This window comes from Humulus lupulus, chromosome 1 (genome assembly GCF_963169125.1).
Source record: "Humulus lupulus chromosome 1, drHumLupu1.1, whole genome shotgun sequence".
In the NCBI taxonomy this organism is placed as follows: Eukaryota; Viridiplantae; Streptophyta; class Magnoliopsida; order Rosales; family Cannabaceae; genus Humulus; species Humulus lupulus.
The window spans coordinates 160,986,860-161,058,948 of NC_084793.1; the positions used below are offsets into that span (position 1 = coordinate 160,986,860).

At 37.4% G+C, this 72,089-nt stretch overlaps 1 protein-coding gene across 2 annotated transcripts; it reads right to left on the reverse strand.

Moving 5' to 3' along the window:
* Positions 1–31,007: 31,007 nt before the first annotated feature.
* Positions 31,008–35,527, reverse strand: LOC133799796 (glycolipid transfer protein 1-like). 2 transcript variants are annotated; one of them, XM_062237798.1, is made up of 8 exons: positions 35,292–35,522; positions 35,137–35,166; positions 34,914–35,041; positions 34,481–34,536; positions 34,044–34,174; positions 32,598–32,733; positions 31,897–32,028; positions 31,008–31,283 (listed from the first exon to the last, which is right to left on the reverse strand). In XM_062237798.1, exons 3-8 carry the CDS (start codon positions 35,029–35,031, stop codon positions 31,248–31,250), a joined length of 609 nt encoding a protein of 202 aa, XP_062093782.1. In that variant the 5' UTR covers positions 35,032–35,041; positions 35,137–35,166; positions 35,292–35,522; the 3' UTR covers positions 31,008–31,247. The 2 variants fall into 2 exon arrangements, with proteins under 2 accessions (XP_062093782.1, XP_062093777.1); XM_062237793.1 differs by lacking the exon at positions 35,137–35,166 and having other exon boundaries at positions 35,292–35,527.
* Positions 35,528–72,089: the final 36,562 nt, after the last annotated feature.

Here is a 72,089-nt window from a genome sequence, read left to right on the forward strand (position 1 = left end):
ACCCGACCTACTTCCTCCATTATTTGTCCGTGCCCTTTTATCGTTTTCGAACTGTTTGTTGTCAGGATGCCTTCTTTTCTGACCGTTGTTGTTGTTGTTGCTGGACTGATTGATATTGTTGTTGTGGTGGTTATTGTTCCGACTAGTCTGAGGTTGATTCTGCTATCTAGGCTACGGCTTACTGGCTTCTTCTTTACTATCGTTAGCCTGCAGCCTTTCTACTTCTATTGCCGTCTCTAGAACGCCGACATAAGTAGTATTTCCTGGGTTTGCTAACTTAACCCCTAGCTCGATCTTCGGTCGAAGTCCTCTAACGAACTTAGACACCCTCAGATAGTCAGTTGGAATCTTTTCCGATGCGAACTTAGCCAAACGGTCGAATTGTCGAGCATACTATGCCACTGATAAACTTCCTTGCTCCTGGCCAGCGAACTCCTCAACTCTTGAAGCGAGTACAGCCGAATTATAGTACTTTTTGTGGAACAACTCCACAAATCGAGTCCAAGTCATGGTGGCAACATCATGCGTCTGCTGGACTAAGTCCCACCATATCCTGAAATCTTTCTTGAGCAAGGACGAAACGCATGATATGCGGTCTGCGCTGAGGTTCATGTGCGTCAGGATTGGCTCCACATTTCTTAACCACTCTTCTGCCTCGAAGGGGTCTGTAGTCCCTTCAAAGTTTGAAGTGTGTTGCTTACGGAACCGCTCATAAATTGGCTCTATGTGTTGTACTGGATATGGCGCATAATTCCCTACTGGCCATCCCCCATATGGACCAACTAGTTGGGGTGCCGAGGCCATTTGCTGTGGCTGTGGCTGTGACTGCGGTGAAGGCGCAAGCTGAGTCTGGGGCTGAGCCTGTTGTCTTTGTTGCTGCAATAGTTCCTCGACTTGTTGTCACAATCTGGCAATTTCTGCAGTGTTGTCAGCTTGTAGCGGCGGTGCGTGGCGGCTAGCAGTAGCACGCACTCCCCTTCTGCGAACTGGAGGGGCTTCATTGTTCACTGGAGCAGCGTTGGAGGCATTTCCGTTGGTGCGAGTAGATCTTCGGAGCGACATTGCAGTAGAGTTCTAACAGTTGGGAGAAACATGCCAGAACTTTACCCTAATAGGCTCTAATTAACTTAATCTAAACAAACATAACTCAGACCTATTGATTATGACTTCTTATGAAAATTATATAAGTCGTATTTATTATTAGAGTGGGTTTCTATACTTAGAAAAATAAGCCATCTTTATTATATTTTAAGTCTGTTTCTAATCATCCTATATGACTTAATTCTCAGGCTCGAACCTTACCTTTGTTCCAAGGTTAACCATATTGAGGGAGGGTTGGGATTAGTAAAATCGTTCCCACTACTATGGCCCCCTAACTCTCAATATAGAAACTTGGTTCATTGATTTGTATCCACCCTCACCGAACTTAGTCATTATTTATTATGATTGCGAAAAAAAATCAAACTCATACATGATAACAAAATAATCATGATATTAATTTGGAAAAGAAAGTTTTTCACTATTTACAACCATAAAAGAAAACAAATAATAAATTAAAAAAAACAATGAAACTAATTATTCTAAAAATCCGGATCTTCTATATACGATCCTTCATCTAGCATATCATCATTTAACTCCTCATAGTCCTCATTATTATGTGCCTCAAAATTCCCTCGAGGAAGGTTCGTAAAATTCTATGCTTTTGCTCATTTGTAAACTGAAATTCTGTTTTTGAAGTGAACCTAATTAAGAGAAAATAATATCTCATTACTACTGGAAATTCATCTTCATCATCCATTGTTTCCCATATTTCCTCTAAGGCTGCAATTACTGTATGGTAGTCTCTAAATAGTCTAATTACTAAGACGTATTGCTCTGTTGCTCTCATCATGATCTGCTTAGATTCTTGGAGGTGACCTATTTCTCTGTGGAACAAAAGCAGTCTCCGAGTGATTCTTTCTAGCACTCCTACGGTGTTTCTCGGTTCTCTAATTCTTTTTAAAGCCTTATTGGCTCAGATATCATCATAAGTTAATGCTCTGTTCATTCTTAACTGAAAACATAAAGACTAAAATCGTTAGCTATACATATAAACATAATAACTATAACTTAAACACTTACTTGGCGATCAGATTCGGAGCTTTGAGTGTGTGTATCGATGAGAACTTCATGCAGATGAACCGCTTGCTCTGATACCAACTGTAATGACCCAACTATTCTAAACTTGGACCATTAGAAACTACTATACTAATCTTAAGAAAACATACATATGAAATAACCATGACTTTATTATAAACTGTAAAGCAAAAGTTAAATACATAAAAATACGGTTGGGGTATGGGATCCCATTGTTTTGAAAATAAAACTTAACATAACTTAAATAAATTGTTTACAAAATTAAGTGCGGAAAAGTAATACATAGAAATCATAACTAAAAGACTTAAAAACTTCATCCTCGAATCGTTCACGCAGTCCACCGATTCCATTCTCCCTCAATACACATCCCCAAGCTGCCAAGAACCTTTCCCGCCGCCATAACTATTTTCCTACACATATAAGACATAAAGGAATGAACCTAATGCCCAGCAAGGAAAATCTACTACTAGCATGAAACATATACATACACATAAACCATAAACTATAATCATATGACTATATAAATACAACATCTATTATAATGGCCTTCATACTTCTTGGGACTTGCTAGCTAAGCAATCATATGCCCATAAATTTATGAGGCTAGTTATCTAAACAAGTCATATAAATTTATGGGGCTCGTTATCTAAACAATCATATGCCCAAAGAATCTACTATTGGGACTTATTATCTAAACAAGTTATATATTTGTTATCTAAACAAATTTTGTGATTGTTATCTAAACAACTCATATACTAAAACAACTAAAAACATATCATACTTATAACATAAACATATATCAACAACATAAAAGCATACAAATCTACCCTATTTTCCTTACCAAAAACCGGAATGTGAGAACAAGATTGGGACTTTGGAACACTCCTAAAAGCCATAATAGAGAGGTGAGTATACTAAAGAAAGGAGGTGAAACGAATGAACTACACCATCGAAAAGCTACTTACCAACAAGAAATCTCAAGTTCAAAGAACTTAGATGCCTAACCAAGAATAGAGAAGATGAGTTAGGAATTGAGTAGAAAAACTATAAGAACAATACAGAAAGGAACTAGAATTAGGAATACCTTGAATGCTTCTATGACCGAACTACACCTCAAAACCGAAATACACTATAAACCTTACTTCCCAAGTGTTTATTAAGCTTATAATGATTAAGATTATAATGATTAAGCTTATAACCCCAACCCAAGTGTTTAACACTCTAAAGTAATCCTAGCAGCTTGTAGGCTCTGAACTCAGCTTGATGAATGAAGAAATGGCTAGGTACTAGGTCCTATTTATAGAGTTCAAGAATGAAAAGATCTTCATTTAGCTTGAATAAAATAATGGCTTTTTAATTGAAAAACATTTGAATAATCATTCAGCAGAGGCTGAAGACTCGGTCAGAAAGATTCTGGACTTATCAAGAGGTTAAGGATTAAAATGAGCTCAGGTTCAAAATCGTTTGAAAACCATGCACCACAGCCGATATATCGCCCATGCTAGGCGATATATCGCCTGGACTGATGCTCCCGAGGCTTGTCGAGGTTGTCGTGCGAAGCTATGTGTTTTTCGTATTCTCGTATGGCGATATATTGCCCCCTAGAGCTGCGATATATCGGCATACGATGAAATATTATACACGTAATTACACTTTTTTAGCCTAATTTGAATTGAGTAAACAGCCTTGACTAAGTCCTTTAACGATTTCAAAGCTGCTGGAAGACTCTAGGATTTTCAAATATTGCTCTTAATAAACTATTCCTCAAAAATACTTAATTATTCATTAAACATACACATGACAAGTGTCATTTTCTTATTGGGTCTATCTAAACCTTATAGTATAATAATTATCATCTTCATAATCAGTCATATTAATCAAACCTTAGGTTACAATTAATATTCTTAAACTATAGGTTAAACTTATAAAATCTACAAGGGTTACTACGAGTGTCCAACTAAGTCCCGGCTTGAACCAAAATCCAAAGTAATAAGCCTACTATAACTACTACTAGCTATTACTATTACTTATCTAACTAGCTAAGTAAAGTTCTTGGACTCTACAAAAATTTAAGCATTTAACACAAAATGCTCTAAAATTTCCATTTCCTCTTAGGTTTATTACTTTTTACCAAAATTTATTTTTTATGATTTTATGCCCAAAATATATTTGCCATAGTATCATTTTATTTTATGAGATTTTTACCCGATTAGGGCTCTTGTGTCGGTCCAAGTCCGAAAGTCTTATCTTGACTTTTAATCACACAATTCATAATTTGGCTAGCAATAACTCATGGAAATAAATTCCAAAAAGATATAATATTATTTAAAATAATATTCATAACTTGGGGAAAAAAATCCTGACTCGACTCGTTTAAAGGTGCCCGAAATGCAAGGCGTTACACTTACCATTTAGCTGCAAAATGCAAAATCATTGCAAGAGTAAGTATTAAGCATACTCTGGTCTTAACGACCCAAAAAAAAAACTATTGTAATCTACTACTACAAGCACACACTAGTATATTCATGTCATAGCCAAGAAGGGAAATACTAACTTACTTGGAGTCCTTAGTTCCCAGCTAGATCTTTAATGTCGCTATTCGTTTTCCCTTTGGCAGTTACTGTAATTAGTACATTATACTCAGATTAAACTATGGAATATTCTTATAGCTAATGTTCTACAATAGCTGCATGCAATAAATTCTCATAGACTCTATATTGTAGCCTTCTAAACACTTCACCGTGTATAAGGCCAAATTTTTCGTTTCAGTCTTTAAGTTATCTTAATAAAATTGGCTTCACCATGACATGCTCTCTGTACCGTGTGTTTTAATGTTCTTTCAAGAAAGACCTTTCTTATCTGATATCTTGTACTTTGGTATTAGAAAAGGGAGTTTTAACAACTCTTATCTTTAAAAAAATACCATAATTTTTCGCTCTTTTACAAAGTTCACCGCTGTCTATCATATACAAAAATACTGCTTTCTTGACCCCTTTAACTATTATTATCTGACAAGGTTACCCTTTTTTCATAAAGGTTATTTATAACCTAAACTCTCATTTTCACCATTTTTATCTGTAACCTTGAATCCAATTTTGTGTTACTTTTGAAAAGAAGGGCAATTGGACCCTTAACTTATAAAAATTGTGAAAATAAAACTTTAATTAACTCAAGCTAATTAAGGATTGGTTAAACCTTCAAATACTTAATTACCTTTGCAAAAGAACTATTTCTTTCCATTTCCAAAATTTCACTTTCATTAATTGATTTAAAGTGATAAAGCCCCATTTATTTTAAACTTTTTCCCTAAGTTGAGTTTCTTTTTATTTTTGGCCAAAGCCCTTAAACTATCGTTCATGTATTCTGTGTCATAAGGACAGGAACTAGGTGAAAGTCTCGCGTCAAAACTCATTTTAGGTTAGGAGAACTAACCTCCCAAAAATCACTTTTCGTTATGGTTCGAAAATACTACTTTTCAGATTTTAGGGAAAACTTAGAAAAATTATTTCTCTTAAACTGTGACACAATTTTCTCTAAACGTTTACAGGGATCATAATACATATCTAAACCAGCTATCTTAAAATTTTAATATATTTTGGGATAGTAAAACCCATTCAAATAATTAAAGCAATCTGGGCATTGCTTGCTGCCCAGAAGTTTTTTTTTTTCCAGATTTTAGGGCTATTTGAAAAAATAAATATCTCTTAAACCATTGCACAGTTCTTTCTAAAATTTTACAGGAGTCCTGACACATATCTAAACTAGCTTTCTTAAAATTATCATAATTTTTGGAATAAAAAAATTTATTCAAATAATTGAAGCAATCTGGGTAGTGCTTGCTGTCCATAAGTTTTGTTTCCATATTTGCATCACAATGCCAAAACGTGCATAACTTGGGCTTAAAAATACTTTTTTGTGATTTTCCAAAGCCTAACATTAAGTACTCACCAAGCACAACACAACTACACAACTTATTTTCACAAACAGAGGCAGTAGAGTGTTATTTGACTCGTTGGAAGCGACCACGAATTTTGGCTGCATGCATTTTTACTCACACTTAAACACAACAAGCATTTTTAGCATAAATCCTAGCCACATGCATGCATGAAAATTCATCATATCACACAACCTCAATCATAAGCATAAAAATAAGCTCAAAAACCGTTGAAATACCCTATACAACCAGATCTACAAATATCATCACAAAACTCAAAGAACAAACATATTTTTCTATCTTTTGAAAGCTCTAGCTTGAAGATGTATTCCTTAGCTCTCAAAACTTCCCTTTGTGCTCTACACTCTCAAAACAGAGCCCTAAAGTCCCACATGCAAATTTTTAAGAAAGTATTAGGGTAGAAAGACTTAGATGAGGGGCAAGAACATGCAAACTTCCAAGATTTCTTACCTTCCTTTACTTGATCACAAAAGTGCTCAATCTTTAAAATCCAACTAGTACAAGCTTCTCTTGAACCCTAGAACACAAGATCAATGTCATGCATTGCTATTAGATTACATGCATGTTAAACCCCTAGGATTTTGGGTTTAAAGAGAAAGAGAGGAAAAGATGTACAAGGTTTGATACTTACTCCAAACAAAGATTCCTCCTTGAGATTCTTCTTTCTCCAATGGAGGGGCTGAGTATAGTTAGCTATGGAGGGACTTGGTTGCAGCAATGGAGCATAGTGTTTAGTGGGGTTTTGGGTAGAGAGAGCAAATGTAAGAGAGGAAAGATTTTTGAGAGAAAAAAACTATTTGTGAGGAAAATGATTATGTTTCCTTAACTTGTAACTGGGGTAAGACCTTTCCTATTCTCATGTATGTGTCCTAGCTCTCGAGAGGCCTAGGGCTTGCCACCCACCCCCATCTCTCTCTCTCCTTCTTTGGAAAGGACTCTTATGCCTTGCTCATTTCACCTCATTTTATAAGGAACTCAAGGGCCATTTGGTAATTGTTTCTCTAAAATTCCCTAAAAAAAATTTACCCTATTGTTTTTAAATCTCCAAGAATAATTAATTAAATTAACTTGTGACCAAAAATAAAATTTTTCACAATGTCACATAATTTTGGCAATTTATCACATATTGACCAAAATGCCCTTAAAGGATCGAGCAAGAAATTCTCATTCTTAAGCTCGGTTGATTTGAATTCAAACCTCAATCAATTCTCTTAAATTTATTGGCTCAACTATAAAGTCTCAGTTGCCAAAATATTTTATGCCATATTATTCCCTATTTTATTTAATCTGAGATATTTCTCCCATTAGGGTTCACCCCTTGGTCTGAGACCAATCATTCTTTGCATAAGCCTCTACCCTTTACCAGATCATCACAACAACTATAAAAAATCACAAAATAACACAATTTCATATAATATTATTTATCAAATAATATTCCATATAATTCTTCACTGGCTTGAACCGGCTACTAATGGGTGTTCAAACACGGGATGTCACAGAAACAAAACAGACCAGCTTCCCTTCCCCCACATTAATTTAACCATTGTCCTCAAGGCATAATTAAAAAAAAATCAATGCAAAATAAAAATGAAAGGGTAAGAAAATTTCCCTAAATTCACTTTGCTTAACGTCGTTAGCTCAACCGAATGCTCATATGGTCATTATTGTTGGTCATATTTATTTATTTGTGGTGAAACATTGAATGAATTGATAAATTGTTGATAATACATCGCCTTGTCTCCAACTAAATTCTATGATGTCTTGAAAACATAAACCACAACTGTTAGACCAAGTTAGTAAAAATAAAAATAAAAAATTGAATAAAATAGTCCCCGACAACGGCGCCAAAAATTTGATGTGTGTCATTAGCCATACCAAATTTAATTATTGATTTTATTAATTCCTTATACTTGCTACTTCAGTATAGCAGTAAATAAGGGTTGAACCCATGAGGACTACTATTCAATTTATCACTCTACTTATAATCATAAACTATTAGGTAAATAGAAATTCTAAAATGATAGTAGAATAATGCAAAAGCCTAATTAGCGTCCATCTAAAAAATATTTTACATGATCCACAACATTTAAATAGAAAAATATAAGCAATTTAATACACAGGAATATAAGGAATAAAATTTATCTATGCGTTCAAGATCTCATTTCTAGAGTTTTGAAATAACCCTTAACTACAAAGAAAACTACTGTAACGCCCTGGATAACCAAGACCGTTACACTGTGTGTTTATAATCGTGCAAGACTCGCTAATCAAGTCATTCAGTTGAAAACGTGACCCTAAAGTCATAATCGAGTTAGGGTTAAAAGATTTTGGTCATAAATAGGTGTAATTTTCATTTAAATAAACGTTCAGTACATGGGATCCCAAAAACAGGGTTTAAAGGAAAAAATTATAGCTTTCAAAAGTTATATACAAGCAAAGGCCACTCTAATGGAAAAATACACATTTTTATATTTTCTTGTCCCTGTACTATCCCTCAGCTGTGGTGGACGAGCAGCTGACTATGTACATCCCGCCCCCGGAACTCTCCAACTCAGGATTGGTCCACAAAGCCCTTGCCTTTACCTGCACCACGTAGCACCTGTGAGCCAAGGCCCAGCAAGAAAACCATAAAGCATAACAATACAACAATCAAATAATCCATAAGGCAGTTAAGCAGGTATTCCGCATGTTATAAACATCAGATTAACAACAATAAACAAATCATAATCATACAATACTCAAGGTACCCTCTATTTAATCCAATGCCTCCGGCTCGCTTAGGTCAAGCCCAGTGTTTAACCCACTGACTTCGGCTCACTTAGGCCGAGCTCAGTGATAATTTAGCTAACCTCAGCTCTCAGTGGGTGAGTCGCGTCCTGTATGCAAATATTAGTTTCGACACTCTAGGCTGTTTATTTCATGCTCATATAGCTTATCATATTCATACAACATTTGCATTCAAATATAGGGAACCTTAGTCCCAACATAGCCACACAAACGGGTGTAGTTTTCTTACCTCTTACACTTGTACTAGATTTCAAGAGTCGACCCCTCGAGTACGTTCCTGTCCCAAAGTCCAAGCGGTCACCTAATCGCAAACCATAAGTAGTACCTTCATTATAATTCGATTCCATAAATCAATTTCAGGACCAATCCCAAGTTCTCGGGAACTCCAATTCCACCAAACATGGTGGTGGAATCGACCCCCGAGCCCCTGGACAACAACCCTAAAAAGTACCCAAAAAATCAGGTTCTGAAAGCTGAGTAGCGCTACAGCGCTAAAGTCAGAGACTTTAGCCCCCAGAAATACAGCCTAGCATTGTAGCGCTCCCAACCTAGCACTACAACGCTAGTACCAGAAATGCAACTTTCTGGGTTTCTCTCTTCGAACTTCCCCGAGCCAAAGCTCCAAAAATCCTCCCCAATCATCAACCAAACACAAAATTGAGCCCATACATTACTATAGCTCACCCAAACAACATAGCAACATCAAAACCTAACTAAGAACCCCCACCAAACACAAACATAAAAATTGTGCTTTGAAGCTCAAGAACACTAACTGAAACCCAGAAAACTCAGAACAATCAAGGGCCAAAAGTCATTACCTTATAGAGGAATTCGACCCTAGGCTGCCTCCAATGCCACTCTAAGCTTCAACACTCAAACTCCCAAGCTCAAGTTCCTCATAACTTCATCCAACACCCAAATTCAGAAATCAAAATCAAAAACTCCCAAGAACAAGTGAAAACCTAAAACTAGAAAATGAAATCCTTACCATCTTCCCAAATTCGAAATTCCTAAGGCTTGCTATCTGTAAATCCTCCTCCACAGATTTACCTTGACGTACCTTGATTAAGCTCGATAGAACTCAATTTTTTCTGTTTCTTTTATAATATTAATTTTTGTCAAAAAAAAAATTCAATATAGATTCGACTGTTTCCATATTTGTTGTGTACAATGGTGTTTGGGAACTAGAAGATAGGGATTGGATTTTCAGGGATGCTGAAAATCAAGTGCTACCTTTGGAGAATGGTGTGACGTACGAGCAATTGCTTGACATTTTGTACGAAGAGCTTGAAGTGGATAAATGTTTGTACAACTTGAAACTTGAGATCCCGTACACATGCCTATCACAACCCTTCAAATCTACCGTTACGAAAAATGATAGGCATGTTCATGCATTCATCGGGATAGCATCAAAATCTGTTGAGAAGATGATTCCTTTGTGTGTAGCATTGGTTAAGAATAATTGTTTAGTAAATGCATCATCCTCTCCCATCGTTAATAAAGAAGTTCGATTTGAAGAGAACATTTTCCCCCATGTTCTGGTATCAGGGTAACTCAAAGTGAGGTTGGGACATTTGTTCCAGAAACAAATTCTTATGTTATTGTCCATGATGATATCCTTGTTAGAGATCTACCCTATTTTCCTGACACAACAGAGTACGATCCATATATGACTACGATCCTTATGTGAATGACGATCTTATTGCTGATGCAGCAGATGCTGATGTGCCAGATAATAGGGCATATTTTCCAACCCATAGTTCAGACATTATGCATGTACAAGTAGTAGAGCAAGAGCATGTCAGAAGACAAGATCGGTAAAGACCTGGCAACAGCAGTAGTCATCCTCCAGGTAGAACTAAAGATAGCAATAGATAGATTTCTCCATTGGAATTAGGTGAAGATCATAGAACTTGGAGTGCTCCCATGTTTACCAAAGATGATATAGAGGCCACTTATCAAAATCATCTTTCCTTAACTGGCAAATCTTCAGGAGAATTACACTTTGGGAAGTTCTTTCATATCAATCTTGAACTAGGAGAAGGCATGGAGATGCAGAGAAAAGGCACTTATGTATGTTAGAGGCACACCTGAGGATTCATACTCCAAGTTACCTGGATACCTATGTCAGTTGGAGCAAAAGAATCCAGGTACAATTACTGATTTTGTCAGTGAAGATGGTTGTTTCCTGTATTGCTTCTTTTCCCTTGGTGTTTCTAGAAGGGCATTCTAGTGTTGTTATCCTGTGATTTGTGTGGACGGCACATTCTTGAAGACCACGTATGGTGGTCACATGCTATGTGCTATTGTGTTTGATGCAAACAACCATTTGTTTCCAATTGCATTTGGACTGGTGGACTATGAGAACCATAACTCTCAGACTTATTTCCTGAGAAAATTTAAGGAAGCCATTGGGAATGTGGAGAATCTAGCTTTTATATCATACCAAATCTACATAGAATGTTCCCCACGTAAAACTGACTCTCTTCAAGCTCCTTGCTTTCAACCTTACGCAACATTAATTAGTGCAATAAGACCTTGGAGAAATAGAAGTCCTTCGCCTTGAAGAACTATCCCAATGGGTGTGCCTTTGCTCGTCCAATCATGCCATGCCTCTGAAACTGCTCTATAAAGGTCACCATGTGAGCACTCTCCCTATAAGTAAGACGGGTTGGAAAGTGCTTCTCCAATGAAATATTAAGGTTGGGCATCTGCAAAACCAAAACCAAACAAACTGTTAATAAAAAATAATTTACTAATATGGTTTTCATCAAGGCATGTCGAGGTACTCAATTTCAAAGCTATTGATTTTCATCAAGTCTTGTCGCGCCATGTCGAGGTGACATTAACAGATAGGTGCCATTGAGGTCTATTGTGACATGTCGAGGCCAAGGCACACTTTAATTCTTCAATGTCTAACCTATCGAATTCCATCGAGGCATGTCGATGTGACATCCATCGAACCTTGTCAAGGTTAAATGTGTTGGAAAAACATTCAGAGTGTGCAGAAAAATTGCATGGTGGGCCCATTGATGAACAACAACAAAATTTCCCACCTCTCATATATATTGTTTATATGTTCAAGAATACATGCAAGAACCGTTAATATCATTAATCATGCAACATATATATACATGTCTATACATGTATATATACACATAAATATGCACGCATACATATATATACAACTATATATTACATGCACACGTATACAACTATTTAAGGACATAAATATTTACCTCTTGAAGCCTATCAAGTGTTCTTGAGTCTTTTTGTATGGATAAAGATCTTCCTATCCAACGCTCTGAGTACTCAGACTACGATCTTCCAAAGTGCTCTCTATACCTCAAGATGTGGGTGGGCACATAGATGACAAAGATTGTAATTTAGAAATCACAAGTGTATCTCAACACGTGAGAATTTGGATTATGGCTTTATAAAGGTTGGAATAATAAGAGAAGAAGATGAAGAATTTCGTGTCTGACAATTTTCTAAATCTCTTCTGAATCACATACTTTTCTCTTATTATCATATAATATATATGGGTTATATATTACACCATTATTCATAATAATAATAATAATAATGATGATGATGATAGTAATAGATTTAGGATATATCAAACTTACCAAATTTGAAAAAAAATCTATTTTCAAATTATTAACTGTTGACCCTCGAAATGGTCAACAACACGGAGACAGATAAACGACGTAAGTAAGATGAAAATGAGGAGAACTCCAGATGCAAAGATAAATGACACAAACAATTTATAGTGGTTTGGCCCCAAGAGAATGGTAATAACCTACATCCACTTAGTGTTCTTATTGATGTAATATGCCAAGAACAGTGATCAATGAACTAGGGTTCATGAGTTTCACTAAATCTCAGAAAAATACAATTGTGATGGATAACAACACTCTTTTTCTCTCGTAGAATCTCTTAGCTCAAGCATTCTCAAGCCAAATGTTTGAAAGTAAAAAAAGTCCCCTCCCTTGAGCCCTTTGATTCTTATTTATAGGCTCAAGAAGGTTACATGGGCCAATGGGCCTTAATTACACCTAATACATGCGTATCTAAATAATAAGGGAAATTACAATTAATACATAATTAAAAGATTGCATATCTGAGGGAAATAAATGAATATATGCGACTAGTCTGGTCGCCCATAAGTATGATGCTTGATAAGCCAATGATCTTCTGGTCGATAGCCGAGCAGGATACACTCACCTAAAACTACCATGTGCCTCCTACATGTAGTTCAATCCTACCACGTCATCAGGTAGCCCGTGGCCCCGAATATGCCTGCTCTGGTATGAGTCTTCTCTTCTCTTTAGGCAAGTCTGTTGTAAAAGAGCCTTGGAGTTTGACTCTACTCTGAGGGTCTTCTCTAGCTCGTTCAGCATCCGGTAGTTCCAGAATTCATTCTTTTCCCCGTCCATTTCCCACATGTTGCAAGTGGGAAGCTTGTGCCCCTCTAAGACTACAGGGCTCACTTAGACATCATCTTTCAGGTGCAAAGTAACGCCACAACCCATGATCAAAGACCTAGAAGCGACAAGAAAAGCGAGAACCAATCAATTAGCACCAAAACCGAAGAAAACTAGTTAAGGTACGGGGATTCTCCTAGAACTTCTTGGAGAGGTCCCCTCCGGACCTAGATCCGGGACCAATAGAGATCCCATGAACATAAGTCGGGAACTAATGGCCAAGGGTATTTTCTATTAAACTAATTCACCCGAACAGTTTTGAGGCATCCGAGTTCAACGATCCAAGATAATCAAGCCTGCTTCACCAATCAAAGTATCTATGGTATGAGGTGTCATCTAGAAACCCTACTGTTCATCTCTGCCAGTTCCACTATCTAGAACTGCCCTACACGGTGGTGATGGTCCTAACGACTATACGGTCGCGGAAACAACATGGAAATTAAATTGACCAAATGAAATAAAGAAATGACCAAAAAACTTACTGTGGGGTAATTGATCTGGAATTGGTTTAAACTCGGGCGACAACGCTGGCGAGAATTCGGTCTTGAATCAGAGGAGGCGGTGCGGCAGTTCGTTGATGTTTCCAAACCATTCGCCCAGGACAGAGTTTTCTTCTTGCTGAGTGAAAAAAGGCTTCGCCGGAAATAAATGGGCATGAAGATATACTACCGTTGGAGAAGTTCGTCGGCGGCTTCAGGCATACAAAGTTTTGGCTCTCTGCTTTCTAGATTGAGAATTTGGGATTAGTAAAAATGTGTAAATGAATCTGTTGAGGTATTTATAGGAAAGAAAAGTACTATTCAATCCAATGGTCCACAATGAGGATCCCAAGACCATACTCATCCGACGGTCCCGGACGATGCAGGGGCATTAACTGGCCCAATCAAGTACTAAATCGTGGATTCATCAATCCATGATCTGCGCCTACCTCATCTAATGGTCTGCATTGAAAATCCCGAAACAATCCCCATCTGATGACTCTGGATAGTGCAGAAGCATTAAACAGCCCACTCGAGTGCTCAAGGCACCTTTTCGTATAGACGAGATGCTTCAGGAGATGCGCTGACACCCATCAATCACCTAGGTCATCAGAAGATTTTCCCTAGATCTTTTGGGGTGTGAGTGGCACAGACGTACCATCAGCTTAGAGACACGTGTCTAGGACATTGGGAATGTGAAAGGACAGGATCAAACAAATGGCCCCCAAGTAAATGAATCGGGACATAAGTAAACGAATTGGGATACATGTGATTGATCCAGGAGGAAGAAGGCAAGTCTCCACCGCGAGAATATGGATGAAGACTTGGGGGGTAAATGTTATCCATATTTTCTACCTATGACATGTGCCATGCCCAACAGGTCCATGGGCCCATTGAAGAGGCCCAAGTCCAACCTAGGCCCAGTGAACAATGAACAAGTGAACCCTATCGGCCTGGACCATACCAAACGCAATTACTGGCAAGTAGCGTGAGCATAGCAAAGGGGCCACAACTAAGGTGCAGGCCTGAATCACCCTCTTGATCTTATTTAGTCTATATCCTTCGAGATGTAAATAATGATGGCGGACGATCCATTCTAAGAGACAGATCCCATCAAGTTGGATCCAGGAGAAGGGACCGTCATCAAGATGTCTTCCTCGGTAAATGAACCCAGGCCTTGGTAAAAGAACCTGGACTTAGGTAATGAACCCGGATCACCTAGTTGGATAGAATAAGTCCAGTCCTTCCTATAGCTGACGTGTCCCCGAGAAATCCGGCAGTTGGTCTCCCTAACTAACCTGCAGAATGGGGTATGAACTGAACGTACACTATTCCTAGGAAACGGTATTGCCACTACTCTGACAGATCCTGTCCCTAGGATCTCCTTGGTAGCCCACGCAGATCAGTCTGTGCGAACATACAAAGGACAGTTGTAAGGCTTCACCACGCCTAAGCTGGCCCAATGGGCCCAGATTACCAAACCTTAATTATGGTACATTTCTTGTATTATGCCTCCATTAGCGAGCAATTGTAATTATATCCTTATTGGGCCCGGATTAGTCCAACCCAAGTGACATGACTACCTATAAATAGGATTAGTAGTGCACTTTAGCGAGGATCCCAAATTTTCTCTTGTAAGCTAAACACTGCTGAACTTATAGAGAACCTCCATTGTTAAAACTCTCTAAAGCCTATTACTAGTGACTCATGGACTAAGGCTCATTAACGCCACAACCACGTAAAATATGTGATCTTATTTATTTCTTAGCCTTTCTTTCTAGCTCTTATCTTTTAATATATATAGTTTCTGAAAAACTCAGTAAACATCTGTCTTGACTTTAATAAGTAGGTGTTTAGCCTAATTAAGTAATCCATGACCATTGAAGTAAATATCCATCTTCCAACTTGTGCTACCATAGAACTTGTGTTATTCCTAAACAAATGTTCAATATAGATATTATGTACTTGAACCTAAAGGCTTTGTTGGGATGGTGGGATTGGATTAGATAGGATTGGATAATTTTTATAATGTAGTTTTATTATCAAATTAGAGAGGATGTTGAAAAAATTAATCCAACAACCTAAATAATTCCCTTAGTTTGAGGTAAATAACTTAATCCCATTGAAAACTTTTAGATAATTTTATCCCACCCAGTTCCCATCACCATGTATGTTTTTCAAATTTAGTGTTGGAAAATAATTAACTCATGTTATAAAACTATTAAGAATACTGAAATTTAAAATATAAAGAAAATAAATTGACAAAGAAATAGAGAGATGAAAAGAGAGAGTTAAACTGTTGTGTGTTATTTCAATAGGGGAATACAGAGACATAAGCCCTAAGGAAATCAGGTAACTACTCTGAATACAATCAAGAATTAATGTTGATATAATACTTTGGGTAACCTAGTGATTCTTCATTATTATGAACATCCATATATATAATATTTATAACACTCCCCCTTGGATGTCCATGAAAACTGCCTCATTAAAAACCTTGCCAGAAAAATCCAGAAGGACAAAAACTCGGCTAAGGGAAAAAGAGTACATTGTATATTTACTCCCCCTCATTTCGACGCTCTTGAAGATCCTTTAATCAACGCATTCCATTCTTATATACCATCTTCTTGAACGTTGACATTTGTAATGGCTTTGTAAATAAGTTTGCAAGAATATCACTTGATCGAATTTGATGAACATCAAATCACCACTCTTTTGAAGATCATGTGTGAAGAAGAACTGCGGTGAAATGTATTTAGATTTATCTCCTTTAAGGTATTATCCTTTTAGTTGAGCAGTGCATGCATTATCTTTATAGAGAATTGTTGGTATTTCTTTATCGGGTGATAATCCACATGTTCCTCAAATATGTTGTTTCGTTGATCTCAATCACACATTTTTCCCTTGCCTCATGAATTGCAAGTATCTCAACATGATTTAAAGTTGTCTTGTTAAAAACCTTGTCAGGAAAACCCAGTGGGACAAAACCTGAACTAAGGGAAAAAGAGTGCAATACGTATATATCTCCACCTCATGCATATATCCATGGTAACTTTCGTGATCAAATATCTCATATGATTTTCATCGTAATATAAATCACCATAAATTTTCTATGATCACAAATTTACTATAACTCTTCTAGAGCATATGTGTAGAATGGAATATGAATATTTATCCAACATATTAAATCAATCATATATATAACCTTGTTCATTATCATATCATATCAACAATGTTATAATATGCATCATATTTGTGGATATTCATTATCTATGACTATGTTCAATCTAAAATTTGAGATTAAATATGATCACATGAATGAATATCTTCGATAATATCAATTTTCATTTGCAATAAAGATGGTACTTCGGGACCATATATTCGTTGCATTCTTGTTACATGTTCTTTAATTTCTACATCATATGATCATATGCACTATGATTCTTTATGCATACAAAGTTCTTCGGGACTTCTGTACTCATAATTTAATCTATAAACAAAGAATATATTTAATAATTCTCAATTTACAAGATGAAATAAGAAATCCTTCTTCAATAGTTTATAAAATAATCAGAAGCTCTTCAAGAGCCTTTTACAGTGTATTATTTAGGAATTCACATTGCATAGACAACCATACTTGTAATTTCAAATAATTATTGACCTACATGTCTTTAATCCAGACAAACATCTTTATTGTATAATGCGGGAGACTTTGAATTTATATCTCTTAAGACATGTTAAATTCTTCTGGAATTTTTCCGGTAAGGCATATTTTAAATTCTCATATTACTAGGAGCTCCAAATAAATAATTTGTGTTGCAACGTTTATATGACACATATCAATTCTCATAAAACATATATACTCCAGGCTATAATCAAATATTGATTATATTTTTTCATAACAATATGTATATGCCTTTATTTAATCATTCTCTTGTCTATGCAAATTTTGTACAATAATTTATTTGTGTACAAATATACAAAATTCTCATTCTAATTACCTTTTCTTGTACAAATATTTATTTGTACCCCTATAGGTTTTACTTCACTTTATGTGAGTAAATTTATACTGCCTGGATTGCGTCATATAGTTTTGGCCAAAACTATATATACATCGATAATTCTTAACCCATTTAATATCATGATCATTGTTATCTCATATTAGTTAGCATATGCAAACATTTTGTATTGTCTGCAATAATTCATAATATGATAATTTCCTCCCATATTGACATAACTTAAAGAGATCTCATTATTTTCAATATACTTGTCAAACATGTATATTATTTATAAGTACCTATATAACCACTTTAAGGACTTTAATTATTATCAACTTCGTTATGTCTATAACTTCTTTAGGGAGTCTCTTCTGGAGCACCATTTTTATTTAATGCTCAAATTATCAATACTTTATAAGGTATCTTTATGAGTGTCTTTTACTTACAACATCTTCAGGACGAACCAAATGAACATTTGTTTTCATAATTTTTACATTATTCACTTACACTTCAAGCGTTATTAGACTCATTCTAACTCATTTTAAATAATATTGATTTGAAGTTGACATACATATATGTATGATTTTATCATTTTGAACTTTTAGTTCTTAATTTGTGCAATGATCATTTTTCAAAATATTTATCGATCCAACTGCATTTCTCTCCCCCTGATCGAGAGAATATTTTTCAAAAATAATTTAACCTGTAGGGATTTCAAACTCATATATATTATTGGGTCATTGAACTTATGGTTCAATAAATCACGATTATGAACTTATTTCATTTTCAAGAATGAGTCATATACATATGTATTGTTGAAAATATACAAGCTTATAATTCTTGTAAGTTCATGATCACACTATCTTATCACATCGATAAAAAATTATGCAATAAAAATCCAACAATGATTCAAGAATGCAAAGATAATATAATTAAATACTCATTATGAAAATAATATAATTTTTTCTCGTACATCTTGGACAAAATAAATAACTATATATCAAAATAATTTACACAAGCATAATAATTTTTCAGAAGATATAAAAATTTCAACTTATAAATAATTATGAAAACTTTGAGAAATAAATGCACTAACATTCTAATGAGTGACACATTTATAAATGATATATATGTAGTAAAAAATTTAACAATAAAATTGCACGAGTTAAAATATTTATAAACAAAATATCTGAAAACTAGTTGATATATATTTTTCTTTTACAAATGCAAGATATTCAAATTTATTTTCACTTCCCATGTACAAAATATATATACATATTTTCTTGAGCACCATATAAGAATTAAAAAGAATTCTAGCTCTTCATCTAAATTTAGGGAAATTTATACATTTTATTACATATGATTGATCATTCAATTAATGAACTTCAGGTTCACTATACTTTGTATTTCACTAAAATTTTCAACATATGCATAACCGCTATAAAAGTTTCATTTTTGTTAATATACTAGATAATTAAATAATTTTAATATCCTTCAAAACATATAATAGATTTTTGTAATATATTGTAACGCCCTGGATAACCAAGACCGCTACACTGTGTGTGTTTAAAAAAATAGTGCAAGACTTTCTAATCAAGTCATTTAGACAAAATGTGAATCCAACGTCATCAACAGATTAGGAACAAAAGATTGGTCACAAACAGGCTATTTTCATTTAAAATGACAGTTTAATACAGGGAAACTCGAAACAGGGTTTAGATGACTTAGTTACAACAAGTACCAAAAAGTTATAAATAATTCAAGCCACTCTAATGGCAAAATACACATTTTAGGTTTCTGTCCCTGTACAATTCCCCGACCGTGGCGGCCAAGCAGCTGACAATGTACACCTCGCCCCCAGAGCTCTCTAACTCATGGTTGAATCAGCATACCCTTGCCTTTACTTGCACCACATAGCACCCGTGAGCCGAGGCCCAGCAAGAAAGCATGATATCAAAGCAAGACCAACATCAATAATCAAATATTCCACAATGCATAACCAGGAATTCGACAATTCATAATATTTATCCAATCAGTGATAACACTCAACAAATTAACAATTTGTCATCCAGACAATCAACAAGCCATATCCATAACACAATATTCACATTCATAATCAATAGTTTATCACATCCATCAAGTAATACTCAGGGTCGGCGCCCTTAGGTCGCACCCTCTATTTAACCCACTGTCTTTGGCTCACTTGGGCCGCCCCCAGTGTAATACTCACTGACTCCGGCTAGCTTAACCGAGCTCAGTGATAAATAAGCTTCCTCAACTACCAGTGGCTGAGCTGCGCCCTGTGTGCAAATATTGATTCCGACACCCTTAGGCCGGTTATCGCATGTCCCATGGCATAATACCATCTCATGACATGATATACAAATATAGGGAGCTCTTAGTCCCATCATGTTCACATGGTTAATCACATTCACATAACAATACATACAAACATAGGGAACACTTAGTCCCAACCTAACCACATAATCAGGTGCAGCTTTCTTACCTTTAGATCTCGCTAGCTCGTTCAATTGATCCTCAAGCACGATCCCGTCTAAAACTTAGCGCGTACCTAGTCACAGCCATAGATCAGAATCACCACCAAAACTTCAAATCCAAAACCTAGCCTCAGGACCAATCCCGAGCCCCCGTGAAGCCCTAATTCCACCAAACGGGGTGGTGGAATCAAACCCCGAGCCTCCGGGCAAAAACCCTAAGGAAAAACTCAAAAGCCCCTTTCTGGAGACAGGGTAGCACTACAGCGCTCTAAGGAGGGCGCTATAGTGCTACAAACAGAACCAAAATGCCCAGGAAGCCCTAGCCTAGCGCTGTAGCGCCCAAAGGCTAGCGCTACAGCGCTAGTCACAGACCAGAAACACTCTGTTTTCCCCTCTTCGACTTTCCTCGAACCAAAACCCCTTGGAACCCTTCCAACCCTCAATTACACACCAAATTGAGTCTACCATCACCTATATCTCACCCCATACAACTCAATAACACAAGACTTAACCGCATGCACCATCAAACTAGAAAAACAAACATTGAACCCAAGAACTGAAAGATTCAACCAAAAACTCAGATACTCAGAACATCAAAGCCAGAACTTGTTACCTTCTATGGAGGATTTCGACCTTAGGTTATCCCCCTAGCATCCAACCAACCTCAAGCCCTTCAACTTCTCAGGTTCATATCCCTTTATTCCATCCAAAACTCAAACTTAGAAACCATTTCATTAAAACCCAGAAAAACACATCAGGAAACCTTAAAACTTACCTCAATTGACTGGCTATCCTTAGCCCTAAGCTCCATCCTGAGCTTACTCTGGAATTCCAGCCCCAAAACTCACAAAGAATGGTGAAGAGATGACCCAGCCGAGTGAGAGAGAGAGATAACTTTAAGTGTCCTGTTTTTCTTTCTTTCCTTCTTCTTTTCTTTTCCTTAAGCTTCTGAGTTTATCTACAACTTCCACTAAAATCATAAAGCATAATATAGCATATCCTTTAGTAAGCCAAATGACCACCTTGCCCTCCCAATAATAACTAAACCTTTAAATCACCCTAGGGGCATTTTGGTCATTACTCCCAATTCCTGCTAATTCCCTTAATGTCTTTAATATTTACCGCTTACTTTCCAATACCCAACTAATCACCAATTATATTTCTCAATATCAAATCGTCTCCAATATATTCTCCAAATTCCCAGATACATCCCCAGGCTCACCCCGAGCCAGGCATAAATCTCCGCTGTGACTTTCCCGCTAAACCGCTTGTTAGGATCGCCTCAAGCCACAAGCTGTAACATACCCACATAATAATGTGGTCTCAACATTAGCCTACCAATATACACACAAGTATGCAATTATGCTCTCAATTAGCCAAATTACCAAAATACCCTCACAACAGAGTATATAACCCCATGCATGCCTTTATCATCATATAATAATATGACCCACATAATCTTGCATATAATCATATAATAGCACAATAAATCAATTATGGCCCTCCCGACCCCCTAATCAAGGCCCTAAACCATATTAGGAAATTTGGGTCGTTACATATATTATGGACAACAACATTATACTTAACAATTTTCTCTATCAAATGGTGTGCTTGCTTAAAAGCACAATTATTTTTCAAATATAAAAACTTTATCATTCATTCAAGTTAATACATAATGATAATAATCATGTTTGTTGAAGCCAAATAGGTATAATCATAATATGAATATATCACTTATTTTTCTTTCTCATTTCTTTCCAACAAGTGGTCAAATTTATTAATGAAATAAATCATTCATTATTATTATGACTTGATATATTATGTAATTAAATGTAAGACCGGTACATATTATAAGTAATTTTTGGCCACATTCACAATTATATAGAAATTGTACAAATGGTACATAAAATATGTTTAACTTTAGCTAGCAATTGTGTTCAGGTTTCATCAAGAACCTTTTCAAATAATCTTTGTGACTTTATAACACTTTGAGGAATGTAATTATAAATTACATTTTGATCAATGACAAAGTTCTCTATAATACTAATAATTTAGACATTCACTTCTAGGAATGTGCAATGAATAATTGACATAAGTAATGAATCATTTACTTTAAGGAATAACATTGAAAATACCATACTTACTTCTGGCAAGAAATGTTGCATATATAATAACATGACTAATATAATACCAATACTCTTTGAAATGAAATTTACGTTCTATCATTCTCTCCGGGGAATAAAATTTAAATGTACAACAAAATTGATATACATGTTAACTTCTTTATTGTACAATAAACACACATCCAAGTCAATATCAAAGGTATTTACACCTGAATTAGTTTATAATCTTCATATTTGTTTTTCAATCTTGTTCATCATTTTTTCATATTTTATTGTTTTGATGCAATTTTCTTAAAACTTTTGGGACTTAAAAAAAATCAATCACCAACCGCATCAATCATAATAATTTTCAATGTTCTTTAATTGTGTTCATATAATTTTGTATAATTAACAAATATGTGAATTATCCACTTCAAGGAATTTAGCTAAAATATCACAATTCTTTAGCAATTATATTTCTTTTTCAATATTGTTAAAGAACACATATACGTTAATAAAAAATTATAATGATGAATATCATTTTCAATTTGCATAATCTTCAGGATATATGCAAGATCTTATTAAGGATCTATAATAAATAAATTTTTTTCTTCTCAATATGCCATGGGAGTTTACAATTTTTAATGGAAACACAATTATAAATAAATACTATAGTGAAATCAATATCAAAGATGTGATATAATATTAACACATATATAAATTTAACTATATTTATGATAATAAGTTATTAAACCATCTCATACAATCACAATGGTAAAATAGCAACTCAAATATATACAAGTCTTATCAAAATATATAATATGATAATGATATAAGCATACAACGCATAGTTTGATGATGATTTTTGATATCAACATATGATGGCGGCTGAAGATTGAATCATCAAGTTCAGATTCAAGGAATGATTATGGCCAGAGAGTCGAAATAATATTTTGAACCTACAAACAATGGTAGTTAGAGAATCATGCTGATAACGTGTTATAAAACAAACTATTAAGAATACTGAAATGTAAAATATAAAGAAATGAAATTGACAGAGAAATAGAGAGATGAAAAGAGAGAGTTAAACTCTTGTGTATTATTTCAATACGGGAAGGACCCCTATTTATACAAATACATAAGCCCTAAGGAAATCGGGTAACTCACTACACCAAATACCTCTTTCTATAATACATAATTATAAGCTAATTGGAAAAGTATTATAATAGGTAACCTAAAAAGTTAGAAAGCTGTAAAGTTAAAATGGAGGGAAACAAAAAAAAACAAAAACAAACACAAAATATTCTCACCAGCTCTCATCAAAAACAAAAAGAAAGGCCCATTTAACATTTTAGGGTTAGCCACAATTTCCACTTCTCTTCCCTCCCAACTTCACAGTAACTCCACTTCTCTTCCCTCCAATGTGCGACAGGAAGACAGTGCCACCACCATCTTCACTGGAAGTCACAACCCTCCAATAGCTCGAGGTAGCTCTATTTCTCTTTCTCTATCGCTCTCTTTTTCTTTCACCGATACACTCTCTCATTCGCACTTTCTCAGTTTGTTGCAGGTGTGCGGCGGGATGGTGGGGGCTTGCGGCTTTGGGCGTGTGGCGGGGAGGTCAATGAGGATTTGCTGCAACAAAAGGTATTTTGTGGGTTTGATTATTGTGCTGATTTATTTTTAGATTGACTTCAATTAAAATTAATGCATACCTAATTTTTTTACTTTTAATTGGATTTGTTGCTTTGTTGTAAAATGGCTGCATAGAGGGAACCTGGGTTTGTGATACGCGGCTCCTAATTGTCCTATTAACTTTGTTCTTGTTGTTTTTGTATATTAAATTATTTTCCATTTAGATCGACAACCAAGGCATATGTTTAGATGTTAAAGTCCAAAGTTTGGACTATTAGTTCTATGCATTTATTTTTAGGAACTTTATCTTAAATTAAATGTAAAGAGTCTAAATAATTGATTGTTTAAGATTTATGTTTCTGCAACTCTATGATAAGGTCCTTGCTGTGTATATGGGTGCTAATGCAATTTCCTTGATTGATCCATGTGTGTATATATATTTCATAGTGATGGATGATAATAAGCTATTAATTTAAGCTATGCTTTGTGTTTTTCTGTTCATTTAAAATAATGATGGCCTTTCTGTTTTTCAGTTCTTTGCTTAGTCAAATTTGAGGTTTGTGCCCTTTGCCAATAGTACAGAGAACATTGGGGATTGGGCTTCGTTGTGATGCCACTTCTCTAACAATATACCTCGTTGGAGAGGGAGCTCCTGGCTGAATTCCTAGAGAGAACTTGCTGATGAATTCAGAGCTCGAGTGATTTGTTATCACATTTCTTTTATTTGATTTTTTTCTTATGTTTCTATTTATTTAGATTTGAGACTGTTACTAAAATATTATGTATTTTGATGGATTGCAGCTTACTGTTATAGGTTGTGAATGAGTTCTTAAGGAGGTGAGATGAGTCAGAATGGTTAGCCTTTGTGATTTGGAAATTGGGTTCGAAGTTCAATTTGGTTTTGGTTTTATATGGAAAATTGTGGGTCAATTTTATTATGTTACTTTTAGGTTCATCGAATGGTATTTTTATGTTAATGAGAAAAATATTTTCAACAACCTGAATTACTAGTAAAATGATATGAATCAAAGTGTACTGGTCTTATTACATTCTACTAATTTATAGGAATTTTGTATCTTGTTCATGGATGTATTGCATTTCTCTAGTTAATATATCTCTTGTTGGTATTGTTCTACAGGTGATATCACCACTCTTACAAAAAAAATATTAACTTGTTTTGGCCAAATCAGGTACAGTTTAGTCAATATTGATTTAAACTTTTATGGTTCACATTTGAATTCATTTTCTAATACATTTGAAGCTCTTTTGATGGTTGTTGAGTTATATGACTTCAGTTCTAAGTGCAGACATATCAAATGCAACAAATACTTAATATATATATATGCAACTCGTAGTTCCAAATATTTTTGGGGTGCATGATTATTGTTAAAATGCAATTCTTTAGGAATTTCTTGCCAGTTTGCTTGATTTTTTTTTAAGTTGTACAATTTATTCTCTTCTAAAAAGTTGCCTCATGTGTATACATTGAGTGTCTAATATGGATGATCAATGCTTAATATGTGTGTGTGTTTTTTTGTTTTATTCATTTTATTTTAGTTTTAACTTTATTTTTTCGCTCTCTCTCTCTCTCTGGTCTGCTACTACGAAGAAAATCACCCAAAACCAGTTTTGATTTTGTGGTATATATATGTATTTATTTATATATATGATCTGCAGTTGATAAATATATGAGATTAGTAGTTGGTTTTTGTTTTTGTTGATAAATAAATATGATCTATAGATTTGTTTTTGTTTATATCTGTAGTTTTTTATTTTGTTTTTGAGATCTGTTTAATGGAGTGAAAATTTGAGATTTTGGTGGAAAAATATGTCTAGTTTGTGTATGATTGCCATTAGTTGCACTAATTTAAGGAGGTTTTGTTATATTCTTGGTTTTCCAACTTTAAAGCTTGTGGTGCTTGATTACATGATTTGTTATGTTTTGTCGGTTAAATTTTTCGTTGTATTGATTTTATTTTCTCTTTTTTTGTGTCTGAAAGGGGAAAGTTTTTGGGTTTTCTATGTAAATTATTACCTGTATCTTAGTTGGACACTTTGATCATGATTTTGAGCATGAAATCTATTCATTTCCCTCATAACCACACTTTATATATTGTGATACTTTTCAGCTTAGTAGTAATTATGAATAGGATGATTTCTTTCAATTTCCATATAAATGCCATATTCTTTGTCTCTCACTATGAATGATATGATATTTCATGACCTCATTCTTTTTTCTTTTATGTTTTATTTACCAGATTCAACAAGTGAAGTGCAAAAGAAAATCTGATTTGGAAGGCTTTGGTGTGCTGGCATTTGGAAGATCATGAATTCTTACTTTTACTTTTGAATATGCAAGTGTTTAAGACTATTTTGTTGACTATTGTGAGAATGTTTTGTTTATGTTAATTAGGCAGTGTTGAATATCTTAAGACTTTTAGATTGTTTTTTTAGATAATCTTGAATGTATTTTGACACAATTATTTGGTTATATGTATTATGAACCATATAATTGGTACTCAAAAATATATTTGTACAATGTTAAGGGTGTCTTAAGTATATTAAATGAAGTGGGTTTGAATTAAAGCAAAAAAATATAATTATAATGTACAGGTTTATATAATAATAATTCAAGGCTTATCCAAATATTAGAATAATACAAAAACTGTGTTATTGTATCTTTTACAATAACACTGGTTTATAAGCATAAAATTATGTTATGCAAACTATTTTCTATAATGCAGAAAGTGTGTTATTATAAAGTGTATCATAACATTACTTTATAGGTACAAAAAAGTGATATAATCTATTTATAAATAGCATAATGAAATACTTATCTAACTATTAAAATAACACAACAAAAGTGTTATCGTAGGCTATACCATAACACATGTCTATAACTATGGAAAAGTGTTATGCAAAGTGCTCCAACCTACTATAACACCGCTTTCCTTAACACATCAAAAAGTGTTATGGTATATATTTGATAATACTTTTTCGGTCTTATTGAAAGTATTTTTTCTTGTAGTGACTACTCTGAATACAATCAAGAATTAATGCTGATATACTACTTTTGGTAACCTAGTGATTTTTCATTATTATAGACATCCATATATATAATATTTATAACAGCTCATTAATTCTTATATATTTTTTTCCCTTATATTTCTCAATCCAATCCAATCCTATCAAATTTCACTGTACAAACATAACCAAAAGATAATTGATTTGAAGCATATAGAAGGTCTGGCTACCAGTCCTTTAAATTGACACGAGTTCCATCACTGCACTATTGGTGTCTGTCCATAACTTTTTTTTTTATCAGCCTCATGTACAAAGAAGAACAAGATGCAAGTCCTAGTTGAGCATATGTTGCATCAGGCAAATTCCATTTACGTGTGAGTATTTTGTGGATCACTATGCTCAACCAGGACTTAGGTCATTAACAAACTTAGCATCTCGTCACTACTACAAAAAAGGCTTTTTAGGACTCGTATTGCGAGTTCTAAAAAAGTTTTTAGGACGCGCGAGGCACGAGTCCTCTATTTGAGAGCCTTAAAAACTGTTTTCACTACTACAAAAAAGGCTTTTTAGAACTCGCAATGTGTGTCCTAAAAAATTTTGTTGAGTGTCTTTTAATTAAATATAATTTTATTTTATAAATCAATATTTGGGTAAATACATTATAGAAAATATTAGAAATATTACTATGATTAGTTGAATGAATATATACAATACACGAAAACAAAATCAAAGCAAACATTGTTGAGATAACTACAAGCATATGCAAAGATATGCAAAGATTAATGTACACCAATAATATTATATGATTATATACAATCAACCTGAATAACATATGATTACTTAACTGATTCTCAAACAAAACTTTTCCATGTCAAGTAATAAAGATCCAAACAAATACAAATCAAAAATAGAAAGTAATGAATATAAAATCTGATACAAACACAACACAAAAGAAAAATAGATCAACAGCAAGAAAATGAGAGATTGTATATATTTCTGAAAATGAAGATCCAAGACCGCCTCTGTGAGCCACCACTGCCACAAGTTATAGTCGCTGCCAGCACTCGCCTGTGAGCCACCACTTGCGAACCACTGATATGCGAGTCCCACCTCCGCGAGCCACCGTTGCAGCGAGCCCCCTACCCGTCGTGAGCCACAGTTGCAGCAAGCCCCCACCCACCGCGAGCCAACGCCAACGAGACCCGACAAACCCTCCACCAAGAGCTCACCCCGCTTTCCACAAGACCACCACCGCAAGCCTTCGTCTGCCATTGTCGAAAAAGGAAAGATTCAAGATGGAGTAGTGAGTGATGGGAAGCTAGTGAGAGAGAGAATGAGGAAGAAAGAAGATGGGAGGAGGCAAGAGGATGAGATGGTGATGGCTGGCAACTATGGCTTCATTTAAGAAGATAAAGATAGAGAGTGAGAGACAGCACGTGGAGAAAGAGGGAATATGTAATAATAATAATAATAATAATAATAATAATAATAATAATAATAATAATAATAATGGTAAATGGGCTGTCACTTTTTTTTTCTCTTTAAGAGTCACCATTGGAATTCAACCTGATTTTTCTCTCCATATTTTCTAAGGTCTCATTTTTTTTTAGGACTCACAATGAGTGTCCTAAAAAGATTCTTTAAGGACTCGTAATGAGTGTCCTAAAAAGCCCAGGAGATGTTTGTTAAAAAAAATTCAAACTTTTAGGATGCGAGTCCTAAAAAGTCCAGTAATTGTTTTTAGGACTCGCATCTAAGTGAGTGCACTAAAAAAATGTCATAAACAGATGTTTTTGTAGTAGTGCGTCCAAAGCTAACGGAGGCATAAAAAACATTGAGAATATAAGGATTGTTCACAGTGAGGTCCATGGCATAATAGGGAGTGCTAGACAACCACAAAAGGAAAGCTACGATTACAACAAAAGGAAGGAAAGCTGCATACACGACAAAAGGAAAAGAGCCACTGACTTAGACTTGGAGAAAAGGAGGGTAAAAGGGAAGGAAATAGAAGCAAAGGAAGAGGTAAAAAAAGATAACAAGGCATGGGGTAGGAAGAAGGGGTGTAGCTATGCGCCACAAAAATGGTCGAACATGTACTTTGGAAAAAAAATTATAATGGGGAAGAGTAAAGAAAAATTAGATAAAAATATTTTCTAAAATTTTGTAAGTTTTTTTTTAAATAGATTTATAATTGTTGAAAATCTCTTCTGCATAATAAGTGTATAGATAAAGGAAATTATTGATTTTAACGGTTTTTTATTTTTTTCCGCTAACTTTGACGGAATATTTTTATATTTAACAATAGATTGAAACATGACTTAAACTTAAATAAATAAATAATTAAAAATTTAAGATAAGATATTTTTGAGATATTTTACAATGATAATTATTTAAAAATAATAAAACCATACATTTTTTAACTTAAATAAAACTTAAACTTAATATTATATTATATTAAATATATAATATATAATATTTTGTTGTCACTACAAAATTTAAAAACTAGAACAAACATAAACTTAAGCAAAAATTAATTAATTAAAATATGTAGGATATTTTTAAGATATTTTATGATAATTTAAATAATTAAATCATATTTATTTAAAAATAATAAAATACATATCATTTTTTTATTTTATAAATTTGTGTGATAGTTTGTTTTTTATCATTTGATTTGAACTCTTTTTCTTCATCAAATTCACCAAAGGACATTGCAAAATACATTAGAAACTAAAAATAGTTGATGAACATATGCTACTGTCTACACTATGACTTTTTCTATTCTTAGTTTATTTTTATTATTATTTTTTTAAATATTATTATATTATATATATGTCATGTAGCCATGTAAATATATATATATCAACGTTGTGTTTAAATGTCATATATATAGAGATTATTTATATAAATATTTATATATACCGTAGAACTATAATTCATTCTATTATATATATATATTAAAAAAAATAATGAACCAGTTTTTATTAAAATTATTGATAATATTTACAATTTTGAAACTAAGCAAACGTGCATTACATATTGTTTTTACCTAGTATATATATATATATATAAATATATATAGGACAATTTTTCTATAGGAGCTTCACTTTAAGACCTACCAGTGGGGCTCTCAGTATTTTTCGACCCGTGAACAGTTTTCGGCACAATTTTTTTTATGACCGTGTATATTGTAGCTATTTAGAGCATCCTGCAAATTTTCAGAAAATTCCGAATAGTTTACAGTACTGAAAACTAGGTTCGAACATGTTTTCCATCCGCATAAAAAAAATTAGTCACGCGTGCAACACCATGTTTGAACTTAGTTTTCGGTACTATAAACTATTCGGAATTTTCTAAATATTTGCATGATGCTTTAAATAGCTACAATACACGATCATAAAAAAAAATCGCGCCGAAAACTGTTCACAGGTCGAGAACACTGAGATCCCCACCTATAGGAGAATTCCCCTATATATATATAAATTTATAAGTAAGGGCTGAGTGTTTTTGTTTGTTATTTTTTTTAATTTAGTTATTAATAATTATTTAATTTATTATTATTTTACAAAGTTTATTTTGAGCACCCTCAATACTTTTTTTAAGACAAAAAAAAAAAAACTTAAGACTCGTGTCCTAAAATATCCGTAAATATTTTTAAGAATTTGCATTTAGGTATGTGTTCCAAAAAAGTTACCCATAAAATGTATTTTGTAATAGTGTATACGAGAAAGGGCGGAGCTCCATACCTAGGGAATATGTAATGCTCGTTAGGTGTTGTTGTCGAGGTTTTGTTGTGCCTAGGAGGAGGGAAGAAACTAGTATTATAAAAATACACGTTTTATTTTTTAACATGTGAAAATGAAATCTTTTGAAAAAAAAATTTCACTCCAAAAATTCAGATCCAAATAAAGGGCAAGTTTTCAATAAAAATACATATATTCTTGTAAAAATTTATTGAGTTTAGGTATAATAAGACATTAATTTTATTTTTAAAAAAAAGCCTCAACACGACATAAGTCACTGATCGTTGCGAAAAAAAAAACACAAGTCTGATGAATTATTAGATACGTAAAAAGGTTAGGGCGAGGATAAGATCCCAGGCACCATTGGCAACAAAGTTAAATAGATACGATGCTTCTCTTTTCTTCATGATGCCTTCAGTTCATCCATGCCCACACTAGCCTGTGTTTTATCACCAAAAACAATAGAACAGTAGTTTATATCAGTCATTATTATTGTTTTTAAAAAAAAATTAAAAAAAATTAAACTTCAACATTACACTCCCAATAGATGAGGTATAATAGCCAAATATGTAAAATATAGCTCAAAATCCATAAAATGACACTTCAATCAGATGATGTATAAGTTATAACAACTAAGGTATGATAACTAAGGTGTTTGACTAAGCTATAGTAAACATATATCCTTCTCCACATTTAGCTACATACTATTCATTGTTTAAACTTATTTAGTTATTTTTTTATTTCTCTCTCTTTCTCTCTCATCTTCTTTTATTTAAATAAAAAAATGATATCTAAAATTATAATATTTAAATATTGTAAAGAGAAAATATAGAAAAGCTAACATATGGTGTTGTGAGTGCTCACTTTCGAGTATGTATCTAATAGAAGTCTAAATTAGAATTTTAATACCACACCTCCATCAAAGGCAATCGAGAGCAAACATATTTTCACACTGACCACTTGATCTACCTTTCCGTTCATAAAAAAATCTTGAAGACAATAAGACATTCTTCATTGATCGTAAAACAGAGCAATTATAAAAGAAATCCTACCAAGAACTTGTGATTCTCTTCGAGAAGAGGGGAAAATGTTGTGCAGAATTTCTCTATGTCTGCCATGGCATCACCAGAACCTCCAATCACATCCATAAACTTCTTTCTATCAGGAGCAAGTTTCATAGCCACCTGCAATCCCCAATGTCCAATTACTCGAAGGAAAGACGGAATATAGAAAATTGAATAAAACAGCACAAAAGTGCACATGTCAGTATCCTTTCGTAGAGGACTATAGAGGAAAGGCAATGCTAGCCATTAGGAGTGGAACACACTTTGTCTTGGCACTAAATTATTTTATATTAGAACATACAATATCATCACATATGACAGAAAAAGTTTAACATTTTACATGCCTACAGATTCAGGCTTTGTTCCAAAAGAAATAGAGGAAATAGATAGAGAAAAATATTTCCCTAAAATTTTAGAATTTTTTTTATAAAATTTTCTCTTTTTGAAAATATTTACAAAAAATTTGACACTAAACAAATGGTAGGGAAAAGGAGAAACTAAGAGCAGAAATTGACTTGGTTTGGCCCGGTAGCATTAAACAAAAGGCTACACAAAGGGAGATAAATAGATACTGAGGGAATCATAATCATACTAGTAATAGACTTTGACATAGAGATTCATAAACATGATTGAATCAAATGAATTCTACTAAAATTTCAGATAAAAAAAATCAGCAGTGGGGACATTACAGTGAAACTTGAACTAGCAAGCCATCCATGAAATTTCTTCAGAGTCTTGCCATAGGAATCTGTACAAGCCTGTGACATGGACCAATCTGGATGGTCAAGTAAGTTGCGAAACAATTCCACCAAGAAATCCATTGCCCTGAAAATATATCGATTTAATATTAAAATAGAAATCCTGAGGCTCTATCTTCTAAGTCAAATCAGAGTATTTGAGGCTCATATTTTTATTTCCTTTTTTCTGGGAATACAACATTCCAAATAAGCTGAAATAGATCCCATGTTAAGAAGATAAATAATCAATCAGAGAAGAAATATTGACAGAACGAAGTTCTTGAGATTCCAAAACATACAACCAACAAATGAGGAGTTAAAAACAATGCACTTCAGTTTAGGCAACAAAGAAGATTTATTTAAACTTGAATCAAATGAAAGGTCCAACTGAAGGATTTAGATTCTGCACAAGTACACGATAATAGATACTGCATCTATATGAGATAAGAATGAATCATAAAAGCCAGGGGGAATGGATTTGACAGTGAAATATGCCCCTACTTTTCTTCCCAAAAAACTAACTAAGCCCTCATCTCTAAAACCATTTTGAACTTTCAACCAAGTCAACCAAAGAAGCTGAACGTTCTTCTATAACCTAATTTTCTGATAGAACTTTCTTAGGTTAGAAATTATCTATCCCAGTCTAGAACACAAATAATTGAAATCCCTCACAGAATTGCTTTATTGAAGATGAAGACAGAAGTTACACCTAGCTTTCGAGAGGCTAGTCTCTCCAAATACAACCTTTCGAGAGAGCTGTTCTCTCCTAGAGTTCAATCTCCTCTATTTCCAAGCTACCCTTACAAATGATCCCCTCCCCTATTTATAGGTACTGGACAGATTAAAATAAGTTGCCAGCTAGGATCTAATTAGAATTAATACAACTCAGCCCCCCTAAACATTGCAGCCAGCTAGATAAAACAATTGCCAACTAGATAAAAGAATAAAACAATTACAGTTAGAATACAATATAAGGCAGCCCTATCCTTAAGTGTTTGGTGGCCTCCTAGTATATACTAACTTGACTGGAGGCTTATCATTTTCCAGTGAAATTATCGACTGAAAGGTGGTCGTGAGAGATAGCAAAAAGATACATATATTTCTAGGATATTTCAGTGTCTTGTGCATTTTTATATGAGGTAGTTAGGCAAGCCCCATCAGGGGATCTGTCACATCTCATTGATAAGACAAAAAAAAAATTAACATATTATTAGGCCACAGTAAGCAAAGAAAAAAATTAACATAGTATTAGGCCACAGTAAGCAAAGAAACTCTGTATAACTTCTTTTAGGTAAAAAGAGAGAACTATTTAGGTCAATTATCAAACTAAACACATGAAAAATCGCAACAAACAACAATCTTACAGAAGAAATGGAAGCACCAAATAGTTGATAATACCTTGTCAACCAAAGAAGACCATTGGTACAACTGGATGATCCTTTCGCTGTTTTAGCTTCAACCTCAATCTGTACCATGCTGTACAAGAGGTTGAATTTTTCTGGACTGGAAAGATATTTAGATTCCAATCTCTACAACCAGAACCAATGAGGAAAAAAATATTTCAAGAATCTTTAAACCCAATGACAGAAAAAGATGATTTTAACCGAGATTTTGGTGATATATATACATATTCTTTTAAAGAAAATGTTTAACAGATACCCGGGAGTTTAAAATTTGGTAAAGCTACTGAAGAAGGAAATAGAAAACTGAAAGTAAGACACGTGAATGCAGAAGCTATAACAATTTGCACAGAGGATTTAAAAAGAAAAATAAAAAGAAAGATTAAATCTCATATATGTTAATATGATAGCGGAATACACTGGACAAGGGCATACCGCTATGTTACCACCAATGTCAGACTTAACAAGGGTCATGGCTGCTCCAAACTTATCTGTATTGAAAAAAAAAAAAGCAATCTTTAAGTGAAGGGGAAAGTAGAGAACAAGTCAACAAGCTGTTAGCTCATATTTTACATTTTCACGGTCACTGCTAAAAACTATCCTGAATAAAACAAGCTATGTACCAATTACTAGAACAACCACCAATGGTAGAAAGTATGCCACCAGCTAAAATAAAAAGGTTATTTTTGGTGGGTTGTATGTAGAAATTAAGGTCAAAAAGTTGTTTTGAAAGGAATTAAATTATGCAAAATGGGTGCTAAGATCAAGATCAGATCCCCTGAGTTGGAAAAATTGAGAAAAATATTGCTAAACAAGAAGAACTAAGAGAGATATGATCTGGGATTGACATAGAGTTGATCAAATTTACCGATAACTGGCAAAATATGCTTGCAGACTTGCAAAAAATGCTTGGTGAGCATTTCACCATTTTCAGACTTGACATGCTTGATTCCTTCCAAAGCGGGAGTGAAAACAGGGTCCTCCATTCTTCCTTTACTGCAATAATAATAATAATAATTAATTCACAGAAAAATATAACCCTCAATACTCAATACAATGCAAAAGCATAAGCAGAGAGAGAGAGAGATGACCGCAAATGGAAATGAATTGGGTAGGTGGATCTGAAAGGAGTTGAAGAGATGAATTTCAATTCAGAAAATAGCAGAGAATATGGAGAATGAATGAGTGGATAGAGAATCAGATTCAATTGAAATAAAATTAAAGAGAAAGAAAGAGAGATCTAAACCTGTAAAACTATAATCAAAGGTGGAGAGTTGAGACACAGTCGACAACCAGAATAGGAGAACCTTAACTAAAATCCATTGTATGGAATTTAACATAGATTCATATTCATGTGTATGTTGTATGTTTTTCTTTTTTTTAAAAAAAAAAAAAAGTATTTGTACTGGTTATGGAGACATGCTCACCGTCACCTGTTTTTTTCTTTAACCTACAAATATAGTTTAACCAGCAAATATGCTCCTCGCACATTGTTTATCATAATAAAAATTATATATATTTTTACAAAACTTATTTTTTAGTTTATTTTGTAATTTTTTAAGATTTGTATATTTTCAGGAGAGAGAATTTATACGTAACAAATTATCAACCTTTTCACTGAATTAGTGATATAAAATGCATCATGACTTTTTATTCTTTGATAATCATTCATTTATAGTATAGATAAATTTGTTTATTTATTTTAGAACAACAATAAATATTATATTTAGTGAATAAATGAATGATTTATTGTAATTCATGATTTGGAAATAAAAAAAAAATTTGAATGATATAGTATTATTTTAATTCAATGAGTTGAGAAACAAATAAGGTAAGATTGAACTTATTTAATATTCTTCAATTTTTATACTACTATATTTGTGTAAGAAAGTTAACATAGTAATTTACAATACTATAAACAAATGTTGCTCGAAAAAAATTATATAATTATATAAAAAAAAAGCGAGAATGGATAATTTATTTTAAGGAGAATTTCTCATTGCATTTTTTTTTGTTGGATTACTATATTAATACAGAAAAACGTTATTACGATATAGCATACAAATTATAACTGTTTATAAACTTTATTTTAGTAGTTTTCTTTTTCTTTTTATTTTATTTTTTTATTAAAATGATAGTAATAACTAAAAACGTAGGTTTCTATATGGTAACTTACATATTTTTTTTATTGTGTATCACTATTTGTATTCAATGTACTTTATACACAATATTTACTATCTTTTCTCGTTTTTTATACCTAAAAAAAGCTCACTGCATTTTCTCTCAAATAGTAGTGGGAAGATATTTGATCTTCATATACCTTGATTCACACTATTAACCCATTTCAAAAGGCAATCTAGTTCCAAAATGGAGAATACTTGTAGTGGATGAGATACACATTTTAGTTGCCGACAATGGAGAGAGAGTGAAGAGCAGGCGTCACTTAGATTTGTGTTTTGATTGGGAAATTTCGGTTTGTATGCTTGATAAATATTATAATTTAAAAAAAAATGCTAGACATATTAAAGATTTCAAAATAATGTTATTTTTTGACACTTTACCCAAAATACTTTTATCATTTCCTCTCTCACTTTTCACTTCTCATTTCACTCTTCTCTCTCTCTTCCCTAATAAAATATGGGCATATGAACAATCCTATATATGCAGGCAGAATTGTCATATAGATTGAACATATACGAATAGATGATCGAATATTGTATACATCCAGTCATTGCAATTGATAACATCGATCTAGCTTTAGATCTACAAAAGAAAAGAAACAGAGATTAGAACGAGTACACAGCCTTCCAAGCTCTCACTAACTCTTTTAGATGGAGTTACTGATAGTCGGAATCAGCATTGAGCTTGGGGACCGGTACTTTATATTTATAGAGTGAGACCTACCATCAGAGTCTCTGCCAATCAATTGGGATATGCAAAATCGTGTAACAAACAAAATCGGGTAACAAATAATGTTGACCATTAATTAGAATATTTTGTTAATAAATAAAATATTGACTTTGTTATATTAAATCAATTAGTTGTAACAAATTGATTTTATATACCATATAAATAAGGGTTTATACATTTTTAGACCCTGTGTTTTGTCTCATTACCTATTTGGACCCTGTGTTTTGACAAATTACTTTTTGGACCCTGTGTTTTCTAAAATAGTTCAAATAGACTCCTAAACCTAATTTTGATCAAAGTTTTTTGAACTAAAATGTAACGCTCTGGCTACCCCAGAACAATTACGGTGAACGGTGAACCAGAAATTTGACCCGCTACCCGAGTCCTTTGGTTAAAAACGTGTTTTAAGTGTTATTAACAGGCTAAGGTGGAAAATCAGTAAAAAGGAAAGGATATGCTTTATTAAGTATATAAAAATGTTCATGAGCTCATAAAAACATTTACAAGTTGTTTATAATACAAAATGGTCACTACTGATTCAAATTTACAAACCCGCCGACCTAAGCGGCAAAAATAGGGTAAACCCCCTAGTTCCTCTGAGAACTCCTTGGCCGTGGTGGTCAAGCGGCCGCATATGTACACATCACCACCTAAGCTCTCCAGTCAAGGCTGGGTGAGCTTTTCTTTCCCTTTACCTGCACCACATAGCACCCATGAGCCAAAGCCCAGCAAGAAAACACTGTATTGTATATAATCATTACCAAATGTTTATCATTATAATCACACAAAGCTTATAGCTCTTAAACAGATGAGTGAATATCACTTGAGGTTCTAGAAAACCATACTGAGTGACTGACAAGCAAGTCACTAATTTAAACAGAAGAGTGGCTGCTAGGTAAGTCACTGGCCTTAAACAGATGACAGATTGATAGGTAAGTCTCTAACTTAACAGATGAGTGACTGATAGGTAAGTTGAGGTCGGTTCGGCCTTAATGCTCTTTGAGTCATCCAATGCAGTTATTGATTAGATCTAATCTTTATTGGCTTGCGTTGAACACGCTAAAGTCGTCCTGACTAATGAGTCAGCTCTATGTGACTAGTGCCCAGTACCACTGTCGAACCTGACTAATGAGCCACAGCTTCACAGTTGATACTGACACCTATGCCAAATCTAACTAATGAGTCAGTACCATGCACAAGTGAGCAAGATTTGCTAAGCATTCAATAATCAATCCACGTCCACATTTACTCAATCAACATGCTTCATGAACAGCCATGCATGTCACGTATGGGGTGCAGTTTTCTTACCTCTGGTTCGAGTGAGAAATAATACAAGAACGACCCTTGAGAACGATCAACCTTTAGATTCCTTAGCGGTTACCTAATCATAACCAATTAGAAACCATTAATAAAGTAAATCAATGAATGGTTCACAATCTAAACCACACTCCCAGGATCAATCCCTCACTCTCGGGAACCCCCGAGCCTTAAAAACCATCACGAGCCCTAAAAGCAACACACCCTGAAACTAACCTGGCGCCTAGGCGCTGCCAACCAGCGCTGGGGCGCTGCCCTAGAAACAGAGAGGGCTACTATCTGCCCTGCATAGCGCTGGGGCACCAGCTTCAGACCAGCAGCTCCACTGGTTTTCCCTCCTTGTGATTCCCCTTGAAACTAACCTTCCAAACCAATCCCAAACCTTACCAAAACATCCAATTCAACCCCTAAACCTCATCTACATCACCCCCTCACCAAAACCCAATCAATCTTACACAAAAACTCCCATTGATTCCAACTATCCACATCAAAATCATGAGCTGAAACTAACAACCAAAACAGAGCATACATGGAAACTAGTGGCTAAAAACTTACCTCAAATTTAGGTTGTAGTGCTCTTCAATGATGGAACACTCTCCCAAACTCCCAAGGCCTACTTTCCAAGCTTAAATCCTCAACAAGATCACAAAAATCACAAAGGAGATGAGGAAGGAGAAGGTACGGGTAAGCTTCACTAACTTGCTCTATTTTCTCTTCAATTCAACAACCCAAATCAGTTTATATCTATCCTAGGGGTAAAAATACCATTATACCCCTAGGTCAATTAAGGGTTCCTAAAGGCTCCCAAGGGCAAATTTGTCATTTCTAACCTATCTCGTTAATCATAATTAACGCTCTCCAATTCCCGTCATTCTCGATAATCCCAAACACCAATAATTCATATCTCGTTACCCTTTAACTCCCGGTAACGCTCTAATTATTAAAAACACCCCGAGACTCATCCCAAGCCTCGAACTTAAACCTGTTATGACTAGACCGCTAATCAATAATCCAAGATCGTCTCATATCGAATGGCTTGAACAAACCCACATTATAATGTGGTCTCAACAACATATCACCAACATGCATACAAATATACAATTATACCCTCAACGGGCCAAATTATCATCACACCACTGTAATTAAAATGTGGACCCACATGCATGCATTTAACATCATATTATAATATAATTCACATATACATGCATTTTATCAATTAATGGCATAATTAAACAAGTATGGCCCTCTCGGCCTACTATTCCCGCCATTAAACCATAACGGAGATTTCGGGGCATTACATAAAATCACAAATAATTCATCAAACTAACAACTCAGAACAAAAATATAGTCATTCTGCCTAAGAACTGTGTTATTATACTCAATTTTTTGTTCATCAAAATTAGGTTTATGCCTATTTGAACAATTTTACAAAACACAGGGTCCAAAAAATAATTTGTCAAAACACAGGGTCCAACACAGGTAATGAGGCAAAACACAGGGTTTAAAAAGGTATAAACCCTATAAATAAATATTCTAACATTCTCTCACTTGGTCAGCATTTAAATTAATGTATTACTTAAGCCCGACGATCATCCCTGTTACATAATAAACACATGAATTATGGCGATAGGTCCTCTTTTAATGGCGAGTGTTATATTCCATGTATTACAATATATTTATTACATAACAATGTAATTTATGTGGCTATGTACTTAAACGAATAAACCCTATGTTTATTCAGGTCTTATAAAATTTTCTCAAATAAAATTAAAATTCCCATAAATATGAGAAAACATCAAAATAAGAGTTTCATTGATAATAACTTCAGTTTGTGCAATAAATTTACATAAGGGAACCAAGTCCCATGTTCACTACATGATCCTTGAATTTATGAGGTGGCAAGCCTTTCATCATAGGATTAGCAATCATCAATTCAGTGCTAATGTTTTGAATGACCACTTTATTTTTTTTAACACGTTCTCTCACGGGTAAGTACTTTATGTCGATGTGATTGCTTCGACTACAACTTTTGTTGTTCTTAGCCATGAATACAGCAGCTGAATTGTCACAGAACATTCTCAATGGCCTAGATATGAAATCTACAACTCTAAGGCCTGAAATGAAACTCTTTAGCCACACACCATGCGATGTAGCCTCAAAACACGAAACAAACTCGGCATCCATAGTAGAAGTAGCAGTCAAGGTTTGTTTGTTACTCCTCCATGATATAGCTCCACTGACAAACATAAACACGTAACCAGAGGTTGATTTACGTGAATCAGTGCAACCAGCAAAGTCTGGATCTGAGTAGCCAACTACTTCCAGGTTGTCGGTTCGTCTAAACATGAGTTTGTAATCCTTAGTACCCTGAAGATACCTCATAACTTTCTTTGCAGCTTTCCAGTGGTCTAACCCTAGATTACTCTGAAATCTTCCTAGCATTCCGACAGCAAAGGCAATGTCGGGTCTTGTGCACACCTGAGCATACATTAAGCTTCCAACAATTGAAGCATATGGGATGTTCTTCATTTCTTCCTTTTCAAAATCATTCTTTGGACACTGGCTCAAATTTAATTTATCACCCTTAACGATAGGAGCAACACTTGTTGAACAATATTTCATCTGAAATCTCTCTAAAACTTTGTTAATGTAGGTTTCTTGAGATAGGCCTAAGATACCCTTGTATCTATCTCGATGGATCTTAATGCCAATGGCATAAGACGCATCACCCATATCCTTCATCTCAATTCCTTCTTGTTGAGAATCCTTCTAGTTGTTGCATGTATACCTCCTCATCTAGGTCACCATTTAGGAAGGCAGTTTTCACATTCATCTGATGCAGTTCTAAATCGAAATGAGCAACTAATGCCAGGATAACTCTGAGGGAATCTTTCTTAGATACCGGAGAAAAGGTCTCTGTGTAGTCAATTCCTTCTTTTTTGAGTGAATCCCTTAGCAACGAGTCTCGCTTTGTGTCTCTCAATGTTGCCTAATGAGTCTTTCTTTATTTTGAAGACCCATTTACACCCAATAGCCTTCCGTTGCTTTTCATAAAATTCATTTCTTCATTAATGGCATTGTACCACAGTTTTGATTCTTTACTTTTCATAGCTTGTCAAAACGTTTCTGGATCATTTTCGGCTCCAGTATTGTAGTCAGATTCTTGTAAATACACAATGTAGTCACTAGGTATCGCCGATTTTGTTGTCTTAGTGGATCTTCTTAAGGATACACCAGCAGACTCTTGGGGAGCAGGTGGTTCAACTTGTTGTTCAACAATTATAGGCAACTCTTGAATAGCTTGATCCATTTGAACTTCATCATTGACTTATGGATCTTCAACAATTGGTTGTGGTGGTTCAACATCCATTTGGACTTCAGGGGTTTTATCAACCACAATCAATCCTGCTCTTGATTCCACAATCCTAGTGTTATGAGATGAACAATAAAACTTGTAACCTTTAGACCTTTCAGCGTATCCAATAAAGTGTCCACTTATGGTCCTTGGGTCCAATTTCTTTTCTTGTGGATTGTATACCCTAACTTTTGATGGGCATCCCTAAATGCGTACATGTTGCAAACTTGGTTTCCAACCTTTCCATAATTCAAAAGGAGTTTTTGAGACTGCCTTGGTTGGAATTTGATTTAATATGTACACGGATGTCTTTAGAGCTTCAGACCACAAGGATTTAGGAAGTTTAGGGTTGCTGCTAAGTATACTCTGCACCATGTCCATCAATGTTCGGCTTCTCCTTTCTGCAACACCATTTTTCTCGGGTGTATCGGGCATGGTATATTGGGCAACAATCCCATTTTCTTGAAGAAACTTTGCAAAAGGGGCAAGTGTGTAGCGTCCCAAATTTGCTAATAAGGCTTAGGGTCTTGATTAGCGTTCCTGGAGGGCAATAATTGATTTATTACGCTAATATGTGAAATTGATAAGTGTGTGGTTAGACATGCATGTTTAGGTGAATTAAATATGCATGTGGGCCCCGTTTGGTTATTAGGGGCATGGTTGTAATTTTAGCCCGTTGAGGGCATAAATGTAATAATTGTGAATATTGTGATATATTTGTGATATATCTGTGATGCACAATCCGAGACAGTCCTAGGGAGTAGTTTAGCTAGAAAGTCACAACGGGGTCGAATACCCGACTCGGGGCGAGTCGAGGGGTATTTCGGGCATTAGATATTTTATTGGGTTATGAAAATAAATATTTGGAGATATATTTGAAGTTAGAATGTTTTGGAGGGAATATCAGGGAAATTTACCATTTTGCCCTCGGGGACGTTTTTGGTACCCCGAGCCTATGAGGTAACCTTAGAAACTCAAGTTAAATAAAACAAAATTGAGGAAACACTCGGAAACTAAGGGAAACCGACCTAAGCAGCTCTCTCTCTTTCTCTCCTTCGGTTCTTTCCCTTCTCTCTCTTGAGTTTGAAGATGTTGATGAATTAGAGAATTGGCAAGCTTAGCTCTCAAGGGGTTGAAGCTGGCTGTGATTGAGGGTTAGTTCAAGGGCAAAGCTAACAGCTAAGGTAAGGATTCTAGTGTTTAATTAACTGAATTATGTTTGAATTTCTGCTGGTATTTCAGAGTTATGCATGTGAGTTAGATGAAGAATCATTCTTGAGTTTTAGATGAGGTTTGGGGTTAATTCTTGTTAGGTTTTGTTGTTGAGAATGTAGTAAAACTTTTTGTGATGATTGATTTGAAATGTTGGGTTGATTTTGGGGTAAATTGGCATGGATTTGGTGGAGAAAATGGAGGAGTTTCTGGGTTCGAAGGGTCAGGCTGCGACATTATTCTTGCTGAGCTGCGACCTTCTGAAGCAATTTGGAGGTCAGGATGAAGGGCGGGCTGCGGCATGGCTTGGCTAGAGCCGCGACGCACCTGCCCTATTTTGGGGGATGGGGCTTCTGGTTGAGGCGGGCCACGGCATAGGTTCATGGGGCCGCGACACTTAGTGCATTTTTGGGCCTCAAGGAGGTTTTAGGCTCGGGAATCCAAAAGTTAAGGCTCAGGATGGATTATATCACCCGGATTGATAGAATTCAAGGTCCCAGAGACTAGAATTATGACCCAAAGCTATTTAATGGATTACAACTTGATGGATGGATGTTATTGATACATTGTGACTAGGTTTTCAGCGAGGCTCGGACTAGGGGACTGTGCTCGGGACATCGGTGCTTGGGAAAGCTCGGGACACAGGTAAGAAAACTGATGTACGTGTAGAGCAGGGCGAGGCCCTATAGTTTGTGTTGCAGGGCACAACCCTATATGATTATGTTGCAGGGCATAGCCCCATTGATTTTGTTTATACGTGTTTAAGTATTTGTTTAGTTATGCTATGTGTGCATATATGTGAATAAACGGCAATAGCCGGGAACAACGAAGGCCGAGAACGGCGAGGGCTTGGAACGGCGAAGGCCGAGTACGGCAAGGGGCTGGGAGCAGCGTTTAGCACGCGGAGTGCGAGTTGCCAGGGCGAGACCCTATACCTGGGATATCCGCACGGTGTAGACCGCGAACCCAGGGCCTGGTAAAGCACCTGGGACGGCATGGCCATATGTGTTTAGCCTGTTGGCGGCTTGATTATATGTTGAATGATTGATATGCTTATGTTATTTGCTTGTGTGAGTTTTCTTGCTGGGCTTCGTCTCACGGGTGCTCTATGGTGCAGGTAAGGGCAAGGGGAAAGTCGACCAACCATGAGTACGGAGACCGTGAGGCGACGCGTACATGTTTTGTAACGCCTTACCTCCTTAGAGCCGTTACTAAGTGAGTTTAAAATTGTGCTTTCAACTCGCTAATCAAGGTTTTAAGTCAAACAGTGTAATTAAGCCATAAGCAAAGGAAAGACTTGAGAAATAGTAATTTCCATAGAAAATTATAAAAGTTTTACACTTGGGATCCCAAAATACAGTTTAGAAATATTTACAACATGTAAACTGAACCAAGTCAACTAGACGACAAAATCTAGGTTTGTTTACAAGCATCTCCCGAAATCCTCTGGCTATGGCAGCCAGGCTGGCCAAACATGTACACATCGCCTCACGCCTGCTGTACTCATGGTTGGTTGATCTTCTCTTTACCCTTACCTGCACCACAGAGCATCTGTGAGCCGAAGCCCAGCAAGAAAACCCACAAACAGATAACATATGCAACACATATATCAAGCATATAAACAGGCCACCAATGGCTAAACACATACGGCCTAGCCGTCCCAGGCGTTTACCAAGCCCTGGGTTCGCGGAAAACGTCGTGGGGATATCCTAGGTATCCTTCTAGGGACTCGCCCTGGCAACTCGCACTCCACGTGCTCAACGCTGCTCCAAGCCCCTTGCCGTCCTCGGCCTTGCACTCAACGTGCCCAATGCCGTTCTCGGCCCTTCGCCGTTCTCGGTCTACACCGTTCCCGGCTCAAGCCGACCATTCACATCATAATATACATAGCATAACAAGCAAGTATAGAATTCTAACATATATGGGCTCAGCCCTGCATACCAATTCTATTCAAACACATTGGGCTCAGCCCTGCACATAAGCTCTATGGGAACAAGGGTTTTCTTACCTGAGTTCCGAGCTTTCTGAGCACCGATGCCCCGAGCACAATCCTCTAACGTGAGCCTCACCGAAACCCTAGTCACAACACATTAACAATGTCCATCCATAAAATTATAATCCAATAAATAACTTCGAGCCATAACCCTAACCTCTGGGACCTTGAATTCTATCAATCCGGGTGATAAAATCCATCCTGAGCCTTACCCATTGAGTTCCCAAGCCTAAATACCCTTAAAAACTCAAATTGGCACTAAGGGTCGCGGCCCCACCCACAAGAGCTGTGGCTAGCCTCGAAACAGAGGCTAGCACCACACTGACCCCCACACGGGCCACGGCGTGCCCACCAACCGCCGCGGCGCGCATGAGCTTCTCGGCCTCCCATGGCCGCGCGCGCACACGGGCCGCGGCTCTCACCTCCAAACCCAGAATTTTCCATCTTCTTCCCTACCTTTTCCTCAAGCTAACTCATTCAAAGCCTACTTAACAAACCCATATAAATAACACATGTATACCAGCTCAATATCAGCACTAAAACCCATCAGAAATCTGCTCCAAAATCTTACTAGAATACCCAAAAACAGATTAAGCTTGACTAACATGCATGCTCTAGCAAACCAGCAACAATTCTCAACATAATCCCAATAATTAGAGCTTACCTTGCTGAACTCAATCCCTGGGTTGATCCTCAATCCTTAAGCTTCAAGCTCCTAAGGTATCACAGCTGAATTCCCTTTAGTTCCTAACCAATTCCTTTGAGTTTCCCTTTGAGTTTTGTCTTAGAGAGTGAAAGAGAAAGAGAAGTAAGAGCTATCTTCAGTTGGGAGGAAGTATGAGTCGGTTTCTAAAGCTTCAAAACAATTCCCCCTTTTTGTTTTATTCACTTAAGTCTATGTGGTTACCTCAAGGCTCGGGGTACCAAAACGTCCCCGAGGGCAAAATAGTAAATTTCCCAAATATTCCCGCCTAGACATTCTATCCTCAAATATATCTCCAAATATTTATTTTCATGTCCCGATAATTCCCATAACACACCTAGTACCCAAATTACCCCTCGACTCACCCCGAGTCCAAATCTCAACCCCGTTGTGACTCTCTGGCTAAGCGCTCCCCAGGACTGTCTCGGATCGTGCTGCACAGACATATCACATATATATAACATTTATCACATTTATACCCCTAATATCCAGATGGGGTCCACATGCTTATCTAACTTAGCTAAACATGCATCATAATCATATATACACATAAATCCACATATTAGCATATTAAATCATTTATTGCCCTCCAGGCACACTAATCAGGGCCCTAAACCCGATTAGCAAATTCGGGTCATTACATGTTTGGCCTGCCTGGCTGCCACGGCCAGGGGTATTTTTGAGAAATGTTTGTACTAAACCTAAATTTTTTCATTTAACTGACTTTAGATATATTTTTGAGTTGTAAATATCTCTAAACAGTATTTTGGGATCCCAAATGTTAAACACTTTATAATTTTCAATGAATGGATATATTTTTAAATTATGTGACTTTGTTTATGGTTTAGCTACACTTTTGTCTTAAAACCTCGATTAACGAGTTAATTGCACATTTTAAACTCACTTAGTAACGACTCTAAGGAAGTAGGGCGTTACAACTTGGTATCAGAGCAAGCCATGGTTTATGGTTCCTGGAGGTTGATCGAACATGTACGCTCGCTGTCAGTGACATTTTTTAGGACTCAGGGTTGGCTGGTAATGGTTGACTTACATGTTTGAATATGTGCTTAGCTGCTCGGTTTGCCTGTTTATTTTATATAGAGCATGATGAATGAGTTAGCATATGCATGATGCCAGGGCATGGCCCGTCGAGTGTTATATGCTATTTGTATGTGATGTGGATTGTTCACTACTACAAAAATGAGATTTCCCGACAGTTTTTAACTGTCGCTATTGAGCAATGACGACAGTCGATTAACTGTCGTATTTTTCTATGTCAGCGTAAGGGTAGCTACGCCAAAAGTTATTAGGTGTCGCTGTTGCTAGCTACGCCCATAGTTATTAGGTGTTGCCGTTGCTAGCTACGCCGACATTTATTAGGTGTTGCCGTTGCTGGCAACGCTGACAGTTATTAGGTGTCGATGTTGCTGGCTACGTCGACAATTATTAGGTGTCGCTGTTGCTAGCAACGCCGATAGTTATTAGGTGTCTCTATTGCTGGCAATGCCGACAGTTAATAGGTGTCGCCGTTGCCGGCAACGCCGATGAATTTTTTTTAGGACGTGCAATGAGTGCCCTTAAAAATTATACTTTTAATTTTTTAAAAATTAATTTATATTTATTTTAAATTAAAAATTATGGTTTAAATGAAACATTTGTATACAAATCTAAAAGCTTATAGATTATAATAACAAAACTTTTACAAGGAGCTAATTATATTAACAATTTATTGTCTTCTTTAAAAAAAAAAACTAACTTTTACAATTGAAATTAATCTATCTATTACGTACAATGTTAGAACACAACAAAACTATATACATAAATAAAAACCTCACTTTACATAATTTTTACAAGCAAGAAAGGAAATAATATCCAACAACTTAAAGAAGAATTTCTTGTTGCATTGGTTCTCTTATATAATTGTCTTGGTTCTCTTAAATATCCAAGTAGAGTTTTAGCCTACAATACAGAATAAACACCATTAAAGTCAAACCAAAACTAAAATAAATAGAGAACTTGAGGTTGCAGAAGAAATAAAAAGGATGACTGTGGTTTTCAGTCACAAAAATGATTTATATAAAAGTTGTATTTTCTTATCAAACTGGATAGCCTCAAACATAAAAGACCAAAATTTCAACATTTCTATTGAAAAATAAAATAAATTAGCAACACTAAACAAAAACAAAAAGGATCGGACAGAGTTAAGCTATTCAAAATTGAGTCTTAAATTCTAAGCATTTAGTGCTAAGAATATCGACACTTTCTTATGGCTTAAGTAGTTAGTCTTAGCTAGTTAGTTTATCAAATCACATAGACATTAATAAACCAAATTGCCAATCATTCATAGCACATTAGAAAATATACAATAAACAATGAGAAATTAATATACATATATACACACATATAAAGACATGCACTGTGTAGGTAATATGCATCAGATTCTAAGTCCATAGTACTTAGCAAGAAAAGAAAAGATAATATAGTTATAAATAAGAGCACCGAGAACATAATAAGGAGTTCTTAGTTTCATAATAAGAAATGTTTAAGTAGAAAGTTTTCATCCAAAATAAGGATAACAAACAAGCAGTTAATTTAAAAGGAATAAAATGGTCCCCTAGACATACCGCATTGAGAATATGAGAGAAATAGAAGGACCAAACCTAAACTGAAATTTTCAATTAAATTTACAACTTTTCTACAAAGAAAAAACACAAGTTATTTTAGAAGATCTAAAGGCAAAGTTGTTAAAGTAACACAACGAGTTGTGAATAAGCCTAATCCAAATTTATAAATCTAATTCACATTTGAAAGTCTACGCAAAATAGAAAATCACAATTCAAAGTTATTTGCACAAATTCTTAAGGTAGTTCCAACTAGCAATAGAAATATATATACAGCCCATCATCTTATATGAGCTTAGTCGAACGCATCACTTGCATAGACAATGCGCAGAACATCTACATAATTCAGCTTGCAAAACAATTTTTTTTTGCATATGATATATAATTTAGTATACAATTATATATGCTAAGTTGATTAGGAAGAGCATGCAACAGAGTTGCAAAGTAAATCAACCTATCAGTTCATTCTCATTGATAGTTGATATATTATATATAAAGTGCATAAAACGAGTGATTTTTATAAAAATTAACTAGACAAGAGTCAGTAAATTTCTAGAAAAACGGGCAACACAACAACGGCTACAAATTGGACATCCCCAAATTTTAAAAACCTTCACACAAGGCATATGACAGTTCCAGACCAGTCCAATAAAATCACAGTTCAACTCATTATACTAATTAACTTTTAATATACTATGAACATACACAATTACATTTTAGTTTCCTAACTCTCAATCTCATGCTTGCTTGGTTTCATCTATAATATTCTTAAGAAGTAAAAAATTATAATACTCTATACATTCTGCTTCATGAATCAAAATACAAAACTATTAATAGCATTGAAAATAATAAAGAGGTTTTCTTATCTTTTTTTCTAATGAAAGAAAGTTCTTTTTCTTTTTGTTCTAAAATATTTGTGTTGTTTTGTAGATCTGTTGCATATTTTCTCATACTTGCCGAGGGACTTGAACTTTTTGGAGTACACTAGTAATATTGGGTGGAAAGAGTAAGCATATATATTATGATATAGCATTAGATAGAGAGAGAGAGATATGGCAATGACTCTAGATAGATAGATTGTTGATCATTTTTGTTGTGTGTTTGATTACAGGAACTAGAGGGCAAGACCTATAATTATAGATTCAGGTTTGTACCACTCAAAGAAATCTAGTATCTTTTGGGCTAAAGAGAGGAGGTCTATGCCTGCTTCTTTCAAGTTATACATGGCTACTGTTTCTTTCTTCTTACTTTATACTTTCATTCAACTCCTTCAATTTTTTTGAGTTAATATCACTTTGCAGTACTTATTAATATAAATATATTATATGTGTGACTAAATTAACCTATGACCTACTCATAATCAATTTAAGAAAAGTAAAAGACTACTTGTAAGTTGTATGCATTTGATTTCACATAGATTGGAACTCGTTTTCAGTTAGTCTAGCTTGATATTTAGTTTCAACGACAAATATTACTACTATAAGTTTTCTTTCTTTTTTTCTTAATCAAATTAATATATATAAAAAATAGTAAAATATGAATTAAAATTCTACATTTAGTAATACATATTGGCATATATCTCTGTTATATATGTATGTTGACCACGATTTTGGCCAACGATGAGTAGACATCAAAACTACAATGAACTTTCACGAGAAAAATACGACACAGATAATTTTATAGTGGTTCAGCCCCAATTTATTGGTAATCCACTTGGAATTGTGATATATATCCTACACTTAAGATCAGATGAACTTGAGCCAACTGATTTTCTTAAGTGTAAGTAGAAAAATACATAGTTTCTATCTCTAAACTCTCTTAGAAAATGCCCCAAGAATACCCCAAGTAACAGTCCCAAAGTCTCCAAAATAGAGAGTTTTTCTCAGTTTAAAAGACCCGCCTCCTCAAAATGATGCCATGAGCCATTTATTTATAAGCCCAGGATCGTACAAACGCAGTCCCTCATAATTGGGATCTTTCTGTTATTATTTCAATATTTAATTAATAATGACATCTAAAATACAACAATATGCGATTCTTTGGGATAATATGAGAGATTCCCGCGCAGGAATGACCAATTCTAGCTGAAGCCGTTACTGGGATCTCTTGCGTAGCAATGATCTGTTTAGTCGGTCCACATCACACCCAAAAGGAAAACTGGAGGGCCAAAACACTTCACTGGTCGGCCAAACCCTCACTAGTCGGCCAAGACAAGTGACTGGTCGGCCAAACACTTGACTGGTCGGACAAGCACCTGACTGGTCGAACAAACACCTGACTGGTCGGACAAGCACCTGACTGGTCGATCATGACACTTGACTGGTCAGCTAAGTACCTCACTAGTCGGTCATGACACTTGACTGGTCAGTCAAAAATCTTCACCGGTCTGACAGAAATTCTATCGGATCGGTCAGATCACTTTATCACAACTCCGAAGAGCCAACACATCTATTGACTATTAATGTGCCATTTACTGACCATGCATTGCCACTTGTCACCTCTGATTGCCACGTCATCGAACTGAAATTTTGGGGATAACATTTGCCCCCCAAGTTTATCATATGATTTACTCGTATGATAAACTTTTCCTCTAGCAAAATGTTTTCGTGGTCATCCGAAAGCTTCCATCTGGTCAGTAACCTTCACTTTTGTAGTAAACCCACAACTTAACTTTTCTGTCCATAAAAACGGCAGTTATCAGTTTCCTATTTCCATTGCTTTTTCGGGCTCACGGGTATAGGATAATCATTGATGTTATCTTGAAGTTTGTTGAACCCTTGAAATTCAACTTTTTGATCTTGTTTGCATAGTTCAAAATCAAGAAAATAGGTTCCCCTTTTAGCCCATCAAAGCCCATAACCTTGTCCACTCCTAGTCGATCGGACTATTCAGATGCATGCCCTTGCTCCTCGGATGCCCAACTATTCGAACACCCAGCCCTTTGGGTGCACATCTCCTCGGATGACCAACTCTTCGGACACGCATCATCCGTTAGGACACCACGTGCACCACTCGGGCACCACGGCATCCATTCGGACCATCACCCAGCCGGTCGGGGCACTCTTCCATCCACTCGGATGCCTGGCAGATGGCTTGGACGCTCACTTAAGTCGCTCGAATGCAGCACCATCCGCTCGGACACGGACGCCAACCGCTCGAACACACCCTCTAGGTTGTTCGGACATTCATGCTAGCCGCTCGGACGCACCCTCACCTTCTGCTTGGATGCCAGGGCACCACCTTTCAGATGCACGCCTGGCTGGTTGGACACGCCGCATCCGATCGGACACACAGCTAAGCCACTCGGACACGCCCTTGCCTTGGACACGCAACCAACTGATCGGATGCAGCCCCTAGCTGCTCGGACACGCAGCCAACCGATCGGACGCAGCCCCCCAGCTGCTCGGACACCAACCTTCGAACACGCGCACGGGCCTGCTTAGGCACACTCAACATCCGCTCGGGCATATGGCATAGCCACTTAAGCCTATGCCTAAAACTTACCCCACCAAAAACCATCAAAACACCTTGCTCGAATCTCCCAAAAGTATTTTGAGAGATTGATTTCTCTCAATCAATCTTGGGGAAAAATTTACTTCTCTTCTCAAAGACATTTTTTCACTATGTAGTATTTACTTTGCATTCATTTGTTCGTGTTTGTTTGATTCATTCCAGGGACTCATCGCTGTTAGTCATGCTCAACAACAGACTACCCGACCAGTGATATATGCTCAACTGACCAGGGAAGTTGTATCTGCTCTCTCGACCAGGAAAACTTTGCACCTGATGAGCTAAACTTTGTACCTGCCCAGTAGTTTACTCTTTTTTCTTGTGAAGACAATTTTTGTTTAGCAGCTTTGATATTTTTCTCGTATAGTCGAGCTGTTGGCATTTATACTTTACTTTTCTTTGCTAACTTGAAACATTCTAAGTCTCTTTAGACTTAAAAAGTTATAAGTTTTTTGTGAATAGTAAAGTCACTCTGATGTATGCCTTATATTTTCACATGAGTACTTATTTTTCTAACTTAGAAATTCTAGGCATTTCATAAGTCCATACTAAGTATACTTTCTCACACTCTTATTACTCTAACATTTTATGAGCACAATGTTTATTGTCACACGAATATATGCTTCTAACTTGAAATTTTAAAAAATTCCAAGTTACTTAAGCTTTGTCAAACAAGTTAGCTTAATGGCCTTTTTGGACTTCGAAAATTTACAAGTCAGCCTAAAAATAGATATCTTAACTCGTGCTCTTATTGCCTGTGTTAAATTATATACCAGCATAGCCCCCCAATCGATCGAGGGTTGAAAGATCCTGGGTCACTTGCTACTTGATTGAATCTGTTCGAGCAGTTAATTGCTCATGAAACACATAGAATATATTGAAAATATTCGAGCAGTTGAACACTGCTTGAACGTATCGACCAGTTGAACACTGTCTGATTTTACTGACCAATTGAACACTGTTCGAATAATTAACACACATGCACATTTGTAGCAAGAATCGACCACGCTGCGCGTAGTCTCTTTTATTACTCGTAAATTAAAAAGGACAAAATGTGTCTAATAACGAGTCTTAAACAAACAAAAAAATTTCAAAAATAGATGACTGGTCAGCAAATAACCAGCTCATAAACCAAATTTAAATAACAAGTTAAACAACTTAAAATTAAACTACCACTCTGAAAGCGGTATTTAGAAATAATATATTCATAGACGCTCGCCGTTCCAGTGGCTCCTGATCCTAGCACTCCCGCTCATGTCGAAGTGTCTCGGCATACCCCTCCCTTGCTTTGTTGCTATCCTCAGCCAAGTGTGGACCTCCACATATAGTGTCTAAGGTAAAGTCCACAGGCCCGGGCTGCAAGGGCAGAGATCTTTGTCATTTGAAACTAGGATTGCTGCTGCCTTCTTCTCCTTGGGGTGTCTCTGCCCGGTACTTTCCCAACTTTCCCGACTGGAGAAGAAATTATATCTCGTCCTTGAGTTGATTGCATTCATTCGTGTCGGGACCATAATCTCCATGGAAACAACAAAACTTATTCATATCTCTCTTCCTCATCTCTTTCTTGATGGGTGGAGGTTTCTTGTAGGGAACCTCTTCATGACTAGCAAGATATATTTCCGCTTGGCTGGCCGAGAGAGTGGTGTAATTAGTGAACTGAGGCTCATACTTGGTTGGCTTTTCGTTTGAACTCAACTTTTCTTTCTTTTCCTCATGGTGGTCAGACCCGTTATTTCCACGTTTCTTTCCATCATTCTTAGGAGGGTCAGTTGATCCGCCCGAATTGTTTATGCCATTCTCCTCTTTCTCGATTGCATCATCCAATTTTCATATACTTGTCTGCTCGGTCAAGAAATTGTTGAAGTGTTGAAATTGGATTTCTATGTGTACTATCCCACAAAGGGCTCCGATAAGTTATCCCAGCGGATATGGCAACCATCTTCCCCTCATCTCCTACAGCAGTTGCTCTATTGGCTTCTCTCATGAATCTCTATATATAATTCTTCAAAGACTCATCTTTTCCTTGTTTGATATCTGCCAAGTGGTTGGCATAAACTGGTGGAGTCCGGGCAGTGTTGAATTGTCTACAAAACTCCTTCCCGAATGCTTCCCAAGAGGTAATGGAGTTCGGCTTAAACTTCCAATACCATTCCTGGGCGGTATCTGACAAAGTAGTCGGGAAAACTCTACACCGACAATCGTCACTTACTCTGAGCAATTCCATCTGGTCCTCAAATTTCCCAACATGTCTGATGGGATCTGCCTTTTCTGAATATACTGGCAGAACCGGTGCTTTATATTTTTCCGGCAGCTAGGCTGCTCTAATCTGGGCACAAAATGGGCTGCCACTCCGGTGGTCTATCGCATCTATCCCGGAAGGTCGTTTTGACAAACCTTGCAACTGACGAAGTTTCAAGGTCTTGACCGCCTGGTCGGGCATTACCATCTGGTGCACTGTCGTCAAGTATTTCTACTTGACTGGCAGGGCGGTTCAGATTTTACCCATCGACCGGGACGATCCGCCTCTTGTTGGTGATAACGTCCCTCAGATCCTTCCGGGAAGCATGCTCTCCTGCCCGATCGAACGCAGTACTCTTCAATTTTTCACAGGGCTTAATACACGGGACTTGCTCTCTCCTACTACGCTGCTGGCCGGGGTGCAGTGGAGGCTTTTCGGTATGTCCCGGGTAGTCTTTTCCTCCTTGTGGGTTGTTGTCTTCTTTATCCTTTGATTGGTCGGTGTGATGACTATCAGCCTCATCACGACCATGCCCATCTTTGAACTGTGAAGTCCTCTTATCTCGAGGAGTCCTGGTCCAATCTTGCCTGGGTGGAGTATTTTTATTGCCTGATCGATGACTCTGATCTAGAAGTTTCTGATTGGTGGCTCCTGGAGGGAGTTCTAGAGTTCTCCCTCCATGTTGATGCAGTTCTAGAGCGGACCCCATCATCTTCCCGACCAGGGGGGTTACTCCTGCTTCTGTCCGGTCCACGAGAATTGGCTCTGTCAGTGGTCCTCCGATCAACATTATTATTTCTTGCTCCTTGGGAGGCTGCTCGTGCCGCAGCTTGAGCATTGGCTTGGGCCAATTGGGTAGCCGATTCTAGAGCAAGTGCTGCTTCATGATGTCTCCGGTCGACTTCCTCCCGTCGCTGTCTGAGCTCTTCGCTTCTGGCCTCCATATCGCGCCTTTGCTGCTCTAACGCAGCTCTCTGCCTGGCCATCTCTTCAGCGAAAGACTCCTGCCGAGCATTGAATTGCACAATCTCCTCTTGGAAAGCACCTATTGCTTCCTGGAGTTGTTCATGCTTCCTGGAGTTGTTCAACTTCTGGAGTGGTCTCCTCGAGAAAGACCCTGGGCTCAGTCTTTGGGTTCTGCGGTCCAGGACCTTCTGATCTAGCAGGCTCTTTTGACGTGCCTGACTTTTTGGATGCCACACTGGTATCTTGGGCGCCATCCTGATACGATAGTCGTGTGTTTCTTCTCTTCAGGCTCTCAATGAAAGCACCAAAATGTTGACCACGATTTTGGTCAACGATGAGTAGACGTCAAAACTACAATGAACCTTCAAGAGAAAAATACAACACAGATAATTCTATAGTGGTTCAGCCCCAATTTATTAGTAATAGCCATTTCCACTTGGAGTTGTGATATATATCCTACACTTAAGATCAGATGAACTTGAGCCAACTGAGTTTCTTAAGTGTAAGTAGAAAAATACATAATTTCTCTCTCTAAACTCTCTTAGAAAATGCCCCAAGAATACCCCAAGTAACAGTCCCAAAGTCTCCAAAATAGAGAGTTTTTCTTAGTTTAATAGATCTGCCTCCTCAAAATGATGTCATGAGCCATTTATTTATAAGCTCAGGATCGTACAAACGCAGTCCCTCATAATCGGGATCTTTATGTTATTATTTCAATATTTAATTAATAATGACATCTAAAATACAACAATATGCGATTCTTTGGGATAATATGAGAGATTACTGCGCAGGAATGACCAATTCTAGCTGAAGCCGTTACTGGGATCTCTTGCGTAGCAATGATCTGTTTAGTCGGTCCACATCACACCCAAAAGGAAAACTGGAGGGCCAAAACACTTCACCAGTCGGCCAAACCCTCACTAGTCGGCCAAGACAAGTGACTGGTCGGCCAAACATTTGATTGGTCGGACAAGCACCTGACTGGTCGGAAAAATACCTGACTGGTCGGACAAGCACCTGACTGGTCGGTCATGACACTTGACTGGTCAGCTAAGTACCTCACTGGCCGGTCATGACACTTGACTGGTCAGTCAAAAATCTTCACCGGTTTGACAGAAATTCTATCGGATCGGTCAGATCACTTTATCACAACTCCGAAGAGCCAACACATTTATTGACTATTAATATGTCATTTACTGACCGTGCATTGCCACTTGTCACCTCTGATTGCCACATCATCGAACTGAAATTTTGGGGATAACAATGTATATATGTACTCACCTGAACCAAAAAAGACAAATGAGATCAATTTCATATATTATATGCTGATGCAAGCAATAATAGAGAAGAGGCTTTGCAACTTGATTTTGATCAATAGTGTTTCTTCTAAAAAATGCACACTACTATATAGTCTTCAACACATATATTGATGTTGATATTTATGTATATATATATTTTCCATTTATATTATCTTGTAATTAATATATATAAACTAATTACCTGATAATCTCAACTCCATCCTTATATTTCACTGATAATCTATCCGCTGACATCCAATCTTTAGTGATTGTCATTAGAATATGATTGAAATTAATGAGTGAAATATTATAACATTGAATATATTTTACTCAAAATTAATACAAGTATTTTTAATTAATTTTGTGAGTATATAAATGAGTGTTTTATATGTATTTAGTCAAAAAATTCATAAATAAAACATTGCAAGAGATGAGTTAATGATTTGGAATGCAATCTTTAGAAACTTAACACTCCAAACCTAAATAACAATGTTTGAGTCGTTCATTCCCTTTAGTTGGTGTTGATGGTGACAGATGCCTAGGCTAGAAAATTAAAGGATATGCTGTCTGATTTCCTGTAGATTTTTTTATACTTAGTTTTGTTTGGTTTTGTATTTTTATTTTATTCAATACATGACTACTTGAGCTCTATTTGAATATAAATGAAAGTGAAATATTAATCTTTCATAATCTAAATCATTCATACTATTTTTTATGATTTAAAACGGATAACACTTCCCATTTATTTGTAACCTAACCATATGTCAATATCAATTCAAATAATTCAATCAATTCAAACAACAAACAATTTTTCTTCCTTATATCTCTCCCATCACGCAATTATATATATATATATATCATAGAACCTACTTCACTAAGACATGCAAGTTTTCAACCTTCTGTTGTCACTGCAGCACACAATTATAATCCCAGAACATACTTCACTATGAATGAATATTTAAGATATTCAAACTCCTCTAATATACACTTGTGTAATATTAAAAAGAATAAAATAATACACCTCTGAATATGTTTAAACAATTAGAATCCAAATTAATAAGTTTTAACGATTAAAACATACTTGAGATGATATATTTGAACTTTAGATTGCTTTCTGAAGCAAAAATCTGAGCACAAGAGTTTTATCCCAAAGAGCCTTTCAAAACACATGAAATAAAAAATAAAAGAGTAATAAGTTTATGCTTAAATCCCTATCAACATTTACTTTTTAAAATAATAATACTAATAACATAATTAATTTGTAAGAATTTACCAAATAGACCCCAATCTATATGTATGTATATATATTAAAACTTCAAGTAGTTTTAACATCCACCAATAACGACAAATTATAGGATAGTTCTTGAATATCAACTTGCATATTAAATAACTACAGAGAATTAAATTAAGGCCCATATCATGAAGAGTGATATTTAAATAATCATCCATACCAAGAAGAAAGTACACCCCCAAATGCTAAAACATTGTGCAAAGTGATATATGGGAGAGTGGCATAAGTTGCGAAAATATAAGAAATCAAATGATCTTAAATCACTCACATGATTCGATTCCGAAGTAGATAATAATAGGTCTTCTGAAAGAGATTATGAAAATATTTACATATGCATGTACTCTATGTGTGTAGACATAATATAAGCAAAAAGAAAACCCATCAAATTTATAAGGTACTGTGTCAGAACTAAAGGCTGTAGTTTTAATAAAAGAACTTGTAGATGCACCATTTTGAAGCATGATGTAGTTTGTGAGCTATATGTGGTCAATCTGAGTTAGTACTATTAAATTGGCCATTGATGCACTAATGGCCCTGCTATTTCAATGTACTTAGTTATGAACCCTGTAGTCTTAGTTTTTTCTTGCTTATGTTTATGTTAAAAAAAAGATCAGTGGAAACCTGACCACACGCTATTCCAATGGACATCCAGCCCCAAAAAAGTAGCTATTCTAATGGACATTAGTTTATCCCTTTTCTAATTTTATTTAAGGTAGGAAGAAAAAAGAAAAATATTATTTAAAAAAAATATACTTAATTAAATATTGTTGAAGAGATAAAAGAGAATTCTATGTGACAATTAAAAAAAAAGAAATAATAATAATAATAATAACATATGTTGTGTATATGTGTTAATGTACTTGCATGACACCAAATCAGAAAGTAAAATAAAGAGCAATATATCAACTTTTTGCTCTCTCAAAATTTATTTCACTCAAAAACAAAATAAGGAAAAAAAAAGGAAAAGAAAAGAAAAAAGGCACACAGAGAGAAAGAAGCTCTACTCTAGTAAACGGATGATTCAAAGCTCTGTCTATGGAGTTGATTCTTTTCTCTATCTATATCCCTATTACTACCTCTTTGGTTGTTAAAGCTCATCAATTTTGTTTTGAAATCTCTTATCTTCTTTAGGTTTCTCTTCCTCTCTTCTTCATCTTATTATATAAATATATATATATATATCTAAATAATCTTATTAAGTTGCCAGCTTTTGAGTTTCAAGCTAACTTTTTTCACCTTTATATATTTTTGTGTTTTGGGATAAGATTTTGGAAGTGAAAGACTAAAACTTGCATGTGGGGTTGTGCAGCAGCTGGTTTCTAGAAATTCATTTTATATATTTATATATTTTTCTTTTGGGAACTAAAAGTAGAGTGACAGAAGCTTATATATTATGGCGGTTGAGTCTTCATCTTCGGTGCCAGGTTTTGGAATCAATAGAGAAGAAGATCCAATCAATACCAAAATAACAAATAAATGGCTACTTTGCGCGGCTGTTGGAAGAAGAAGAGGGAAGAGGGAAGAGGGAAAAGGGGGGGGGGGAATTATATTTAGAGTCCGAAATTATTTTAAGGGGCAAACAATAGCTACAGGTATAAGCTGTCGTCATTGTTCCTTCAAAAAAATTAATTTACCAATAACAACTATTTTTAATTGTCAGTATTGCTGAAATACGTTTTTATAAAAAAAATATTAAAATATATATATTAATAAAAAAAATTATAACTAATAAATTTATATATTAAAATATTTTTTCAATTAATTTTAACTAATACAAATTTTATAAATATATTAAAGAATAATATAGTTAATTTTATAAATATGTTAAAAAATAATAAACTTAAACTTTGATATAAAAATTATTATAAATACAAAAGTCAATAATATGAAAATTTTAAAAACAAAAAAAATATAGTTTTAATTTTTTTTTTAATAAATACATAATTTTTACAAATATATATTTACATAATTTAGTTTATTTTTAAAATTATACTATTCATTAATTTTTTTACAATATTTTTCCAATTAATAAAACAACTATTTTTTTTTAACTAAAACAAATATTATAAATATGTTAAAGAATAATAAATTTCAATTTTGATATAAAAATTATTATAAATACAAAAGTTAATAATATGAAAAATTTAGAAACAAAAAAAAAACATAGTTTTAAAAGTTTTTAATAAATACATAATTTTTATAAATATATATTTACATAATTTAGTATATTTTTAAAATTATACTATTCATTATTTTTTTACATTATTTTTCCAATTAATAAAACAACTCTTTTTTAACTAATACAAATATTATAAATATGTTAAAGACTAATATAGTTAATTTTATAAATATGTTAAAGAATAATAAATTTAAATTTTGATATAAAAATTATTATAAATACAAAAGTTAATAATATGAAAAATTTAGAAACAAAAAAAATCTAGTTTTAAATTTTTTTAATAAATACATAATTTTTATAAATATATATTTACATAATTTAAGTAGATTAACAGCGACAACTTTTAATTGTCGTCATTGATCTCGAATTAATTGCTGGCGTTGGGGTCAATAGCGACACATTTTAACTGTCGGCATTGGTCTCGAATTAACTGTCGGCGTTGGGATCAATAGCGACACATTTTAACTGTCGGCATTGGTCTCGAATTAACTGTCGGCGTTGGGATCAATAGCGACACATTTAAACTGTCGGCATTGGTCTCAAATTAGCTGTCGGCGTTGGTCTCTATGCCTACAGTTTTTAACTGTCGGTGTAGAGTCCCGCTAAGCAATTACGATAGTCAACAGAGTTGGTTGTCGTGGTTGGATGTCGGGAAAGCCCAGTTTTGTAGTAGTGGTTGTTTATGGTTGGCTGATGTATTTGGGAGGTGGTTTATGATGTTGTTATCATGCCTGATAAGCGACGTCGTTGATTGCAAGCATATAGTTGAGATGCCTCGACAATCATTGAGACTTCGCGGCGGTAGGGCTGAGGATGACAACTAGGGTCAGGACCCTCCACCTGCCCCACAGAATTGGCAACAAATGTTTGCCAAAATGGAAGCGAGACTACAATAAACAGAGGAAGAACTTCGGTAGTTGAGGCAACGGGCCCCTCCTCAGGCCACTGGGTTGTCAGTTCAGCAAGCTGTGGCGCCAGTGCCGGTTCAGCCTGTTATGGAGAATAGGTGGGAACCTTTGTATGAGAGGTTCAGGAAGCAGCATCTTCCCACCTTCGAGGGTGGACCAGACCCACTACGGGCAGAGGAGTAGATGAATATGGTTTCCTCCATCCTGGATTTTATGAGGGTTGAAGGGAACAAGAGGGTAGCTTGTGCCAGCTACATGTTCAAAGAAGATGTCCGCATTTGGTGGGATGTAGTGGCTCAAAGGAGGAATGTGGCAATTATGAATTGGGAGGAGTTCAGAAACATATTTAATGAGAAATACTACAGTGTTGCAGTCCGAGTTGTGAAGGTTGATGAGTTCATCAACCTGACTCAGAACCGGTTGACAGTTACTGAGTACGCAATGAGATTTGATCGGTTGGCGAAGTTTGCGCCAGATTTAGTGCTGACGGATGCGGCAAGAAGGGATAGATTTGTGTGGGGGTTGAATGTTATGATCGCCCATGGTGTAAAGATTACTTTGGATCCAGAGACTACTACTTATGCACAGGTCATGGACAAGGCCCTTACAGCTAAGGGGATCGAGGATCAGATATGGAGAGAGAGCGCAGTTAGGCGCGATGCCAGGAGGACGGCGCCTCCTTTTATTTGATCCAGTCAGGGTAGTGGCTCTAGTGAGCAAAAGAGAAAGGCCCCAGATTCTTTTGCTCTTCCTAGTTTGGATAGGAGGGCACGGGGTGCTTTTGGCGGCCGTCAAGGCGGAGGTGACAACTGGAGGAGTTTTCCAGTGTGTCCACAGTGCAGACGATGACATCAGGGTGAGTGCAGGATTAGGGCCTGCTTTATCTGTGGGAGTGCCAATCATCTGAAGAAGGACTGCCCACAAGCTAGGAAAGAGGAGCCAAAGTAGGGTGACCGTTTCGCTCCTGCCAGAGTGTTCACCTTGACTCAGACTGAGGCGGAGGCTAGCCCCTCGGTTGTGACAGGTCAGATTTCTAGTTCTGGGTCTTCGTATACTGCATTGATTGATTCGGAAGCTACTCATTCATTTGTGTTTGCTAGAGTGATAGATCAGCTGTGTAGACCTAGTGTTTTGTCTACTAGGGGTTTTCAAACTTTGTTGCCAACTGGGGAACTGGCAGTCTTTAGGAGATGGATTAGAGCATTGCCAGTAGAGATAGATGGTAGGGAGTTGTTTGTTGATCTGATTGAGCTAGTGATGGATGACTTCGATATGATCCTAGGGATAGATTGGTTATCGAAGTATGGGGCGACGATTGATTGCAAGCGCAGGATGGTGAATTTTGAACCAGAAGGGGAGGTACCCTTTGTATTTGTGGGAATAGTTAGTGGACTGCGAGTACCTATGATTTCAGCACTGAAGGCTAGAGACTTGATGCAGGAAGGTTGCATAGGATTCCTAGCGAACATTGTGGATACCTCTATGGTTGTGTCGGATGGACCTGGTGAGACCAGATTGGTATGTGAGTTTCCAAATTTATTTCCAGCAAATCTGTCAGGGTTGCTGCTGCAGCGAGAGATTGAGTTTGTTATAGAGTTAGCACCAGGGGCAGAACCAGTATCTAGGACACCTTACAGAATGGCTCTGCCAGAGTTGAAGGAGTTGAAGATTCAGTTGCAGGAGTTATTGGATTTGGGGTTCATCAGACCGAGTTTCTCGCCATGGGGTGCTCCAGTGTTGTTTGTCAAGAAGAATGATGGATCTCTTAGAATGTGTATTGACTACATGGAGCTGAACAAGTTGACCATTAAGAACAAGTACCCACTGCCTAGGATCGATGATCTATTTGACCAGCTATAGGGAAAGATAGTGTTTTCCAAGATTGATCTCCGGTCAGGCTACCATCAGCTAAGGATCAAAGAAGAGGACATACAAAAGACCGATTTTCGCACGAGGTATGGACACTATGAATTCCTGGTTATGTCCTTTGGATTAATCAATGTCCCAGCAGCTTTCATGGACATGATGAATAGGGTTTTCAAGGACTATTTGGACAAGTTCGTGATTGTGTTTATCGACGACATTCTGGTGTACTATCAGTTAGAAACAAAGCATGAGCAGCATCTACATTTGGTATTGCAGCGGTTGAGGGAGCATAGGTTATATGCTAAGTTTAGCAAGTGCGAGTTCTAGCTACCGCAAGTCACGTTTCTGGGCCATATTTTCAGTAAGGAGGGGATTCTGGTTGACCCAAGTAAGATTGAGGCAGTGAGAGATTGGCCTAGATCGAGTAGTGTTCCGGAAGTGAGGATTTTTCTAGGGTTGGCAGGGTATTATTGGCGGTTTATTGAGGGGTTCTCCAGGATAGCTACGTCGTTGACTGAGTTGACGAGGAAGAAGACTAAGTATGTGTGGACAGACAGGTGTGAGAACAATTTCAAGGAACTGAAGCGGCGACTGATCACCACTCCAGTGTTGAGTCTGTCGACAGACAATGAGAAGTTTGTGGTTTACTGTGATGCTTCCAGATAAGGTTTAGAGTGTGTGCTGATGCAAACTAGAAAGGTGATAGCCTATGCATCGAGACAGTTAAAGGAGTACGAGGAGAGATATCCTACGCATGATCTGGAGTTGGCAGCGGTGGTATTTGCACTTAAGGTTTGGAGGCACTACCTGTATGGTGGGAAGTGCGAGATATACACCGACCACAAGAGTTTGAAGTACTTCTTTACTCAGAAGGATCTAAATATACGTCAGAGACGGTGGATGGAGTTGGTAAAGGATTATGATTATGATACCCTATATCATCCTAGGAAGGCTAATGTAGTGGCTGATGCATTGAGTCGGAAAGGCCCAGGACAATTGTTCAATTCGAGACAAACATCTGGTAAGCTAGCTGAGGAAATGACTAGAGCGGGTATAGAGTTGGTGGTTGGTCGATTAGCCAACATCACTCTTCAGTCTACACTTCTTGAGAGGATCAAGGAGGCACAGGGAAAGATTCCCAGTTGAGAGGGCATAGAGAAAATGTCTTAGTCGGAGTGGCAAAGGACTTTTCTATCTCGGAGACGGGGTTACTGACGTACAAGGGTCGGATCTGTGTTTCGATGAATTCTGATATTCGACGAGAGATCTTGGATGAATTGTATACCATTCCCTATTCCTTACATCCAGATATGACGAAGATGTACCAAGATTTGAGAGCTTTGTATTGGTGGTCGGGCATGAAGAGGGATGTGGTGGATTATGTGGCCAAGTGCTTAACTTGTCAGCAAGTAAAGACTGAACATCAGAGGCCAGCGGGGTTACTGGAGCCTCTAGGGATTCCAGAGTGGAAGTGGGAAGATATCACCATGGACTTTGTAGTTGGTTTGCCAAAAATCGTGGGACAACATGACTCGGTGTGGGTGAGTGTGGATAAGTATGCCAAGTCCGCCCACTTTTTACCTGTCATGATGACTATACTATGGAGCAGAATACTGAGTTGTATGTGAAGGAAATTGTTCAACTTCATGGGGCTCCGAGGTCGATAGTATCAGACAGGGACCCCACCTTCACCTCCAAGTTTTGGGAGAGTCTGCAGAAGGCTATGGGCACGCAGTTGCGATTTAGTACTGCTTATCATCCTTAGACAGATGGATAGTCTGAGAGGACGATTCAGATACTGGAAGATATGCTATGAGCCTGTGTGCTAGAGTTTGGGGGATCTTGGAGTAAGTATCTCCCTTTGATTGAGTTCTTGTATAATAATAGTTATCAGGCGACTATCGGAGCGGCTTCGTATGAGATGCTATATGGGAGGAAGTGCAGATCACCTATCCATTGGGATGAGATGGGTGAGAGGAGATACTTAGGTCCTGAGATGGTTCAGAGGACCAATGAGGCGATTGAAAAGATTAGAGCTCGAATGCTCGCCTCCCAGAGTCACCAGAAGAGTTACTCAGACTTGAGACACAAAAGCGTAGAGTTTCAGGTTGGTGACCATGTGTTCCTTAGGGTTTCACCTTTGAGGGGAGTGAAACGGTTTGCTGTTCGGGGAAAGCTGAGCCCTAGGTTTGTTGGCCCCTTTGAGATTCTGGAACGGGTTGGAGAGGTAGCTTACAGAGTGGCAATGTGTTGACACGGTTCTTTGCCAACAGGTAATTAATAGAATAAGAGAATGGGATTAGTGCTAAGTAATGAACCGTAACAGATGAATGATCTTGAAATAAAATGGTGATACGAATACTTTTTTAGGTGGTTCAAAGGTTAAAATCCTTCTACTCCACCAGCCAATATCATTGCTAGTTTTCTGGTATTCTTTACAGGGTATTTCTTTACACAATAGAATCCAACCCTTTGCAACTCCCAGGGTCTCCATATTTATAGGAGAGGGCACCTGGGGGTTGCCAAGGGGGGCCATCCCGTGACCTTCTTACCCATCATGTCACTTCTGTGACATTCATGATTAATTCCTAAAACCTGACAAATGAAGTGTGGTCTAATCAATAGGTAAGGGGGATAATGGGCCGCACGGCCCAACCCAGTCGTGGGTGCCTGAACACGCACGTTTAGGCTGTGTGTCCGAGAATTCATGCACGTTTATATTGCGTGGTTGACTTTATAAGGGGTCACAGCTGCCAACTCAAGCTCGTACCTCGAACTGGAGGTCTTCTTAGCCCGCGGTGTCCATACTTCTGACCTGATCCCTTAGTAACCTTAGTAAGCCTTTGGTTACCTCAAGCTAAAGAGGTGGGAGCTGGTAACAGCAGCTCCGGGTATGTGTCATCCACGTGGCTGATAAATAATTATGCCATACCTCAGCTCGCTAATAGCCTGTGGAGAATTAGGGTGTACATTTGTCCCCCAAGCCCCTGCTCTTGGCACACGATGTCACCTGGGGCCACAGTGGGGGCTTTTAGGCTTCCTTGTGGATTCTTCACATCCCGCCCATTACGCAGGCGTCGACTACGTGGAGCATCGTGGTTGGTGACGGTACGTCTTCCGAGAACCGCATTAAATGGCCTAGCCTATACTCGGCTATCATTTCGCCTTTCGAGTAGAGATCCTCGTATCCTACATCAAGGCAATCCAACGGCCCTCCTTACTTGGCCTCTTACGTATATAAAAGGGGTGGCCACCTTACGCATGGGCCACCCATTCATTTGGAAATTTTCTGATTTTCTCATCTTCTTTCTCAGTCTCAAAAAACCCTCCCTTTCTTCCGGTTACCGTTCCCAGCGTTCCAGAAGTTCAGGCGCGAGAGCTCCTTTGAGGCTTTGGCACCAGCAGTTTCCACAGGACTCCAACCCAGACGACCCTTTCAACCTCCTCACAGCAAAACACTCTGTAAGTTCTCCGCTTATGCATGCTTTAAATTTCCTTTTCACTATTGCTTAGGTAAATTGTTTCTATAGCCGCATGCAGTATCCTGCTAGTTTTTGTGGGTGTGATAGGCGTAGGATTTTATTCCAGGGTATCGACCGTAGAAAAAACCATTTAGGAATACGACTCAAAGGGTACACTTTCTGGGGAAATTTTCTGGGTAGAAATTTTGTAGGCCTGTTTGAAATAACCAGCTTTTAGGGTGCAAAACCGGGTAGCTTAGGGGACACGCTTCACAGGCAGTTTTGCACTGTTTTCCTACTGAAACTTTCCTTTCAAGGCAAACTTTTTCATTCTGACCCTCCTGACACACGGATTCTGAGTAATCGGGGATCTGTTGGGAGCACAGGCGCGTGTTCATAGAACTGCATGGTCTCACTCTCCACGGGCTGAGATTATTTTAACTCGTGTAAAGGAAACACTTCGCGTCAGATTCTTTCTTATGCTTAGGTTGCCTTTTCTTAATTTTCTTCTTTTGTTCGTTAGGTGACCAGATGGGACCAAAGAAGAACGCCCTTAAGAAGACTGCTGGCAGCTCGTCTTCTCAGCAAGCCAAGGGAAAAGAGGTGGTCACGGACTCTCCAATCCCCGTTTTCGGTCCGGCAGTGGAGCAGGAGCTCGAGGTGGGACCTGACGCCTTCTTCGAGGCCGAGAGGATCGTCTCGAAGATCACCAACCAGGGGAAAGTGAATAAGATATTCCTTTCCCACAATATTGAGATTGGGAGGGGCGCCCTAAACGCCCGACCTCCCCTAGAAGGCGAGCGGAGTTGCGCGCCACTTGATGAGGAATACGCGGCCTAGAGTGATGAGCACTTTAAGGCTGGGGCCTTCCTTCCGCTGGACCAGTATTTCATGGATTTTCTCAACTACGTGAAGCTGGCTCCTTTCTAGCTCCCCCCTAACTCCTACCGTTTGTTAGCGAGGTTGAGATACTTATTCCTGAAGCAGGAATGCGAGGTCCCCACGTCGGCGAACATCCCTTACTTTTTCTGCCTCAAGGCCAGCCCGGAGCAGAGGGGGCGAGGCGACGGGTTCTACTATCTGACCCGTTTTCCAAACATAGCTGCGGTCATCGAGCTGCCCAGCCACCCCAACGACTTTAAAGACCAGTTCTTCATGTCCAAGGGGTTTCGCAATTACGAATATCACTATTTCAACCACCCTCGTAAGTACCCTTTACTCTTAGCTCGTAAGTTGACTATTGATTAGCTTCATTCATTAGTTCCTGACTTAGAAATAATTATGCAGCCATTTTCGCGAGGACGGCCAAGTCTGTGACCCTCGGGGGTCAATACGAGACATTGGCGGGGCTGCCCCCCAGCAAAAAGGACTATCACCAGCTCGTGTCAGACGAGACGATGCTGGCGTGCAAGCTAATCTCCCCAGGCCAAACTTTGGCCTTGAGGAGACCGCGGGGCTTCCCTCCAGCCCGTGAGATGGCGCTCGTCCTCGAGGAGGAGGCCGCGGGAGAAGAAGAGGATGAGGACGAGGTGCCCCTCATGAGGCGAAAGCGGGCGTTGGAGGTCGCCCAAGAAACAGACGCGGAGAGGGCCTGGTCCGGAGCAGCAGCCGGTCCCTCCGGGCAAGGTAATCCTTATATGTTTAGGGACTTAGATAGGGCCACTGCAGACTTTCGGTTAGCTAGGTTCAATCCCAGCCAGCCCGTTCATCGCCATCGAAGTGACTCAGACCGCGACGTAACCTTACTCCAATGCGTCGACCAACTCATGCTGGATTACGAAAGTAGCCGCCCTAGGGGCACTGTAGTCGTAGATAACACCATAGCTTTTAGGTCGGTCTTTTTTGAGGAGTATGGGACCAATCTTCGATCATGGCCCTCTCTTCGGGAAGGTATAGTAGCTCCGGGTCTTAGGCAATACGTAAAAGAGTCTAGTCCCGAGCCAGATTCGGACCCAGAGCCTCTTCCAGCCCGCGAAGTCATTATCCTAGATTCCCCCGCTGCAACTCCGGGGCCGGTGGTCGTGACCATAGATTCCTCCTCTAGCTCGGAGGGTAGGATCCCTTTCAATATATACTTGAGATCTGTTTTCCCTTTAACTTTTGTTGTCTTGCATAAATATTTCTACTTGTATATTAATACTTTCTTTGTTTTGCCAGAGGATATGTCTCAGTCCGGGAGCAACGATCTGAGAGCTATGTTCCCTGGAGGGAACCCTTCCTCTGGGACCTCCGGGCCCATGGTGAAAAAGCTCCGGCTGGCGAGGAAGGCCATCGGGAGTACCTCTAAGTCCCCTGCAAAGGGGAAAAACCAGGCTCCAACAGCTTAGGAGAAAGTGCCTCCGCCCCCTCCTGCAATAAAGATGCCTCCTCCTTCCCCACGAGTTCCCGACCCTGCTCGGGAAACGGAGGTGCCCCCCGGGACCCTGTCAACCACAACCCCCGAGGTACGCGTCCCGGTGAACCCCTGGCTCTGGAGAAGATCCTCGACGTCTTTTGGGGGACGGTCTATGAGACGGCGAGCTACACTGTGGACCATTACTACAATGCCGCCGAGAGGGACTTGCGGGCGATTGAGACAAGGAGCCCGGAGAACGTGATGGAGTCTTCGCTGGGGATGGCTCTCACGATAAGTTGGCCTTGCCATTTGTATCCCTTACTCATTATGCATTATATGTTTGTTTTTTCCTCCAAGGTAGTTGCGTTATCATCTTTTGGTCTTGCAGGGTGCCTTGGCTCTCCATCGGAGCATATCCCGATCTAGGGCTCGGCTCGAGGATATGAGGGGCGAGCACCAGAAAACTTTGGCTGCCATTAAGACTGCCCAAAAGCAGGAGCAGGATGCCCTGGCGATCGCGTAGGCCGAGCTGGACGCATCTCGACCTAAGTTGCAGGAGGCCGAGGCTACCAAGGATGCCCTAGCTGCCGCGAGGACTGAGCTCGAGGAGGCCAGGGCCGCTCGGGCCGCACTGGACGCTGCGAAGGCCGAGGCCGAGGAGGCCAAGGTCGCCTTGGCGACGGAGAGGGCAGCCGCTAGCTCCTCCATGGAGGCTATGCTGTACCATTGCTGGGTCTATAACCCAGATCGTGACTTCTCCTTTCTGGGGGCGGATGCATGGGACAGCTTCCTGGAGAAGTTCAAAGCTTGCCTTCAGCAAGAGGCGCCCTCCGAGACCGGGGAGACCTCCGCAGCCACTGAGCAGGAGGGCAAGGTGGTGACCTCATCGGAGCAGCCTGGCGGGGCCTAGGACTTCTTTTCTTTTTACCATTCGAACATATATATATATATTTTGTTACTTTGTATGAGGTTTTCTAACCTCGAGACAATTGGCTTTATCAACTTTTTGTTTCTAATTGATTTACATCCTTTTGCCTCTATGTATTTTGGTAATAGTCTCAGTTTTTGTTGGTGCTGTGATTGATATTTCACGCCTTTCTAGGAAAAAACATGCTAACCAATTTTGAACCAACTTCTAAGACAAGTCCTGGTTGCATCCTGGACATTAATTTAAAAACTTTTTCGATTAATATCTCGTGCATTTTAAGAAAAACAACGATCAATCAATTTGAATTAACTTCTAAGTTTTAGGACCTGATTACATCCAGGACGTTAATTTGAAAACTTAGTTCGCGTTAATTCTTGATTAATATCTTGTGATTTTTTAAGAAAAACACCGATTAATCAATTTGAACTAACTTCTAAGTTTTAGGACCTGGTTACATCCAGGACATTAATTTGAAAACTTAGTTCGAGTTAATTCTTGACTAATATCTTGTGCTTTTTAAGAAAAACACCGATCAGTCAATTTTGAATTAACTTCTAAGTTTTTTAGAACGACCTGGTTATATCCAGGATACGACTTAGTTCGTGTTAATCCTTTATCAATATCTCGTGTTTTTTTAAGAAAAACATCGATCAATTGATTTGAATCTACTTCTAAGTTTTTTAGAACGACCTGATTATATCCAGGATACGACTTAGTTCGCGTTAATCCTTTATCAATATCTCGTGTTTTTTTAAGAAAAACATCGATAAATTGATTTGAATAAACTTCTAAGTCTTTAAGGCGACCTGGTTGTATCCAGGCACCATATATGCCCCCCAAGTAATTAGGAAAGGGTCTTTCGTGGTTACTTGAGATTACATTCGCAAATATACACAATAATGAAAAAAGATTTAATTCTCATTGCTTAATAAACGAAAAATGGCCTTTCTGAGTAAGCCTTACAAGGCTATTACTGATAATATTTCTTCAAATGGATGGCGTTCCAAGTTCGTGGGACTGCTTCTCCATTAAGCCGAGCTAATTTGTAGGTTCCTTCCTTTATGACCTCGATTACTTGGTATGGCCCTTCCCAGTTCGGTCCCAATACTCCGTCTTTGGGGTCCTTACTGGTTAAAAAGACTCTCCTGAGGACCAGATCGCCAATGCTAAAGGCACACCTTTTGACTTTGAGTTGAAATAACGAGTGATTTTTTGCTGGTAATGCGCGAGCTGGAGCTGTGAATCTTCTCGTCTTTCATCAATCAGGTCGAGGGATGCGCAAAGCAGTTCGTGATTGCGGTCTTGGTCAAACGCCTGGACTCTATGTGAAGATACCTTTATCTCAATAGGAAGGACTGCCTCACTCCAAAAGGCTATGGAAAAAGGAGTATGACCCGTAGGAGTTCGATGCGAGGTCCGGTATGCCCACAGTACCTGGGGGAGCTGTTCGGGCCAGACTCCCTTGGCTTCGTCCAGTCTCTTCTTAAGGCTCTCCTTTAGTGTCTTATTGACGGCCTCGACCTGCCCATTTTCCTGGGGATAGGCCACGGAGGAGAAGCTTTTTACAATGCCATATTTCTCACAGAATTCGGTGAAGAGGTTGATGTCGAACTGCGTCCCATTGTCTGATACGATTTTCTTTGGCAGCCCGAACTGGCAGATAATGCTTTTGACCACAAAGTCGAGGACTCTCTTGGAAGTGATTGTTGCCAAGGGTTCTACCTCAGCCCACTTGGTGAAGTAGTCGATAGCCACCACCGCGTAATGGACCCCTCCCTTTCCAGTAGGGAGGGTGCCAACCAGGTCGATTCCCCAGACTGCGAATGGCCACGGGGACGAGATCATATTCAGCTCGACTGGGGGAGCTCGGGCAACTGTGGCGAATCGCTGGCACTTGTCACATCTCTTGACGTAAGAGATCGAGTCCTTTGACAGAGTGGGCCAGTAATATCCTTGCCTTAAGACCTTCAGGGCCAAGCTTTGCCCCCCAGTGTGATCTCCGCAAAAACCCTCGTGCACTTCTTGCAAAATGGTCTTTGCTTCGCCTGGCAGAACACATTGCAGGAGAGGAAACGAGTGCCCACACCGGTATAATAGACCATCTACCACCGTATATCTTGGAGCTTGGTAAAGTACCCGCCTTGTGTCATTACGCTCTTCCGGTAACTTTCCTTCGGTGAGATATTCGAGGATGGGGGTCATCCAGGTCGGTCTGGCATCGATCATCTCGACCTCTCGACTTCTATGCTTGGTTTTTCCAAGAAATCTACCGGTACTAACCCCAAAGTCTCCGTCTCCCCGGAGGTAGCGAGCTTGGCGAGGGCGTCTACGTTGGCATTCTGCACCCGAGGTATCTGCTCGACTGAGCCCCATTCGAATGCGGACAGCTTGACTTTTACCTTGGCTAGGTAAGCAGCCATCTTGGTTCCCCTGCTTGATATTCACCTAGCACCTGGTTTACCACGAGCTGAGAATCGCTGAAGCACTGAACGGAGCTGGCCTTCAGCTCCTGGGCCACCCTTAGCCCGGCCAGTAGAGCTTCGTATTCGGCCTCATTGTTGGAAGCCTTGAATCCGAATCTCAACGCCGAGTGGAATCTATGTCCTTCTGGGGATATCAAAAGGATTCCAGCCCCAGAGCCGTTCTCATTAGATGAGCCATCTATGAAGATCTTCCATGACGCCTGGGCCGAGGTGACCTAGGGTGAATCTTCCACAGGATATTCCCGGAATCCTGTGCATTCTGCCACAAAATCAGCCAGGGCCTGGCTTTTTATTGCAGTTCGCGGAGTGTATAAAATCTCGAACTGGCTGAGTTCAATAGCCCATTTCAACAGACGTCCCGATGCTTCAGGTTTTTGCAAAACCTGCCTTAAATGTTGATCGGTTATGACGTGTATTGAGTGGGATTGGAAATACGGCCTGAGCTTTCGGGAGGCCGTGATGAGACAGA

What these genes read in the sequence shown, in the direction of transcription:
- LOC133799796 (XM_062237793.1), bottom strand. Translation starts at nt 35,031, where the DNA reads ATGGAGGACCCTGTTTTCACTCCCGCTTTGGAAGGAATCAAGCATGTC. An exon ending in GGTCTTCTTTGGTTGACAAG is followed by an intron (nt 32,734 to 34,043) that starts GTATTATCAACT and finishes ATATATTTTCAG; the next exon opens with GGCAATGGATTTCTTGGTGG. An exon ending in AAGAGAATCACAAGTTCTTG is followed by an intron (nt 31,284 to 31,896) that starts GTAGGATTTCTT and finishes GATAAAACACAG; the next exon opens with GCTAGTGTGGGCATGGATGA.